At 39.6% G+C, this 72,089-nt stretch overlaps 1 protein-coding gene across 1 annotated transcript; it reads left to right on the top strand.

Annotated features, from left to right (window-relative positions):
- Nucleotides 1–23,213: 23,213 nt before the first annotated feature.
- On the top strand, nucleotides 23,214–60,800 carry ANXA5 (annexin A5). Its single transcript, XM_053574120.1, has 13 exons — nucleotides 23,214–23,354; nucleotides 23,555–23,598; nucleotides 35,825–35,909; nucleotides 37,107–37,201; nucleotides 45,466–45,579; nucleotides 47,384–47,474; nucleotides 50,804–50,883; nucleotides 51,331–51,387; nucleotides 56,191–56,284; nucleotides 57,171–57,266; nucleotides 58,750–58,808; nucleotides 59,032–59,154; nucleotides 60,259–60,800. Exons 2-13 carry the CDS (start codon nucleotides 23,590–23,592, stop codon nucleotides 60,319–60,321), a joined length of 966 nt encoding a protein of 321 aa, XP_053430095.1. The 5' UTR covers nucleotides 23,214–23,354; nucleotides 23,555–23,589; the 3' UTR covers nucleotides 60,322–60,800.
- Nucleotides 60,801–72,089: the final 11,289 nt, after the last annotated feature.

Raw genomic sequence — 72,089 nt, 5'->3', positions numbered from 1 at the left:
CTTATATGTATTCTCATTATCAATGAAAGTGATAAACTGTGAAGCAGATGCTCAACCTGTCCTGTAAAAATGATAAAAAGTGCCATTCTTTGACATTTGTCTTTTATGATAAGAACTTATTTTCAGTGCTGGACTTCAAGATGGTGATCTCAAGCTTTGTTCTGAGCAGGGAGAAATAAGAAAGAAATGTTTTAGATTAGGTTTTTCTTCCTGAAGCCACTTTGTTGAGTGCTTGTTTTCTGAGTTGTTAGGGAAAATGTGAAAGGGCAAGGCTCCTCCTCAGGCAGCTTGCCCACCAAGCATATGTCTGTGCACTTTTCATTTCCACTCATGGCCTGGAAGAGAGCTGTGGTCTCAGAGAAAAAGCTGTTGTTCCAGGAACACTGATCTGTAACACTTTGTGCCCTTCAACTAATTCATCCCTGACGGGATGGAAAATCAGTGTATCTACTCAGCGCCTGTGGCTTTCCAGCTGAGGGGAGAAATGAGCTCCCTTAGATTCCAGTGTTGCACTGTGGCAAAACACGCCTTCCTCCTTCCAAAAAGGTTGTGAGTTGAAGAGAGGCTTCTTTCTTTCTTTTTTTTTTGGCAGTTTTTGGCCAGGGCCGGGTTTGAACCCACCACCTCCAGTATATGGGGCCGGCACCCTACTCCTTTGAGCCACAGGTGCCACCCTGAAGAGAAACTTCTTACACAGATCTTTTAGGTACCCAGGTTAAAATACATAGGAGATTTAAGCATTTAAGAAGCCAATAAAAGTTTTTAAGCATTTAAGAAGCCGATAAAAGTCATTGTGCAAGCAATGTCTTGCGTTCCAAAAGATGTTATACAGGATGTGAAGATGAGACTGGAAAGAGGACGGTCTGCCAGGGGACATGAGGACACATGAGGACAGCAGGGGTGGGGTTGCACAGAGCTGACCCTGTCTGTTGTACTCACAGACTCTTAGCATTGCACAGGGACTTTAAATGACCTACATCAGCGCTACTCAACTTTTTTCCTCTGCACCAACAATCCGACAGACACAAAATAGTTGTACTAAAAACAATTGCAGGGCTGTGTGTCAGATACTCAGGGTGGGATGGGGGTTAGCAGGAAAGGGGATGAGGTGAAGAAGGGAGGAGAGGGAAGAACTTATGCATTTTAAAAACAGACAGACTAACCATCTATCAAGTCACCATGGGTCCTGTAAGCCACCCTCCTCTGGTCTTCGCTGATGACAACACCACCCCTCACAGGATGGGTTACACCAGTTCAGATGTAGGTCATTCCTAGGCATCTGTTTGTCCCGAGTTTGTTCTCTGGAATTTCCCAGAACATGTCTGTTATCTCTTCCCATAAGACTTTCCTTCAGATATCTGGAGTCAGGTCCTTTCTAAGACTTCTCTTTTCCAAATTAAACTTCAGTTGTCCTTTCCTTGCCCATCCTGCCTCTTTGCACCTCAGAACCCTACTCTGGACCAGGTGACACCAGCTAATCTGAAAAGCAGACCCATAACATTGTATCAGGCAGTGGTAATAAGTTACCGTCACGTCTGCAATCACAAAACTGGAAGAAGCCTTTGAGGTTAGCTCAAGCCAATTGTATATTTGTTCATAAAAAAAAATTAGAAGTTCAGTGTTACACAATCACTGGTGGATAAATTAGGACTTAGAAGGCAAGTCTCTGCATACAGTATATAGCATGGCATGTGCCAGCCATAAAGAAACCAGCCTGCTACTCTACATATCACTTCATTTTATAGAATAAGATCATTTCCAAACTAGTGGGGCTTCAAAGGATGTTTGTTTCTTATTATTAAGGTGATCATTTGTTACTGCTTTGTTGATGAAATGCTCACACACAAAAAGTGCACCACTATGTTCCTTAGTTTTGGTAGGTGATATTAAACCTTCAAAGACGTAATTAAATGTGACTTATTTACAAAATTGAAGGATCCTTGGAGAACCAAATAAACAGTGGGATTACATTTCATAGCAATTATAACGTTTAGTATGAATAAGAGGCAAGATATTAATATGAACATTTTACCTGAAGTATACAAAAAAATTCTGATATTTAAAAAACAAACTTTACATTTTAGAATAATTTTATATTTGCAAAGTCATTTCAGTGATAGTACAGAGAGTTCCATGAACCTCACGTTCTGTTTCCCTTAACATTTAACATCTTACCTTAGTATGGTAAGTGTGACATAGTTAATGAACTAATAATACATTCTTATTAACCAAAGTCCATTCTTTATTCCGATTTCCTTAGTTTTTATTTATGTTCTTCTGTTCAGTATTCAGTTATATTCAGGATGAAAACACTGTACTTAGTCATAATGTCTAATTTCAGTTCCCCTCGGCTATGACAGTTTCTCAGAGTGTCCTTGTTTTTGATGACTTCGACAATTTTGAGATATATTGGTCAAGTATTTTGTAGCATGTCTCGTATTTGGAACTTCTTGGATATTTTTCTCATAATTAGACTAAGTTTATGAATTTTATGGAGGAAGACCACAAAAAAAAAGCACAATTGTCATCTAATTATATCTGTAAGTATGTTATCGACTTATTGCTGTTGATGTTGATCTTGATGACCTTGCTGAGACAGTGTTTTTCAGGTTCCTCCCCATAAAGTTACTCTCCCCCCCCTTCTTTCTCCTTTCCATACTATATCTTTTGCAAGGAAGTCACTATGGGTAGCCCACACCTATGGAATGGGGAATGATATCCTACCTCAAATGATCCTTTTTGAATTAATTTTTGGAAATGTATATGGTCTACATCTAATTTTGTCTTGTGGCACCCTATGTTGCAAAGAATATCCTTTCTCCATTGAATTACCTTTGTACTTTTGTCAAAAATCAGTTGACTATATTTTGTCAAAAATCAGGGACACATAGAAATATATTTGAAGGTACTCTTTAAAATGATTCGAGAAAATGAGTTGACTTTCATTTTATTTCCATTAGTTTGTGTAATTTAATTTTATTAAAATATCTTTAAATATATAGCCACCAGCTTAGCCTTTGGAAGTGATTACCTCTCAATAAAAAGCAAAAAATCTTCAACTTCAACTTTCTCTTCCAGAGGTAAGATGAATAAAATAACAATATTGTTTATACCACGAGAAAAGCTGAAATGCAGGTGAATGACTTATTCAAGGTCAAATAACTAGTAAGTGACAGAGTCACTAACAAATAACCAGTGGCTCATCAAAGACTCCAGCCAGGCCACAGATACTTTGGCCTTTCCAGATTTCTGTCCAAGTCACACTAATACATACATACACATCCTTCTCAGGTAACAGTAAAAGTTGATATCATACACACGGGTAATCAGAAAACTAGCCCAGGGGAAATCATTCCCAGAAGCCAGGCTGGTTAAAGCACAGTGCTAATGAGGCCAACTCCCCAAGTTCTTGCATCCCAGGAAACAATTAGATTATTTTTGATCGGTAGCTAAACTCCAGCTATAAAACCTCTTCACAAGCTGGCAATGGTTTGCTTCTGGTTGCAAAAGAAACTCAGTGAGAAAATGCTAGCATATGTGTAATCTACTGTTATTATTGGAAAAGTAGTGCAATGGATATATCCTGCTGACACTGAGTCAAAAAGATAATTTTATTATCAGAAAAATAGCGCACCTGAGTGGTGGGTGTCACATTAGGTGATGACTGTCTCAGTTTGTTCCTGTTGCTCAAACAGAATACCTTAAACTGGGTACTTTCTAAACAATAAATTTATTTCTTACAGTTCTTTGGAGGCTGGAAAGACTAAGGTCAAAGTGCTGGCAGATTCGGTGTCTACTAAAGGCCTTTTCTTTGCTTCCATGGTGGTGTCTTGTCACTCCAGAGGGAGTAATGCTGTGTCTCACATGCTGGAAGGGTTGACGGGCAAAAAAAGCCTCAGCTGGTTTCTATAGACCCTTCATAAAGTTGCGAATCCCATTGATATGACTCTGGCCTCATGATTTAATCGTTTCCTGAGGGCCCCACATCATAATACTGTTGCATCAGGGATTTAGTTTCAACATGAATTTTGGAGAGGCCACAAACATTTAAGCCATTGCAATGATGTTACTTTGTTCACAAGTAAGTAGAGATATGAAGGGATTATGGCTCACTCGGCAGAGAGAGAATCTTAACTATCAATTTGACATTCTGAGTTCACAAAATTTCTTAAATAGATTAGATCTGTAAATTCATGAATCTTCACTCCTATATGCTAAATAATTCAGTCACAAGACTTTTTTTAAGTCTTTCAGATGTCACTCAAAGCAGCAAAAAATGATGTTAGATAAAGAAAACTAATTCTGGAAAATGAAGGATTATTTTATTTCTTTTATTAAACTTTATTCAGAACTACTACCACAATCGTCTTGCCAGTTCTTTTAAAATATATCTGATTCCTTGAAATTTTTCCATCACCGTCAAAGTCATTATAATTAATTATAAAGTTTATTATTTACTGAGCACCTATTGGGTGCCTAATACTGTCTTAACCATTTTTATGCTTCTTATTCTCACAATAATCCTAAGAAGTAATTTTTCTAAGAAGACTGGTAACTTCATTTTGCAGTGATTAAAAAAAAAAAAAAGAAAAACACACAACAGCACTGTAGTTAATATTCCAAAACTGTTGTGGCTGCCCTTATCACATCCCCAACTCTAGCTTCCTCATGTCCCTGACCACAGCCAGCTTCCCATGATATCAAGTCAATTCATTAATTCATAGTAAGGCCAGAATGATGGCAAATGTTTGTTTTATCTATATGGAATAGAATTGGAGAAATCAAATCAAACAGTAGATTTTTCTGGCAGTGAAAAGACATTGGAGAAGGGCGTGGGGACATGACAAGAAGGCAATTCCTGCCTTGGAGTCCACAGTCCTTTGAAATACATTTCTTCTTTTCTCTTTTGTTTTGAGACAGAGTCTCACTCTGTCACCCAGGCTACAGTGCAGTGGCATCATCATAGCTCACTGCAACCTCAAATTCCTGGGCTTGAGCCATCTTCCTGCCTCAGCCTCCCAAGTAGTTAAGACTACAGGGATGAGCTGTCATGGTCAGCCTCAAATATGTTTCTTTAAATGTTTACCCGGTAAAATGGCAAACCATGTATTTGTATCTGTCAACAAGAGCTGTGTATATCAGAGAGGAAAAACTGTTTATTCAGGGAGACACGCTGGGAGGAACAGAAACCATGTATGGTGGGATTCTCTGTCAAATGAATTAACTGTTTAGTTTTGCAGCTAAAAGCCCACTGTTGGCAATTATAATAATTAGAGTGCCTGGGGGAAAGTTTATAAAAGTAACTGAGGGGGTGGTTAATATTGAGCACTATTTCTAGTCAGATTTCACATATTTGCTTTTATTTTCTATTTTAAAATTCAATACATTTCTTCTCAGTCTTTTAGACACTCAGGCAAACATTATTGGGCAATATGAATTAAAAATATATATTTCTATGCAATTTAGGCCAAATTTGGACTCTTATATTCTTATGGTTTGTGTAAAGAAGAAAACAAAACATTTTAGTGACTAACATGATTTTAACTGTCAGACTTTCTACATCTGATTAATGGCTGTCTATGGCTGTTGGCACTGCACAGCACTGTGATTAAAAGTGAGGGCTCTGGGATTGGACCTTCTAAGTTCAAATCCATTTCTGTCATTTATTAGTCATTTGCCCATAAACATTTATTTAAGCATCTTGTAGCACAGTTTCCTCATGTGTAAAGTGGGAACAATAGTAGTATTTCACAGGATTGTCATAGGAAATCAGAATCACAATGCCTGGCACAAAATATGCTTTCAATAAAGGTGAAATACTGTCATTAAATTTTTTATATACAAGGGCAGACAATTAAGCTCACCAATTCATCCTTTTAAGTATGCCCCCTAGAAAGCTGTGCACCAATGCCAGTGCCTAGGCCACTCTTCAAAGCAATTTGGCGACTCTTCATCTGGAATGGCCATCAGAGCTGTCATTATACTAGGTCTGATAATTAAGTTTTCGGACTCATCCTAGAAAAAGTGCTACATACATCATTGCTGAATATCATTGTAGTCACCAGATGGCCAAAGGGAGTACTTTTGTTGTTGTTTTTGTTTTTTTGCAAATTTATCTTAAAGTTGAAAATATTTATTGGAGAAAACATAAATAAAAGTCCCAATGAAAAGAACATGACATTACTGCATTACTGAAGTGTCATTTTCCCTAATCAGTATAATTATTAAGTGATCAGTTGCTTCTTTAGACAAAGCAGAAGAGTCCTTGTCTCTGATCATGAGCACAAGGGGATTCCTGTAGCTATCACTCTGGGCTCACAGGTTATGCCCTTGTACAGGATGGTCTGGAGGACAGGCGATTCTTGGATTCCTCACAGGACACTCAGGGAGCCTTGAATAACATTCACCATATCTACTCTGCTGGGAACTCCCACAGTGAACCTTGCTTTGGTCGTCAGAAATGAGATGGTTGGGCTCGGCGCCCGTAGCACAGTGGTTACGGCACCAGCCACATGCACTGAGGCTGGCAGGTTCGAACTCAGCCTGGGCCTGCTAAACAACAATGTCAACTGCAACAAAAAATAGCCAAGCATTGTGGCGGGCACCTGCAGTCCCAACTACTTGGGAAGCTGAAGCAAGAGAATCACTTAAGCCCAAGAGTTGGAGGTTGCTGTGAGCTGTGACGCCATGGCACTCTACCAAGGGTGACATAGTGAGACTCTGTATCAAAAAAAAAAAAGAAAGAAAGAAAGAAAGAAAGAAAGAAAGAAAGAAAGAAAGAAAGAAAGAAAGAAAGAAAGAAAGAAAGAAAGAAAGAAAAGAAAAGAAAAGAAAAGAGATGGTTGTTGAGTTGTGTCCACATCCAAGGTCACCTCCACTTGGGACTTCATTCTGGGGTTAATCTGCATCTCTAACCATCTCTCAGCTGGTTTTGTAGGGCCTTGACCTTGGACTCCAGCTCCCCCAACTGGGCAGTGGGCCTGATGTTACTCTTCTATGACACCTCTGGGCAGAGAGGACACAGCCAACCCTCCCCATGGCACTCCTTCTGCAGTGAGTACATGAATTGGAGGAAGTAGAGGTATCCATAGTTCATGTGCTTGGGATTATCAACATAGTCCAGGCAGATAGAACATCTGCTTGCTTCTTTAAATTGTTCACCTGTCTTTCTTCCACTAGGCTCCCTGTGGTTTCCAGCTGTGTCCAAGGACAGCTCATCTTTAAAGTTGACCTTAGTGATATTCGGCAATGAGGTATGAACCACTTTTTTCTAGGATCAGTTCATGAACTTAATTGTCTGACCTCATATGTTGGGCCCCACAGTTCCTATCTATATTTTAATGTAACAACCTACATTCTTTTCATTTGTATTTCCTGAACATATTAATTATACTTATTTTAAATATTTTTTTGTAACTTAAATATCTGGATTAGTGTGTCTGCTTCTATGTTTATCCTCTTGGTTTCGGTAAATGTTTTTTATCTCTTGGAATACCTGGTGAATTTTGATCCAGTGCCAGACATTGTATTTTTAAAATTATAAAGGCTGTAGGGTAATGCCTTCTTCCAGAGATGTTTTATCCCTTCCTCTGATGGGGAGCTGATCACCTTAAATTAATCAGAGATAGAACCAACTCCAGGCTGCACTACAGGTTTTTTCTTTTTCTTTTTCTTTTCTTTCTTCTTCTTTTTTAAATAGACTTTATTTTTTTAGAGTAGTTCCAGGCTCACAGCAAAATTGGGCAGAAACTAGAGAGATCAAAAGTCCATAGTCTACATTAGGGTTCACTGTTGGTGTTGCACACTTTATGGGTTTGAACAAATGTATAGTGGCACGTATCTACCACCATAATATCAATCAGAGGAATTTCACCTGTTTCTTGCTCTCTGCCCCAACCCCCTGGTGACTACTGACATTTTTACTGTCTCCATAGCTTTCCTTTTCCAGAATGTCATCTAGTGCGTTACTGTTTTTGTGAGGCCCTTTCCCCTCTCTGCTTCATCCCTGTTCTTAGAGAGCAGCCCTCCTTGGGCTCTCCCTGAGTGCCAGGGGTGTTCACTGTGTCCTTTTCCTCCTAGTAAATCTTTTGAGACTGAAAAAACTCTGCTCTACATTTCACTGTCTTTCTGCTTAGTTTCCCAATATCTTGCTTCATGTAGCACCAGCATTTGGCAAACGTTTTGAAAGGAAAACAGGTCAAGTGTCAGACTCAGTTTTTCACCCATCCTTCTCACTGGGATTCCAGACTCACAAGATTCTGTTTTTTCAACTCCCCAAGTTACCCCAAATCCTGCTGTCTCCTCTGCCCCTTGGTGGCCCCCTGCCTATTTCCTGAATTCTTTTCCTCTTGCCCAGGACTCAGAACTAGCAACTGCCCCAAAGGAAAAATCAGTTGTCACATGTCAGCTCTTTTCAGGTTTCCCATTTCTCCAGAATCTTGCCACTTAAGATGTGAAACTCAAGTGTGAGTTTCCTCATTAGGTTTTCACTGTCTTCACACAGATGCTATTTTGCATATTTTATCCAGCTTTTTCAGGCCTCTCATTGAAGGCATTGGCTTTCATCTCAGCTGGAAGTGGGGGTCCTAACATACATTCCTAACAGGGGTTTCTGTATTTTCTTGATTATTTTGTTAAGATTGCAAATAATATAAACAGTTTAGGCAGGAAATCCACCTAATTTGCCCATGCTTTTTGGATGATTTGTCATTCACAAATACAAATCTCTACTTTAACTTAGCATATTGTTAAGTTGAGAGAGTGCACAAGCAGGGATGTCTCCAAGGGAAAAATGCATGCAGGCATGTGTGTGTGTGTGTATTACCTGGTGCATTTGAATGTATTAAAGAAATTCTTTTTTTAGGGGAGAGTTTAGAGGTAAATAGTATGCATACAGGAAATGGTCTAAGCACAGTGGCTTCACACTGTAATCCTAGCACTTTGAGAGGCTGAGGCAGGAGGATTGTTTGAGGCCAAGAATTCCAGACCTGTCTGAGCAAAATTGAGATCTTAACTCCACAAAAAATAGAAAACTTAGCCAGGCATGGTGTCACTGTCTTTATCTCATTTGGGTGGCTGTGGCAAAAGGATGGCTTGGGCTTATGAATTTGAGTTTGCAGTGAGCTATAATGGGGCCCCTTCACTATAGCCTGGGTGATAAAGTGAGACTCTGTTTCAAACCAACAACAACAAAAATGCCAATCCAAACCAAAACAAAATGGCATACAGGTAGTGAAACCAATGAAGGCAGTAGTGACAACAGAGTAAACAAAAATTTATAGATGAAAAAGAGTGAAAATAGAGGACACTAATGTGTCTCTTACATGGCTTTTATGTGAACTGCATTTATGAGGTATGACAGTTAAGTTCAAGAACTCGTCCTAGAAAAAATACTACATATGTCATTGCTGAATATCACTACATTCATCTTTGGAGTACTCCCCTTAGGAATCTATGTATCAACGCCAGTGCATAGTTCACCCTTCCAAGTAGTTTTGGAACTCTTTTCCTGGCATGACCATCAAAGCTGTTGTCTGACAGTTCTCAAACTTGTCATCATGCACCTACGTTGGCAGCACTGTACAAACAACTCAGTAAGGTTTCATAACCTTGGTATATCAGTGTCTCATAGCCGTGTTCATGTCAGCATGTGGTGGTGTCTTGCTGAGTGGTGTTCATTATTGTTGTGTTTTTTTATGCTGTACAAGGACAGCATTGAGGAGTTCTTTGAAGGCGGCTATAGTGACATTCAACAGTGAGGTAGGTAGCACTTTTTCTAGGATGAGTTTGCAAACTTAATTGTTGTACACAAACATGTAAGCCCTGAATATTGTTCCCGCCAGAAATTATGATTGTATAACTACTGAAATACTGGGGAGGAGGGCAGGTAGGAGGAAAAGGTAGAAAGAGAGAGAGAGGAAAGCTAAATTATTATTTTCAATGGTATGGAGTCAATAGGTACTATGCTAAAAAAAATCCCCAGCATGATCATGTTATTTAAAGACATGTAAGGCAAGAGATTTTTAAAAATCATGAACATAGTAAAAAAAAAAATTGAGTTTTAAAATTATGAACATGAATATCTTCAATAGTATAATTTTTTTAAGTAATCATATTCTGAAGCTGTATTTTAACTTCATCTAATATTTTGTTATTTAGAGTTTTTAATGCAATCAAATTGATTAGTTTTCCTTTTATGATTTGTTCTTTCTGGTCTTAATTTCTTCATTAATATGCCAAAACACAATGTAGAATGAAAAAATTGCTAGAGTATTTGTAATAAATCTCTAATTTATTAAATTTGAAAAATAATCAAGTAATAATATGTTTTTGATTAGATACAAATATATATGAGTAGCACAGTAGTCTATGTCTTTAATATTTCATTTCTCTATTTTATCATTTATTTATTTATTTTCGAGACAGAGTCTCATTCTGTTGCCCAGGTCAGAGAAACATGGCATCGGCCTACCTCACAGCAATGTCTAATACCTAGGTTTAAGTAATCCTCCTGCCTCAGCCTCCAATGTAGCTGGGTCTACAGGCACCTGCCTAGCTTATATTTCTGTTTTTAGTAGAGACAGGCTTCACTCAGGCTGACCTTAAACTTCTGCGCTCAAGCAATCCTCCCCCGTTGGCCTCCCAGCTTGCTCGGATTATGGGTGTGAGACATCATGCCTGGCTCATTTCTCTATTTTAAATTAACAAGGTGTTTAATTGCAAGAAGGTTTAATTTGTAACAAAGTGTACTTACTTTTCTATCATTTGAAATATCCCATAGTTACAGGGGTCCTCAAACTGCGGCCTGTGGGCCACATGAAGCTGTGTGATTGTATTTGTTCCCATTTTGTTTTTTTTACTTCAAAGTAAGATATGTGCAGTGTGCAAAGGAATTTGTTCATAGTTTTTTTTTTTTTAACTATAGTCCGGCCCTCCAATGGTCTGAGGGACAGTGAATTGGCCCCCTGTTTAAAAAGTCTGAGGACGCCTGGTTTAGAAGAAAATCAAAAGGCAAGCACAAAACACTGTGGCAAAGCTTACCATAGAGGAAGGAAGTAACCCATAGCAAGATACATAATCCAGACTAGAGGGGTTGTTCAGGTAAGGCTTCCAAGAAGATTGTCACCTTCAACCTACAACCCGAGGGAAACATACAGGGCCTGAGGGTGGTAGAGGTGTATTTCTCTGAGAAAGTAAGCGGCACTGGTGTGTCAAAGTTTTGTCAGAATCAAAATGGAGCCAATTGTGTCAAACTCTGACAAATAAAACCAGGAGGCTGAGAAGGGCAGGCCCTCACACACACACGCCTGTGATAAGAACTATCAACAAAGACTCTCTGATGAGCTCTTATGCACAGATGTAACAAGAACTTCTGCCAAGGACTCCTCAAACTGCAGCTTGCCACATGAGTCACAGGACAGCAAGCTGGATGCATGACACTTGTTGGACACACTGTCTCCACTAATAGGTTGGCTTCAACTCCTGCCATAAGCCTCTGCAGCCCTGTCTTTGTCTCAGAGTACATTCTGCATACTTCCCTTCTGCCTTTGTACGCTTCTCCTCCTTGATCTTGTTGGATATGCCTGTGGTCCCCTCAGCCCTCACATCCTGGATTGCAGATCCCCGGTACATTCCCAAATACGCTCAGTATCTTTGGAGACCCTCTTGGTTTGCAGTTTAGGTTGACAGATGATATGCGTGTTGGAATTAAGTAATAAAGGACCAAAAGCTATGTCTGTGATTGTAGGTCTCACCCTGAGGGAAGGGCCCCAAGGATCCCAGAGGCCAGGTAAGGAATCGAGCATCAGTATTTAAAATTTTTTACAAAATGATCCCCGCCCACGTCCCCTATCCTTGCCATGATGCCTTTCTGTCTCACTAAGCAATTTCACTTTTTCACCGTCCGCACCATTTATCCCCCTGTCTCCAAATGCTTTCCCCGCCCTGGCTTTTCTCCCTTCTCTCCCTTTCGGTTTCAGCGGCAGCTCACATCTGTCACTCAGGCAGTCCCAGACCAGGACGCCACGGGGAAGGCCTCCTCAGTGCTTCTCCCTCTAGCCCCTGTGCTGTGCCAAACCACCCTCCTCTGGGCTTGTGGGATTCCTGGAGGCTGAGTCACATGCAGAACCTCTGACTGTCACTGTCATTTACTCTCACTGGGGCTCTGCCCAGCCTGGCCTTTCCTTAGCGTGGAGAGTTCCATGTTCAAAGCAGAATCTCAGAAGAGAGGTGAGTGGGATGTTGATTTTGATACTCAAGTCCTGCTGGAGAGAGAAGACAGGGCTTGTGCTAAAAATCAGTGGGTATTTATCAGGATGCTAGCAGCTGAGGTTTACATTTCTCAATGGTACTTAGTGAAAACTATTTGGAAATACTGACTTGGTTTCGCTTGTGTGATGTGAAAGCTTTCTATCTGGTGTTCTGATTGCCCTGTTCATGCCTTCTAAAAGAGTGATTATCCTTCCAGAAGGGAAACAAGATCTGAATCTGGTATTGCACACTATTTTTTATGTCATCCTTTTAAGATTGAGGTAAAATTTACATAAGGTGAAATGAACATAAGTATATTAATTAGATGAGTTTTGAAAAAGACATTACACTCAAAAGTAAACATCACCCAAATCAAGACATAGAAGCTTTCTGTTACCTACAGAAAGTTCTCTCATTCCCCCTTTCAGTGAACCTCACCCTGAGAACCCCACCACCACCAAACTAAACGCCCTCACCACGCCTGCAACAGTTTTTCTGATTTCTGTCACCAAGTTTAGTTTTCCTGGTTCTGAACTTCATATAAATGAAATCGTATAACTTTTCACAGCTCTTTCTTCTGCCTTGCTTCTTTTGTTCAACGTGTTTTTGAGATTATTTCATGTTGCCCTGTTCTATTTTGATTGTTGATGGCCACTTTATTATATAAATAAAACACTATTTAGCTGGTCTCCTGTGATGGATATTTCAGTTGTTCCTACACACTAACTTTTAAAATGTTTAAACTGTGTAGGCAGGTTTAGAACTTTTCTTTATAGCAGAGGATTTTAGGAAATCAAAATTACATTCCTAGCATATTGTCTAAAAAATTAGAATTAGGTTCTCTGTTTAGACTCTTGATTCTAGGAAGGGCCATGAGTCTAACTCAAGACCCAGAGGAAGCTTGACTTAGAAAGACTGAGAACCCTGAACTTGAAACTTGGAACTAGAATTTCAGTCATTTTGACCTCTGTAAGTAAACTATTTGGGTTGGTCATCCATTGCTCTGATACCAATTACCCCTACATTGGTGGCTTAAAAAAAGAGAGAGAGAGAAAGTGAAAAAAGCGTCTGTAGTTTGTTTTGAAGGAGCAGTAGGAGTTCCTCAGGTGAACGAAGAGAATGAAGGGCAACGTGTTTGAGGAGCCTAGGGAGAAAACAAATACTAAACTAGGGACAGCAAGAAAGCAAAGATGAGGATAGTTGGAGGGAGGGACATTGACAAGTTCAGGAAAGTCACTCTACACCAAGCTAAAGAATTCTATTTTCCACAAGCATCTGCTAAAAAATCTATTAATTTTAAACATGGAATAATTTAGTAAGATTTGCATTTAGATCAAAAGCAAATCTTAAAAGCTATTTGGAAGGTAAATTAGAGAGAAAAATTAAGAGGCCGGCGGAAAACTGCAATATAAATGGTAGGAGGAAATTAACATAAGGAAGGTGTTATTAGAATCTTCCTTTTGAGATGTGGTGATGGGAGAGGGTGTTCGTGAGGGAAAGTGAAAAATCCATAAATACTGTCAGGATTCTGGTAGGAGCGACAGATCTACAGTGAGGTCTTTTCCCAGGACGGGGAATGTGGAAGAAGCAGCCGGTCTTAGAGGGAAGATGATGAGTTAGGTTTGAGCATGTTGGTTTTGCATGAGTTATGGGATATTCTGGTTGCGAAATGAGTGGCAGGCAGGTAGATGTGTTAGCTCAGTACTCCAGAGAGAAGTCTGGGCTGGATACGGGGATGCGGAAGTGCGGTTTGTTGTAGTCAGGATTGCTGCTGGCTGGGTGACATGGTAAGAAATAGACTGTGGAGCTGTGGCTCAGCAAAGAATCCCCTATATACATCAGAGGTTTCCAAATGCAGGTGATTTTGCTCAGTAGAGTACATTTGGCAACGTCAGGAGATACTTTTGTCATAAAAAGTGAGCTCTGAGCAGGTCATCCGTCATCCTTTCCATTTACTGGCATTTCCGTTGTTGGCCTTTTTTTTTTTTTTTTCTTATTTCTATAAACTTGATGTGGGATTCTCAACACCAGTGGTGCCAGTGGTGGCTTCTTCACTGGGGAGGCTGGAGGTGTGGTTGTGTGGTCTGCGTTGCCACCGAGCCAGATTTTCTTATTCTGCTGGACATTGCACAAGCTACCTCTAGTCCTTTAATATGTTTTTGCTGAAATTATCAAGAATGGGTTCTGCTGTTTACAGTTAAGGGCCCGGTCAGACATACTTTCAAAAAATAAAATTCCCTCTTTATACCTAAGTTAGCTTGAGTGGGGTTTCTGCTACTTGCTGCTCAGAGAGTGCTGGCTTAAATGGGTTTGTTGATTTGGGCTGGGAGGAAAAAGCTAAAGGAGGGAAAAGATTTAAATATAGATGCTAGGAAGATCACAATCCTGGAGGATAAACCTTCAACCTTAGGCAGGGAGAGGGGCCTCTCGCTGTCTGAATAGGAAAGAAAGGGGTAAGATTTAGTGTGGGCAAAGACGAATTTGTAGGTGTAGGATTAAGAGTCAGGGCAAATGAGCATGATAAGTCAGAGCTAAGGCCATCTGCTAGGAGAAAAGGTGGAGGCTAGGATCTTATAGAGAATAGTGGAGGGTTAAAATAAATGTCATGAAGGTTGGGGAAAGCACTGAGCAGGGACAGATTAGAGGCTTGAAAAGAAATGCTGATGATTGACAGATACCTCTCTTGGCCTAACTTTAGCCAGGCTTCTGAACCTTCTCCTAGGCTCACGTGTGCCTTTCTTTATAAAATTTGGTTTTAGAAAGTAACACTGCCAAGGCAGGTTAGCAAATATTCCCCACCCTTGACACCCCTCTGATCAAAGCTTCCCCCTTCTCAACCTTGGCATATGATCACTCTGGCCTGCCTTCAACAGGAATCTTGTTATGTTAGTTCAGACTGAAGTCCCCCAGCCTTCATGTTTTCCTCTTAGCAATTTTCCTTCCACCAATGTCCTGCTCCTTGGCTATAAATCCCCACTGTCCCTGGTGTGTTCAGAATGAGGCCCTGTTCTATCCTGGGGTCTCCTGTCCCGAATAAAATTTGTTTTCCACAATTCAACTTCTTTCCAGCTCTGTTTTTTTTTTTTTTGACAGGACCCCAAATTTGTCACAAGGTCCACCTGTGGTATGACATGGTTGTGACCAATTGCCCTCTGTACAAGACACTCAGAGGCAGTGATGGTGGGGTGGGGTCAGCTGGGGGTAGGAAGAGAGCAGACTGGAGAGAGAGGTGGGTCAGGACAAGGGCAAGAGGATGGATAAAAGGGGTCACCACAGAGGCCTAAGGTTGGATTAGAGAAGAAACTGGAAGCAGGAAAAGTGGTGGTAGGCTGGGTGAAAACAGAAGAGCTGGCAGATTGGATGAAATCAAAGAGTAATTATGACAGATGTGCTGGACAGTGAGAGAACATGGAGGACAGGAGGAATTAGAGAGCGGGAATTAGATGTGAACATTTCAGAGAAGGGATTGTCCAGAGAACAGCTGTGTCCGGAGTATGAGGGAATGACTATTACATAGTACCCTTCACCTTCCTTCAGAAGGTGGATTCTCTCCATCTCCTTTCTTAGGCAAAATGCTGCCTTTCCATTTCCCTCTTCCCAGTGTGCTTATTCTCATCTCACCCAAATAATAAGACTACATTTAGGGAAAGGGTTGGCCTTGGGGCCACACGTGGCCTTCTGGATCCTTGAGTGTGGCTTTTTTACTGAGTAAAATCCTGTCACAATCTTTGACATTTTAAAGTTGAAAGAATCTTGAGGTCATAGTTTAGGATCTTCAGTTTTTAATGAAGAAACAGATCAGGAAAGATTAAAGTATCATGAGCAATGTTACCATGCAAGTTTTTGGCAGTTCTGAGATGAGAATGCAGAAATCCTGACTCTGAGGACTAAGTTCTTTCCATCGCCTATATTGATGCTTTTTAGGTTGACTTCTGGGATGGACACTCACACCCGCTCACACACACATACCCTTCCTTGTATGCTTGGAAATCTGTGGTTTCTAACATCGGCATCAGTGTATTTGTGATATTGTCATACAAAATGTATATTTGGTCTAGTCCCTCGTTCCTGGCACAGACCTCCTAAATCTTCAGAATTTTCTGAGTGTTGGGGGTGAGAAGAGCATCTTTTGTTATTCGTAAGCCCCTTCCAACTAGACCTGAGTTTAGCTAATGACATAATTCTTGAAGGATGGGGATGCATGCCAGAGGAACCAATCATCTGATTAGAAGGTTGGACTTTCAGCGCACTCCCTGATGTAGGAGGAGGAGAAGGAGAGAGGAGCCAGAAAATGAGTTCAATTACCAACTGTCAATGATTTAATGTCATGCTGATGTCATGAAGCCTCTATAAAATCTCTGAACAGCAGGATTTGGTGAGCTTGTGGGTTGGTGAACATATGGAGGATGAAGAGGGCACACCCTGAGAGGGTCTATAAGCCTGCTGCTTCTCCCCCATACCTTGTCCTATGTACCTGTTCATCTAGCTGTTTATGTGGATCCTTTATAAGAAATAGGTAACTTAAATAAATGTTTTCCTGAGTCTCGTAAGCCATGATAGCAAATTATGGAACCTGAGGAGTATCTTGTGGGAAACCCTAATTCAAAACTATAGGTGACAATGTGGTACTTGTGATGAGCACCTGAAGTGGGAGGCAGTCTTATGAGGCTAAGCCCTTAACCTGTGGGGTCTGCATTAACTCGAGTAGTTAGCGACATCGTTAAACTGTAGGACACTAAGATGGTGTCTGGAGAGTTGGGAAAACCTCACACATTTGATGTCAGAAATGTTGCGTGAGTAGGCAAAAGTTCCACATCCCCATCACCCCATCAGAATACGAAAGTCAGGGTTGTCCAGGGTAACAGACCATGAAGATGTGTATGTATATATAAAACTTAGATTTATTTATATATATATATAAAAAACTTAGATTTATTAAAAGATACTGCTCATGAGATCATAGGGGCTAAGGAGTCCTACTGCCCACATCTGTGAGCTGGAGACTCAGGGAAGTTGGTGGTGTAGTTGCAAGGCCTGAGAGCTTGAGAGCCAGTAATGTGGAGCTTCCAGAGCAAGTCTGAAGGCCTGAGGATCTGGAGTGCTGAGGGTAGGAGAAGACTGTTGTCCCAGCTTAGCACAGAGTAAATTCAAACTTCCTCTGCCTTTGTTGTTCTATTCCGTCCCTCACTTGGTTGGAAGATGTCCACCCATGTTGGGGAGTACCATCTGCTTTACTCAGTTACCAATTCAAAGTCTATTCTCTTCTGGAAACACCTCCACAAACGTACCTGGAAATAACATTTACCCATATATCTGGGCATCCTGTAGGCTAGTTAACATATAGCATTAACCATTACAACCAGGAACCTCCTGAATACTTCCTATTCTATCTTATCTCTTACGTTAACAAAATTTTGCTGTATCATCTCAGTTACGCTGTTAGATTGAACACTGTAATTGAACAGTTTCTCTTTGTGTATACACATATATATAATATATATTTTAAGTCACTATATTTTCATGTCAATGTCAGGGCCTGGCACAATAAATTTGTTTAATATATGAATAAAAACTCAAAGACACCAATGTTGAGAGGACCATCAAACTGGCCCCAGCAGCTGCAGTGGGCTGGGGGATGTGTGTGGGTGCTGAGAAATTGGCTCCTGGTAGGTAGGGCCTACAATAGTACAGCAATAGATTTAGAGTGACTTAATTTTGGTTTTTGAGTGGGATGGGTGGAGACTGAATCATCAGCATGAAAAATGAGGGTGGGGTTTAGTGGTAAGAGTTTTTGGAAAAAGACAGATGAGAAATTGAAACCAATCTTCTTATTTTAGGCATTAAATAAGTCAGCCCATTTAATTCTAACCACTATCCCAAATAAGGAAAAATAAAATCATTGACCAAGGTTATATACTAGTAAGATTATAAAGCAAATTTGTACATAACCAGGGATAAGTCCTCTCTAGAATTCAGACGTCTGAGACTACATTTATTCCTTTGGCAAAGTTTTCTCTTATGAGATTTCCTTTTAATGTTTTTTCATATCTCCTAATCATTCTGAAAATCTGTAGTTTTCAGTTAACAGCAACATTTCTTTAAAAAATGAAACAAAACAAACAAAAGACCATTAGACCACAATGCATTCATTCACGTATCCACTCATTCATTCAAAACATTCAATGATGGGGCATAGTAGCTCATGCCTGTAATCCTAGCACTCTGGGAGGACGATGTGGGTGGATTACTTGAGCTCACTAGTTTAAGACCAGCCTGAGCAAGAGTGAGACCCTGTCTCTAAAAAATAGCCAGGTGTTGTGGTGTGTGCCTATAGACTCAGCTACTTGGGAGGCTGAGGCAAGAGGATCAGTTGAGCTCGTGAGTTTGAGGTTGTTGTGAGCTATGATGCCACAGCACCCTACCCAGGGCAACAGAGTGAGACTCTGTCTCAAAAAAAAAAAAAAAAAAAATTCAGTGAGCAGTGCTGGGCACTGTACTAGGTATTGGGAGTTCAGCAATAAATAAAAGAGACAGGATAGTTGTCCTTTTATGAGTACACTTGGTAGTTGCATTGCTTCTTTTACTAATAGCTTTAAGAATCTTAATCAGCCCTAAAACGTTCTGACAGATTCCTATGAGACATCCTAATAATTTACCCAAGACCTAAATTCCAGTCTCCTGCTAGAGAAGTCCATTTATACTTTACTGGAAAAATAGAAATATTTTGAATAAAAACAGTGGGAAGAAATCTAAAGCTAAAAATCTCCTAAGGAGTCTGCTTTTAATTTCTTCGTAAGCATGTGGATCTTGTTAAGGGGACAGTTAGCACTGTTGGCTCAGGATGAGGTTCTGAAAGTATATTTGGATGTGTTACTATGGTCTGACTGTGTCCCTCCCAAATTTATGTCAAAATCCTGTTCTCTGAGGTGGGTGGTAGGGCCTTTGGGGGGTGTTTAGGTCAGCAAGACTCTGCCTCATGGTTAAGATTAGTGCTTTCTGTGTTTTGAATGTGCCCCTCTCAAAGTTCATGTGTTGGAAACAATCTCCAATGCAACATTGGAGGGGGGGACCTTTAAGGTGTGATTAGGTCATGAATGGATGAATGCTGTTATTATGGAAGTAGGTTTCTGAGTGCTTGCTTGCCCTTCTGCCATAGGATGATGTAGCACAAAGGCCCCTGATACCAGTGCCATGGTACTGAACTTCTCACCCTCTGTGTGGGCTAAATAAATATCTATTCTTTATAAATTATCCAGTCCATTATCCATGAAGGCTACATAAATATTTATATGCATAAGAGGAAATGTAGAGGAAATGGACAAATTCCTGGAAACACACAAACTCCCCCCCCTCAACCAGGAAGAAATAGAATTCCTAAACAGACCTCTAACCAACAGGAAGATCAAATCAGTGATAAATCCCCTAACCACAACAAAAAAAGCCTGTGACCAGATGGATTCATGGACACATTCTATCAGCCATACAAAGAAGAGCTAGTACCCAGAATATAGAAATCATTATTCTGAAATTAGAGAAAAGTTATTTTTTACTTATTCAAAGACCATTAACTCATTTTTTAACCTATTTATGGATCAGTATAATCAAAAGATACAGCAGGGCAATAAAGATATGATCAAAACATTGGACTTGAGAGATGTAGAAACTGCAACATGAGGCAGCTTATTGACTTGTTTGGAGTAAATTAGCTGGCTCCTGAATGATACAAATAATTGAAGAAAAGACTAATATAGAGAAAATCCCAAGTTTATAAATAAATAAAGTTTCAAAAGTGTGTTTGTAAGTTAGTTGTCTGACATTTGTTATATTTTTTCCAATTAAAAAAACTGATGTGACCTGATTGTCTCATAGACAATTGCTGAAATCTATTATTTTTACCCAAGAACAATACACCAAACAAACCAAAATTATTATGTGATACTTATAATTAACACAACACAAAGACAGCACCCTAAGATGAACTTTCATTTTAAATACATAGGAAGAAAAAGTTTAGTTAGGAGAATGAAAGAGTTAACTAGACAAGCTAATGAGATTGTGAAGATGACATCTGGATACTGATTAGACATTTCTGAGGATGAATTACAGACACTGCATTTAAAAATGCAAAAGTTTTCAGAATTAAAATAGAGTTATTTGTGTTAAAAAATAAAACAAAACGTTGACAAGTGCCCCAGGAAGACCATGAAGGGTATGTTCTCATACACAAATGCCTGATATCAAGAACTACCATAAAAGACTCTTGCAGAAACCACAACTTTGGACAATGGCCATTGCCGCAACCTTACACAAAAAAGTACTTCTGGGAAGACAACTGCCAACCAACCTTGGACTGGTGCCACCCTCGTTATTGATCCTTATACCAAGGATAATTATCTCAAAGTAATGATGTAATTTTCCTCATTGTTCCTTTGAAAACCTTTATCTTCCTTTACCTGCCCCAATACACACATAGTTTACTATATGACATGCATATTCCCCTATAAATTCCCATGTAAATTCCCATTCCCATATAAATATCATTTTCTTTCATAGAGTCCCTCTCTCTGTTATGTAAGTTGACAAGAGTTAGTAAGGAGACTTTTGGAATGCCTGTTATGTATATAACTCAGTAGTTAAAAAGCATCAATTGCTCAAAATCCATCACTTACATACACCAGTCAAAGCAGAATTGTTATGTGGTAGCTTCCCTTTAAGTCCCTTCTGCTTCAGCCATTTTAGAAAGTTCAATTCACACAGACACAAAAAGGTGCTTTTCCTTTTTTCGTTTTGCAGTTCACTTAACCAGATCACCCTTTCTCCCCTTCACTGCCTGATAAAAGATCCTCTCTCAAAACCTAATTCAAATGCCACATCAATTTTCTTTCAGAGAGTCTATCAATCTTTTTTAATCCCTTGGAAAAATATCAACTATCTTTCCTCTGAAACTAATTGCATTTTGATGGCATTTTATGCATTTTCGCCATGATTTATAGCCTGTCTCTCATTCTAGTGTCTGTAAACATTCTTTATCTGTAATATTAAATGCAAACTCTTAGGTATGGTTCTTCCACAGGTGCTCAACAGTTGTCAGATACAATTAAATTATAACAATCCAGGTTTCTGTTAAAGTCTTCTTAGAAATGTCTCAGACCACCTTTTGCAGAATAGTGTTCCATTCATTCCCATTTCCTAGCACTGCTTTCTTTTCGTTACAGCACACACCACATAACAGAGGCATAATAAAAATCTGTTTATTGTCTGTTTCGTCCACCAGAATGCATGGCCTATGAGAGCAGTGTCTTTGTTTTGTTTACTGTGTTATCCCAAAAGCCTAGAGCTGTGCCAGGTACACAGTAGGACTCAAATAAATTGCTGTAAGTGAAAGAAATACTCGGAAATATCAAGACTCTGGGTCCAATAATTTAATTATGTCACTACTTAGCTGCAGGACATAGAGCAAGTCATTAACTCATTCTGAGCATCATTTTCTATAACATCAATGATTGTCATATGGGATCACTGAGGTTCTAATTCCATTAATGGAAGAGTAGAACATGAAAGAAACAAAACAGAATTCAAGTGGATGTGTAAAGGAAAGAGAATGCTCTAGGGGATATCAAAGGAGCTACTATTGGTGACAGGCAGAAAGTGAAAAAGCATTGAAGACAAGGCTGTTTGTGGACGCCTGGGCCCGAGAAAGATGCCCCAGGAGAAGTGCTGAGTGGGGACACTGAGGCCACGAAGAGACACTGGACTGGTGGAGGGGAGGCTCTCAGAGGAAAGGCAACCGGACACAAGCACCTGGGGGCAGGGTGTGAGGAGGGGGGCAAGCTCCACATGCTTTGCAATTTTGTCTCCCTTTCTAGAGAACAACCGCTCTGCTGTGACTTTGTCAGGGTCAGGTTAAGCATGTGGTTCACATGTGAAAGCAAATCAGAACTTTTATCCAAAGAACCACATTTGTTCTCGGTTTAATTTATTTTTCTCATTCTCAGAGAAGACTAGATCTTTATCTCTTCTCTTGACTCTCCACGGCACTTTGCATTTCTCATCCTAAAATATGTGTCCAGAACACCAAGTCTAGTGTAGAAAGCTTTTGTCTTCTCGCCTTATCTTGTCGCCCCCGTTTTGACGCCTCTCCTCTGCCACACCAGTAAGGCTGGGAAGGTCACTATCTTTCTTCTGTTTCTTTTCCCAGCACATTCCTGCTCCAAAACCCTGTAGACTCCTCCCTCTCTCGCTCTCATTTTACGTTGAACCTATACAGGACATGGTTTAAACTTAAGTCAAATATTAAATCTCAGCTACTGGGAGGCTGAGGCAGGAGGATCGCTTGAGCCTAGAAGTTTGACGTGATCTATGACTAACGTCAATACACTCCAGCTGGAGCGACAGAGAGAGACCCTGTCTCCAAACGAAACAAAACACAAAAAACTAAATTAGGGAAAGCCTTTGAAATACTACACCTACGCTGCTAGTCTATAAATTTAAGAGGGGGCCATCTAGGAAGCAATCATTGACTCTTAAAGAGAAACACGGAGATACAAAAACAATTTGGGAAGTGATCCCCAAAGCTTCTCGCTTTTTAAATACCACGCTCAAAGACGCTCTGTCCTTGGCCGAAACCACTTTCTTTTGCCTCCAAAAGACGCCCACGTACTGACACCGCAATGTCAGGGCCGGCCGAGCTTTCCGAGGCCACCGAGGGGCGGCAGGGCCCAATGCTGCCACACTAGAGTCCTGGACAGCTCCCCAGCCCTTCCCGCTGCGCGAGGACGGGGCGGCCCCCGGGTCCTCCGGGGAGAAGCGCCCCCTCCCGGTCCCGACGAGCTGCGGCCGCGCCCCGGCCAGGCCCGCTGCGCCCACGGGACACCGGCGCTGCCACCCGACGCCGCGGAGGAGCCGCGCCCCACGCAGGCGCGCTGAGGCCGGGGCAGGGGCGGGCCGGGCCGGGAGGAGCGGGGCCGGGGCGGGGCCGCTGGCGTTTCCGTTGCTTGGAGCAGTCGGGGTGCAGCTGCCTAGGTCCTTCTCCACCCGCATCTCTACCTTTCCCCGCGCTCCGCCGCTCTGCAGGAGATTCGGGGCTCTTAAGTCACACGGGCTGGGTGAGTGGCCTCCCAACCTGGGGAGGGGACTCCCTGCAGAGAGGGGAGTCGAGTCGCCGGGTCGCTGGGTCCGGTCGGCCCGGCTTCGTGGCCGGGGCTCTCGGGACTCTCTGAGCGCCCAGGCTTCTCCCCGGACTTGCACTATGGGCGGGGCCGGGACGGGAGTGTCCCGCTGACCAGCGGTGTCTCCTTTCTTGCAGTCCTGCATCGCCTTCCCCTGAGCTGACAAGTCGCCATGGAACAGGTAAGGCCGTGCGTCCCGCGGCGGCGCTCCGATTTACCCACAAGGTAAAGCAACGACTGGGGACATACAGAATTTACGTACAGAATTTGAAAGCCAAAAAGTTTAACTGTAAGCTGAATCTGCCTCCGCGAACTCTTGCACACCTTTCTACTCCTCCCTTTCCTGCGGTCCCTCTTCCTCTGGCCGAGGGTCCCCCGGAACCTGCTCGGCGCCGCCGAGCCCCGCGCGCAGCGGCTGGTGACGTGGCCGGTTTCTGCGCGCTCCCTTTTCATGAGTGAATGTGTAAAAGCGGGCCTTTCCCAAAATCCAGAATCGCTAAAATTAGATCAGAGCAGGAACAGCTCATCGTGGTCATGTGAGCCCAAAGCTTACTTTTTCCCCCCTTAGTTTCCTTTAATTTCTTTTTTTCCTGCGAAGTTTCCTGTATTTTAATATTGTGGTTGAGCTTGGCTTTTTCCAGTTGCTCAGCCCAGTTTTACTGAAAGGAACTCTTGGTCATAGGCACCGATTTTTTTCATGCAAAAGATTAAAACAGAAGAGCTGTTTTTCTTAAGCAATAAACTTGTGGAGTTCTGAATTGAATTTGCCTTGGGACTGTTTCAGGAGTCGGTTAACTAATATGAGCTTTTTTTTTTTGCTGTTATTATTTCTCAAAAATGTAGCAAAGAGAAAATTGTTGAATATATATAGCAGTCTTTAAAAACTGAAGGTATTACACAATCTTTTGTAAATTACACATAATTACCCCCAAACTAATTCCGCAGATCTTGCCGATCTAGTTGGCTTGTCAAAGTCCAAATAGTTTTTTTAAACAAGTGTTTTAACTGCTCAAACAATGGTGTCTCTTAGTTGTAGTTCACTTTTCATCAGAATGACTTATCAAACTTGATAGGGTTTCAGGGTCCTTTCCAAGTGAAAATGGGAGGATTAAGATGAGTTGGTAGCTTTATTAAATTTATACAGTGCTCCCATTCTTCCTCTTTTGCACTTACATGTAACGATAAACCAATTCTTATATTACGGCATGTGGAAAGTTTAGGTTTTTCTCTGGGGAAAGGATAGTTTTACGTGGAATTAACTTACTTTATCTGAGGAATTTTTTTCCTGTCTTGATATGCTGGTGTGGTGATGTACATAAGGATTTAGCAAGCATCAAAAAATAATTCCCTTTATCCTTGCTTATTTGGCTGTTTTTTGAATCTCTTTTGTAAGTTTCCCAGTGATGTCAGTCAATTCTTTTCATTATGTAGACTCTTTACCCAAGATAGTATAAATGAACACATTTTTCAATTGTAGACATTAATTTTGATAATTGCAAAGAATGCTAATAGTGTAGAGGCCATTATATATAAAACCTAGGAGACCAGTGGCTTGCATCATAAAATTACGTGTGTGATCTCTGTGATAGTATAACACTAAGATTGTTTGCTATCAAAACCACAGTTTTTATTCATGGTAAAGTTGTAAGTGCTGTTAGAAAAAGATACAGTGTTGAATTTTGCTGTAACTTTGTAGTTATCGTTGGAAACCATGGAAGTAAAACATTTTGTTAAAATATTTAGGATTAAAACCAGACATGGTGGCGTATACTTGTAGCCCCAGCTACTGGGAGGCTGAGATGGGAGGATCCCTTAAACCCCAGAGTTTGAAGTTGAGGCTCAACAGAGCAGCATAGCATAACTCTGTTTCTAAAGCCCCAGCTACTGGGAGGCTGAGATGGGAGGATCCCTTAAACCCCAGAGTTTGAAGTTGAGGCTCAACAGAGCAGCATAGCATAACTCTGTTTCTAAAAAACCTAAAAAACGAAAGTATATTGGCTTGTACTCTTTGGTTGAGAAATATCAAGAGTTGGCTGTATTTCATAGATGAATAATCCACTTAATACATTTTAATTCAATTTAAAGCTTTTATAGCTCTTATTTTTAAGATAACCAACCTTTGAAATTTAAATTTTGGACAATCTGAATTTAATTTTATTTATAATGTTGTTTATAAAGAGTTATTTGGGGCCAGGCACGGTGGCTCAGATGTTTAATCCTAGCACTCTGGGAGGCCGAGGCAGGTGGATTAACTGAGCTCACAGGTTTGAGACCAGCCTGAGCTAGAGTAAGACTTCCTCTCTAAAAATAGCTGGGCGTTGTGGAGGGCACCTTTAGTCCCACCTACTTGGGAGGCTGAGGCAAGAGAATCACTTGAGCCCTAGAGTTTGAGGTTTCTGTGAGCTATGATGCCACGGCATTCTACCGAGGGTGACAAAGTGAGACTCTTTTCTCAAAAAAAAAAAAAAAGTTAAAAAAAGAGTTATCTGGGGGCAGTAGGAATGTCCTGAAGGCAAAAATAAGCTACATAATCGATCTCTAGAAACTTCATGAACATTACAGCATCACAGTTAGTTCTATGATACATATTTAAAGATTCTTTTTTGTTTTTTTGAGACAGAGTCTCAAGCTGTAGACCGGGTAGATTGCCATGGCATCATAGCTCACAGCAACCTCCAACTTGGGCTCAAGTGATCCTCTTGCCTCAGTTTTTCTATTTTTTTTTTTTTGCTGGGGCTGGGTTTGAACCCACCACCTCTGGCATATGGGGCCAGTGTCCTACTCCTTTGAGCCACAGGTGCCACCCTAGTTTTTCTATTTTTAGTGGAGATGGGGTCTCACTCTTGCTCAGGATGGTCTCAAACTCATGAGCTCAGGCAATCCACCTGCCTCAGCCTCCCAGAGGGCTAGAATTAGAGGCGTGAGCCACTGTGCTAGGCCTCTATGATATATACTTAAACTGCACAAGATTTGATCGGAAACTTTTTGTGTTGATTTGAAATTATTGCACTGTAATAATTTACAAAGGCCCTGTAGAGCAAGCAAGATCATTGTAAAGAAGTAAATTTGAGATGAGGCTCATTGATTGCATCTTTTCATGCCATTCACTTTCAAAGTCATATCTCTGCAGCTAATGGTTCGCTCTTGGGATCTTAGATCAGAGTAACCAGTGTACACATGGCCTATGCTGCTCTAGGTTAGTCTTTTTCAGTTCCTGATCCCTTTGATTCTTCCCCCCCCTTTGATTCTTGTCTTGATTTTGGATACTGAAAAAGAACTAGTTCCAAAACTACTTGGCTGCTTTGTGAGCCAGTGAGCAATTCACTGGCATTCAGCAAACCCTAATTCCCTTATCTAGTATCCAGTGCTCCTTGGAAGACCTACATAGGTGATCAAGATAGAGGTGAGCAGTCTGTGGTTTTCCTTTTTTAATGACTTAGAAGTTCAAAATAGTAGAAACATAACAATATTTTTACATCAGGGATTCATTTCTGAAATAAAATGTATTCATCTAACCTTTATACTATTCTAAAATTTCACAAATATATCAGTTTTTAAAAAAATCTAGTGCTCCTAAGACCTTTTCTTTGGGTATATTTTTAGATCCAATCTTTGAATTTAGTAGTTTACAAAATATATAAACATATAAACAATTGATTAATAGGGATGTATATGCCTATTAACTTTATTTCTTTGGAAACTAGTTCTTAACTGTTCTGTTTATTTTCCTTTTGTTATGTGCATTCATGAATGTATGAAGATTTTGTATTCCTGTTATATGCCAGGTATTGTTAGACGTGAAATGTGCAATGGGAAATAGAAGTAAGATTTATAAATGTAATAGATGTATTGCCAAGTCTTTTTGTGCATTATTTAGCCCTTGTAATACAGTTTTGGAAATAAGTACTACTATTTCTCTTTCACAGAAGAGGAAATTGAGGTTACTTAGCTGGCATTGGTTGCATAGGATAAAGGAAGGAAGCCATTGTACACAGGGGCAGCAACAACAAGAAATGTAAATGCTTGGGGGTGCAAATGAGTTTGGCATGACCAGGAACTGCAGGAAGTATGATATTCCTAGAGTGCACCTGCCGTAAAGTGGGGAAATGGAGGCTTGCCTTTGAAAGGGATGCCAGATAGGTAGACAGGAACTAGAGCTAAAGCATATGAACCATTTTGTAGGTAATCACAAGCTATCAAACAGTTTCAGGTTGGGATGGGCCATGGTAAGGTTTATATTTAACAAAGATCTCCCTGGTACCAATGTGATGGTTGCACTTCTGAAGGTTGCAGAGGACAATGGAGTAGGAATTGGGGGCAGGGAGAGGGAAGTTGGATATTAGAAGACTACTTAGGAAAGTGTTGTAGTAATACCCATGGGTCTTTAAGGGCTTAATTTAGGTACTGGCTGAGACTTTTGATAGGCATGGCCTGTGAGAAAGAGTGGGCAAATATGATGCATGAGTGGGTTGGTGATGGCTGGCAAATGGTCAGGTGAAGGTCAGGATGGCTGATTTGCTTGACCATGGTTGATTGTGTTTTCCTTTGAGAAAAAAATGTAGGTTTGTGGTGGAAAAGAGAGAGTAGTGAATTTGTTGAATTTGAGTTCCTTATAAAATATTTAGGAGGCATTATCTAATGAGAGTAGGGTAGATATAATCTCTGAATGCTCTTACATCTCTGTAGGTTCATTTGTTTATGTATTATTTATCTCTTCCCACAACTAAAAAGAATTTGAAGCTAACTTATTTCCTACATTTGCCTATTACAGCCACATTCATGAGTGTTGTGCCCCTTGTTTAGACATAAAAGGAAAGACAAGGTCGTGAATCTGTGTAGACTCTTTAATATGAGAAACTTGGTTGATTCTGAAGTGCTGGTATGAATGAATTGGTTAGAGATACAGCTTTCAAGTGTTATTCATAGATGGCCAGTTGAACAATTAGATAAAATCGCATATTGTCCCCTGACCTCTGGCAGGAACTAATGCCACTTGGCCACTTTACCTTAGGGCATCCCTGCCAGTCATGGGCAATTTCTAAGAGCACACAATTTAACTTTCCACTTTATTGGTATTTGCCAAGGGAACACATTCTCATACTGGTTGGGAGATTTATTTATTTATTTATTTCATTAAATCATAGCTGTGTATAATTATGTGTACAATTATGGGGTACAATGTACTGGTTTTATATACAATTTGAAATACTTTCATGAAACTGGATAACATAGCCTTCACCACATTTTCTTATTGTGTTAAGACATTTATATTCTACACTTAGTAGATTTAACATGTACTCTTGTAAAATGCACCATAGGTGTGGTCCCACCAATTACCCTTCCTCTACCCATCCTCCCACTCCCCTCCTTCTCCTCTTTCACCTTCATCTTGGGCTTTAGTTGGGTTACAGCATTCATATGGAAGTGTGGGTGTTTATAAATTGGTTTCATAGTAGGGCTGAGTACATTGGATACTTTTTCTTCCATTCTTGAGATATTTTGCTAAGAAGAATATGTTCCAGCTCCATCCATGTATACATAAAAGAGGTAAAGTCTCCATCTTTTTTAAGGCTGCATAATATTCTATGGTATGCATAAACCACAATTTATTAATCCATTCATGGGTCGATGGCACTTGGGCTTCTTCCATGACTTAGCAATTATGAATTGGGCTGTAATAAACATTCTGGTGCAAATATGTTTGTTATAAAGTGATTTTGGGTCTTCTGGATATATACCCAAGGTTAGCCCACATCACAAAATCCCAAAACCATAGATGTTGGCATGGATGTGGAGAAAAGGGAACACTTCTGCACTGCTGGTGGGAATGCAAACTAATACATTCCTTTTGGAAAGATGTTTGGACTTCACCTAGGGATCTAAAAATAGACCCGGCTGGGAGATTTAAAGAAGCACATGACATTAAATATACAGTATTAAAAAAATACACAACAGTGGCAGGCATCTGTAGTCCCATCTACTTGGGAGGTGAGGCAAGAAGATCGCCTAAGTCCAGGAGTTGGAGGTTGCTGTGAGCTGTGTGACGCCATGGCACTCTACTGAGAGCAATAAAGTGAGACCCTGTCTCTACAAAAAAAAAAATACACAACAAAGATTTTAATCATATTTAAAATCTTTACTTTGTTATCAAAAACCATCACTGTAAAATAGTTTAAATTACTTAAGTTACTTAAACTATTTTACAGTGATGCTTGTTTTCCCTTAACACTTGATTTTAAGAAATAGATTACAGATAGTAAAATAGACAAAATAGGTTAAAAGCAAAAACACGTAAGAAAAAGGACAGAGGGAAAGGAATTTTTGTGAAAATAAGCAATAGGCCGATTTTGAGTTTAAAGCTTTGGACATAACATTTGTCTTTTCTGATGGGAATAGAGCAAGGTTGGGACTTGGAGCCTGAGAGGGCATCACTGACTCCTGATGTTTGTACCCTTCAGTCCTCTTGGAGTTTCTGTTTTTTTTTTTTCCTTGATATTTATTTTACTTTGCAACTCAAAGCATAATCACTTCACACTGACTTTTCACTCTTTTCTTGCTTATTTCATTTCTTTCTTAGAACAATGTTTGAAAAAGTTTTTTTTTCTCATTAGTGGGACCCATTTTCACAGGAAATATTAATGGGCCTCTAATAGGTACAGCAGGTTAAGCCTGAAGTGCTCCGACTGGAGTAGGGAGAGTTTTCCCGTCTTCCCACTTTTCTGGGTGGCTGCTGAGCCCTTTGGAAGCCTGATCTTCTGAAGAACCACACTCAATCAGGGAATAGTGGCTTGGCACTTGGCCAGCCCTAGTGGTTTACTTTGTGATTTCTGACCCTGAGTTAGATTATGTGGAATGGTGAGTGGGTGTTTGATGAAATATTGTTCATGTAGAACTGGAAGACAAACTTAAGAGATTTGGTGATTGCTAGGAAAGGGTCAGGTGAAGGTCAGGATGACTGACTTGCTTAAGAGAGTTTAGTGCTCTTGTGCCTTCGGGAAAGCTTTATTTAAAATGTTCCAGGCAGGTGAATATTTTCTCATCTTTAAACTTGAAATAGTTTTTATGTGTTATTCCTCTGTGTCTAAGTTTTATGTCTAGGAAAGCAACCCTTCACTTGATTTTTGGTTAATTTTATTTATTTTTTTTTGACATACCTAGTCTTTGGAGGTAAAGAACTTTTTCATTTAGAGGGAAGAAAAAAGCCAACACAATTATAGAGCTAAAGAATGGATATTTTTGACAGTGAGAGTTAAAAGAGTGAATTATATGTTTTCGTCAAGAACTGTCTAAGAATATATAGTGATTTTCTTGGTAAGGCATTGGTGGTGGGAGGTAAAGGAAAGTGAGGATAAACTGAGGATGGTGAAGGGAGGGACCTGTTTGGAGTGGGCATCGGCCTGTGTAGTGCCTGGGGACTCCAGGGAACAGGGGAAGCCCTCTCATGTGAGTCATGTAAAGCCACATTTGCAGACATTTTTGTGTGGGGTTTGGGCAGGATGTCCAAACAAGGGTTCTGCCCTTATGACTCACGTCCGTGATTCACATCTGGTTCCTTAATTCCACTACATGGCTTTGCTAGCTTTGACTGATGACGCTGATTATAAGGAATGTAGCAAAATTGTTTCACAAATTCTAGAAAGCTCTGAAAAATATGACTGGCAGTTACTTCTTCCTTCATTGCAAGTAGCTGAGATTTTTGAGGATACTTTTCTTCCTTTCATCTTGTACCTAATTTCCTTCAGTCTTTGGGGTCAGTTTTCTTTTCTTTTTTGAGGTGTATTCCTCCTGTCTCTTCTGTTTCTAATCTCTCCCCTATTTTAACCTCTCTCTCTGTTTCTTCATCTCCTACAAACTGGATCAAGTCTCTTCTTTTCAAGTGTTGTTTCTAGGCTGATGTTGTGGCACTCCAGCCTGGGGCAACAGAGTGAGACTGTCTCAAAAAAAAAAAAAGTGTGTTTTTACAAAGTGTTATTTGTAAACGGGGAGTCATCAAAATACTCTGCCTCTCAATTAACTCCTAGGTGTCCTATAGTCAGTCTTTTATCACCACCAAAGACTTTCCATTTACCCAGTCCGGGGGAACCTTTTGGTCTCCCTCGACTTCCCTGTGGCATTGGACAGCGCTGCTTCTCCGTTCCTCTAGGAACGTTTGTCTCCTTAGGCTTCCATGCCATCACCCTCTGTGGATTTTCTTCTTGCCTCGGGGCTTTCCACAGTGTACATGATGTGTATGAGCCCAGGGCTACAGTCCCACGGCTTTTGTTCAAGTTCCAGCTCTGCCACTTGCTTGTTCCTGGTCACTTGTTGGTTTGCCAACCTTTCTAAGTGGGGATGTTTCTTCATCTGTAAAATGACGTGTCTTATTTCATTTTCTGTTGCTTATAACAGAATACTTAAACTGAGTAATTTATAAAGTAAAGGAAGTTATTTTGTGGAGTTATAGGGACTGGAAGTCCAAGGCTGAGAGCTGCGTCTGCTGAGGGCCTTCTTGCTGGTGAGGACTCTTTGCAGAGTTCCGAGGCCACTCACTCAAGGTGGCATGTGGTGAGGGGAGGGTTGTTGAGTGTGGTAGTTCAAGTCTCTTTTTTGTCTTATAAAGCCACTAGTCCTATTCCCATCTTAGCCCATTGATCCAGTAATCTGTAATAGTTATCTATTCATGAGGGCTCCCTCATGACACAATCACCTCTTTCAGGACACTCCTTTCAAACTGCCACATAGGAGATTAAGTGTCAGTGTGAGGTTCAGAGGAGACAAATACTCAAACCATAGTATGGGGGTTTACTAGAAGATCCATGCGAAGCCCTGAGCACAGTGCCTGGCTCATTGCTGCACTCAGCAGGTAGCTGCCATTCTGACTGTTGAACACCTTCCCTTCCATCTTCTCGGGCTCTTCTTCCCACCACTGTGTCAGTAACTCACAATCCGACTTCTTTTCTGGTCTACCTACTACGGGGAAATGTAAAACCAGCCATCTTCTTCATCCAAAAATCAGCATCATCTTAAATAGCACCCTACTACCTGGCTCTTGTTTTGTCTGTCTTTCCTTTCCATTGCCATCGCCCCTGCCTTGATCAGATTTTCTTTACCTTCTTTTATGTTGGTTTTGGAACAGTCTCCTGTTTCCACTCCCCATCCATTCCGTCGTCTCCACTGCTGCCAGCGTCGTCGTCACTGCGCAGAGTTGACACTGTTCTTCCCTGTGCCAGTGTCGGCTCATGGCTCCTTGTTGCCCAGAGGATGAAGTCTGCTCTCTGAATCAGGCTTTTCTGCCCCTCCTCTCCCCTCAATGGGACCTTCTCCTGGGTTTGTTTTTCTATTCAACTTCACTGCTTGTTCCACTTTGTTGCAATGCTTAACCCTTTATCCTAAGTACCAGATTGTTTGGTTCCTCCATGCTGCAAAATACTCTTTGGAACTTCTCTGCTTTCCTGAACCAGCCTGGCATATTCACAGGCAACCTTCAAGACATCTTCAAGAATTTTCTCTCTATTTCTTCTCTTTTTACCCTTCCCAGCTCAGTTCCTCGTTATGCGCTCACATGGTACAACCTTGGCATACATAGTCTACTGAACTTGATTAGTTATATGCCTATTATTTTCTACTTGACTTTTATTAAACACTTTGTCCATGGAAGGCATTCAAAAATGGTTGTCAGGTGAATAAATAAATAGGTAAAATGCAAGGGCAGCCAGACCTAAGTTCTCACATTAAGAGAAATTGTGGTATTTATTCATTTATACATCGATGTTGATGGTGTCTTTGTAATTCTTTAAATAAAAACTTCAGTTTGGTTTCTCGCAGATCTTTCCTAAACCGTGCTAATTTTGAAGGATTATCTTTTCAAATCTGATCCATTTCTCTCCTAGCCTATAGCTTCTTTTAATTATGTTAAATCATATGAAATTGCCAATATTCAATCATTCAAGGACTGAAGCTCCAGAACTGATGGATGGGGATTTATTGGTCTTTATTCATCTGTGCTCCTTAGTGGGGTGGAAGTGGAGACAAGCCTGGCTGTGGGTAGATTTCCCACTTGGTGGAATGAACAGCCCTGGCTTAGTTTCATGACCTTTCCATGACACAAGTGGGAGGGAGGTCCTCCCTCACCCTTTTCCTAGTTGGCCCTGGCTTAGGGGCTGGGAAATGAAAACTGCTACTGGTAAACAATCTGGGGCTGAGATATAACCTGAAGAACACGTCTTCTTCTCTTAGTTTGTGTCCTTTTGGCCTTATGATCATGACACTTGATCTCAGGAGTTAAGGTCAAGGGGAACCTCGTGAGGTCAAATTTTCTAGTAGGTTCTCTCATCACCAACTTTGTTCATGGGAAAGAACAATGTGTCTTCCCTTCTTAATAAGAGAGGGACTTCTGTTTTTTTTAGAGACAGAGTTTCACTTTGTCACCCTTGGTAGATTGCCCTGGTGTCACAGCTCACAGCAACCTCTAGCTCTTGGACTTAGGTGATTTTCTTGCCTCAGCCTCCCGAGCAGCTGGGACTACAGGTACCTGCCACAGCACCCAGCTATTTTTTTGTTGCAGTTTGGCCAGGGCTGGGTTTGAACCCACCACCCTCGGAATATGGCCAGCACCCTACTCACTGAGCCACAGGTACCGCCCGAGAAGGGATTTCTGTTAAAGGAAAAAATCATTCTGACAGCAAGGAAAACTTTATTCAAGAATATTGCAATACAGGTCATGACTGTCACAGTAGGGGAGAGAGATCAGGTTCCATTCCGAATACAGTGAAGACAACTGGGGATTTATAGTGAACAAGTAGAGTGAGGAGGTTGTGGATGGAAAATTATTAAGAGGAGACATCAAGTTAGGGAATTTCTCACTAAGTTGACTTAACAAGAGTCTTGTTGAAGGCAGGCTAAGATGATCAGATGTCAAGGATTGGGGGGGTTGAGGAAATTGATCAGATATGGAGAGTACTTCAGTTCATTAGAACAGTTGTAACAGAATACTATAGACTGGGTGCCTTATAAACATCAGACATTTATTTCTCACATTCTGGAGGCTGCAAGCCCAAGGTCAAGGTTCTTGTCAGCTTCTCTTCTGGGTTGTAGACCATTGCCTTCCTGCATCCTCACAGACCAGAGAGCAGAGAGAAAGAGGCTCTCTTGGGACTTTTACAAGGAGTCTAAATTCATCATGAGGGCTCTGCTCTCATGACTACATCTAATCCTAATTATCTCCCAAAGGTCCTATCTCCTGATACATCATGTTGTGGTGTAGGGTTTCAACATAAAGATTTCGAGGGGCCCAAGGACAAGGCCTAATTGAGAAGAGAGCTCAGAGGAAGCCTGTTCAAAGTTTTGGCAAGAAGAGAGTCTTTGTTGCTGTCTCCTGCTTTTTTAGGAAGCATAATTTAGTTCTACTAAAAAGAGAAAGTCACTGATCTGACCTTTGACGCTGTGTCCTGTGGAAGTTCTTTCCCATGGCTGTCTCTCATATGTCGTCTTTTAAAATTTGATTAGTGTTATTATGTTTTTGACATATGTAGCAATTGGAGGCTGAAGTAGAAAAGAAAATTGTCCCCTTGAAGGTGACTGTTTCTGTGTGTTCATAATACAACACGTAAGATTGTGAACCAGACAAGCTGTTAGTTTCTAGTTTTAGATGGTACTTTAATAGGAATTTTAAGGGAATTCAGAAACATTTTCTGGTAAAAATAAGTGCTGGAAGCCTCTCTTAATCATAAGGTGAGAATTTATGGCTCAATGTTAGTAGAGCCTTCTGACTCGAAGGATCTAATGACCCTGAAAACTTCTTTTGAAAATATTAAAGTGTTTTGATTACTGAACACACTATGAGATAATGTGTAACAAGAAGCTTTGTAAAGAACGTCTTCCAATACACCTTTATAAACTTCAAAAGATTTATATTCTTCTGGCACATGTGCTACCAAATATCTTTTCAGGCTTCAACGGGTTCTCTTAAGATCTCTAAGTAAGTCCACAGAAAGAGCACTTAGGTGAAAAATCATGTAATGATAGCACCGCTTAGAATTGAGTGCTCAGGGTAGGCATTAAGGTTTAATGTGGGTTTAGCATGCTCCTATTAGAGATCAAAGTGGCGAGAGACTTAATGGGAAGGAGGCTGCAAGGAAGTGCCCTCTGTGAACCAAGAGGTGTTGGTGGGGCTTGGTCACAGGGAAGAGGGAGCCAGCCTTCCCACCCATGGTACTGACTGTGTCAGGGTAGCTCATGTGCTGAACGGGTCCTTCTGATCCACATTATAAATGGTCTACCTCCCATTTCAAAGGGGGTCACAAATCTTATCAAAGGGCAAATTTGTTTAATGACTAAACATGAGATACAGCAAGTGGCTTATTGTTTATGTTGTTTGCTTTGTCATATTTGTCATGATATGAGTAATGCCTCTGTGTTTCCTGTTCTAGGTTCCCAAAGGCACCGTGAGTGACTTCCCTGGATTTGATGAGCGGGCCGATGCAGAAACTCTTCGGAAGGCCATGAAAGGCCTGGGTAAATTTAGCTTCCTTTTTGTTCTAAAAAAAGTACCATTTTGATTTGTTTTTAAATGAAGTCATTGATTATAGTAAGATAAATTTTAGATTATTTTGTTCTGAAATTTATAGGACAAAGGACACATTAAGGCAACCAAATAATAGACTATTTATAAACTTTGGTCTCTAGAACATAACAGGCCATGCAATTCAGCCTCTGTGCTTTTGTACCTGTCACCTTTACCTGTGCTATAGTGGCCTGAGTAGAGGAGACGCAGCTGTCCCAGAGGGTGAGCAGCTTTGCGTCTCTGTTCCCTCTGCCCAGTCGCATATCCAGTTCTCATTTTGTGAGTCTTTTAAATAGGATTCTCTTCTATTTCTAGCCATTTAAAAACTTCTCATCTTGAGGATTCCGCATGTAACTGGTCTCCCTGTGCTCAAGCTCCTGCACTGTGCTCATGTGAATTTTGGCCTTGCAGGGCCTTCTGCGGTGGCCCAGCCCACCTGTTCAGAATCATCTCCCTTCATTGCTCAATGCCTTCTCTGACCCCACCATTCTGGGTTATCTGCTATTCACAAAAGCCTCGTATTTTCCCACTGCTGAGCTTTTCCCCTGTTCCAAAACCTGTCTTTGTTTACATCACTGCTTTTACATTCCTTCCATCCTTCAAGACTGGTTGGGTTGTCACCTTTTCTGTGAAGCTTTTCCTGAGACTGCCTTCTACCTACCTCTTTCATCAGCTAAAAGCCTCTCTTTTCAACTCTATGTAATACCTGGACCTCTCCTGAGGCACTTATCACATTCTGTCTTAGCTCACAGTTATTTATGTTTTCATAATTTTCACCCTAAGTTGTCTGTAATTTGAAGCCAGAGTTTTTTTTTTATCTTTCTCATCTCCCAGTCTTTTGTAACACACAGCACATTATGCCTCGTGAGTAGCAGTTATTTAAATACCTATTTGCCTGAAAAACTAGATGCACCCAGTTTTTCAAAGGTCAGGAGTACCGACTTTATGATATGTCAGGAATAGGGGGCAGTATATATTGGAAACCTAACATTTTATGTATTGTCAATTTTACATTTTTAAGAAATGAATAAAACATTTTTATATTCTTAGAGAGAGAGCAGGGAAATAAAGTGACCAGGGAGCTGGGTACAGGGGTTGCTGGGGAGCGGGCATGTGGGAGTCAGCTGTCTTGGTTCTGTAAATTGCAGGCACCGATGAGGAGAGCATCCTGACTCTGTTGACGGCCCGAAGCAATGCTCAGCGCCAGAACATCTCCGTGGCTTTTAAAACTCTGTTTGGCAGGGTAAGACTACACTTCATCCCAGCGTAGATGGGAAAACAGCTATGAGTTTTAAGACTACTTTGAAGTATGCTAGTATTTCTCTGTAAGCATCATTTATTTTGTGTTTCTGACTTCCCTACTTTTTTCTTTTCCACTTTCTCTAAATTATCAGATGTTGGTATACAGTACTCACCCAACTTATCCTCACATAATTATTTTCCTCTGCTTGATGTGGGAGAGGTGTCAAAAGATCCCTTCATGGTAACTTCCCTTCTTCTTTCCTTCTGGACTCAGAATTATTCATTTTCTAGATGTAAAGCTGTGTAACATTATGTTTTTTTATGGCATAAAGTCTTGGTTTATTTTGTGATGACTTTAATTGATGGATTTTTAATTTTAAAAGTTAACAAAATTAAATTCATTACTAAATGAATTAGTGCATGCATAAAAAACTTAAGTGTAGTCTTGTTTGTCTGAAAACTTGCATTGTCATTTCATTGAGAAACAAATGCAGAGCAAAAAAAAGATAGTATCCTAAATACTTTTTATGGTTTCCTAGTGTGCTGAAACTTATAGATTGGAAATCCCTGTATTCTTTCTTTTTATAATAATATATACAATATCTCCATATTAACAGATGTCTCTCAGTAGTCAGGAACATAAAAATAAGATTTGATTAGTCTTATAATATTGTTGTCATATGTAGCAATTGGAGGCTGAGGTAGAAAAGAAATTTTTCCCCTTGAATGTGACTATGTTTCTGTGTATTCATAATATAACACGTAAGATTGTGAACAGACTAGCTGTTAGTTTCCCAGTTTTAGATGGTACCTTAATAGGAGTTTGAAGGGAATTCAAAATCACTTTTTTTTTTTTTTTTATTGTTGGGGATTCATTGAGGGTACAATAAGCCAGGTTACACTGATTGCAATTGTTAGGTAAAGTCCCTCTTGCAATCATGTCTTGCCCCCATAAAGTGTGACACACACCAAGGCCCCACCCACCTCCCTCCTTCCCTCTTTGTTTCCCCCCCATAACCATAATTGTCATTAATTGTCCTCATATCAAAATTGAGTACATAGGATTCATGCTTCTCCATTCTTGTGATGCTTTACTAAGAATAATGTCTTCCACGTCCATCCAGGTTAATACGAAGGATATAAAGTCTCCATTTTTTTTAATGGCTGAATAGTATTCCATGGTATACATATACCACAGCTTGTTAATCCATTCCTGGGTTGGTGGGCATTTAGGCTGTTTCCACATTTTGGCGATTGTAAATTGAGCTGCAATAAACAGTCTAGTACAAGTGTCCTTATGATAAAAGGATTTCTTTCCTTCTGGGTAGATGCCCAGTAATGGGATTGCAGGATCAAATGGGAGGTCTAGGTTGAGTGCTTTGAGGTTTCTCCATACTTCCTTCCAGAAAGGTTGTCCTAGTTTGCAGTCCCACTAGCAGTGTAAAAGTGTTCCCTTCTCTCCACATCCACGCCAGCATCTGCAGTTTTGAGATTTTGTGATGTGGGCCATTCTCACGGGGTTAGATGATATCTCAGGGTTGTTTTGATTTGCATTTCTCTAATATATAGAGATGATGAACATTTTTTCATGTGTTTGTTAGCCATTCGTCTGTCGTCTTTAGAGAAAGTTCTATTCATGTCTCTTGCCCATTGATATAAGGGATTGTTGGCTTTTTTCATGTGGATTAATTTGAGTTCTCTATAGATCCTAGTTATCAAGCTTTTGTCTGATTGAAAATATGCAAATATCCTTTCCCATTGTGTAGGTTGTCTCTTTGCTTTGGTTATTGTCTCCTTAGCTGTACAGACGCTTTTCAGTTTAATGAAGTCCCATTTGTTTATTTTTGTTGTTGTTGCAATTGCCATGGCAGTCTTCTTCATGAAGTCTTTCCCCAGGCCAATATCTTCCAGTGTTTTTCCTATGCTTTCTTGGAGGATTTTTATTGTTTCATGCCTTAAGTTTAAGTCCTTTATCCATCTTGAATCAATTTTTGTGAGTGGGGAAAGGTGTGGGTCCAGTTTCAGTCTTTTACATGTAGACATCCAGTTCTCCCAACACCATTTATTGAATAGGGAGTCTTTCCCCCAAGGTATGTTCTTGTTTGGTTTATCAAAGATTAGGTGGTTATAAAATGTTAGTTTCATTTCTTGGTGTTCAATTTGATTCCAAGTGTCTATGTCTCTGTTTTTGTGCCAGTACCATGCTGTCTTGAGCACTATGGCTTTGTAGTACAGACTAAAATCTGGTATGCTGATGCTCCCAGCTTTATTTTTGTTACAGAGAACTGCCTTAGCTATACGGGTTTTTTTCCGGTTGCATACAAAACGCAGAATCATTTTTTCCAAATCTTGAAAGTACGATGTTGGTATTTTGATAGGAATGGCATTGAATAGGTAGATTGCTTTGGGAAGTATAGACATTTTAACAATGTTGATTCTTCCCATCCATGAGCATGGTATGTTCATATTTGTTAATATCCTCTGCTATTTCCTTTCTGAGGATTTCATAGTTTTCTTTATAGAGGTCCTTCACCTCCTTCGTTAGGTATATTCCTAGGTATTTCATTTTCTTTGAAACTATGGTGAAGGGAGTTGTGTCCTTAATTAGCTTCTCATCTTGACTGTTATTGGTGTACACAAAGGCTACTGACTTGTGGACATTGATTTTATATCCTGAAACATTACTGTCTTTTTTGATGACTTCTAGGAGTCTTGTGGTTGAGTCTTTGGGGTTCTCTAAGTATAAGATCATGTCGTCAGCAAAGAGAGAGCGTTTGACCTCCTCTGCTCCCATTTGGATTCCCTTTATTTCCTTGTCTTGCCTAATGTATTGGCTAGAACTTCCAGCACTACGTTGAATAGTAAAGGTGACAGAGGACAACCTTGTCTGGTTCCAGTTCTAAGAGGAAAAGCTTTGAGTTTTACTCCATTCAGTAAAATATTGGCTGTGGGTTTGTCATAGATAGCTTCAATCAGTTTTAGAAATGTGCCAGATATGCCTATACTCTTCAGTGTTCTAATTAGAAAAGGATGCTGGATTTTATCAAATGCTTTTTCTGCATCTATTGAGAGGATCATGTGATCTTTATTTTTGCCTCTGTTAATATGGTGGATAATGTTTATAGACTCGTGTATGTTAAACCAGCCTTGCATCCCTGGGATGAAGCCTACTTGATCATGATGAATGACTGTTTTGATGATAAGCTGTAATCTATTGGCTAGGATTTTGTTGAGAATTTTTGCGTCTATGTTCATGAGTGAGATTGGTCTGAAATTCTCCTTTTTGTTTGGGTCTTTTCCTGGTTTTGGTATCAGGGTGATGTTTGCTTCATAGAATGTGTTGGGGAAGATTCCGTCTTCCTCGATTTTTTGGAATAATTTCTGCAGTACAGGAATAAGCTCTTCCTTGAAGGTTTGATAGAATTCTGGAGTGAAGCCATCTGGACGAGGGCATTTTTTGGTTGGAAGCTTTTTTATTGTTTCTTTGATCTCAGTGCTTGAAATTGGTCTGTTCAGGAGCTCTATTTCTTCCTGGCTGAGTCTAAGGAGAGGGTGTGATTCCAAATATTGATCCATTTCTTTCACATTGTCAAATTTCTGGGCATAGAGTTTCTGGTAGTATTCAGAGATGATCTCTTGTATCTCTGTGGGATCAGTTGTTATTTCCCCTTTATCGTTTCTGATTGAGGTTACTAGAGATTTTACTTTTCTATTCCTCGTTAGTCTGGCCAATGGTTTATCTATTTTATTTATTTTTTCAAAAAACCAACTCCTTGTTTCATTAATTTTCTGAATGATTCTCTTGTTTTCAATTTCATTGATCTCTGATTTGATTTTGAATATTTCTTTTCTTCTACTGAGTTTAGGCTTAGATTGTTCTTCTTTTTCCAATTCCATAAGATCTCTTGTGAGATTGTTGATGTGCTCTCTTTCTGTTTTTCGAATGTAGGCATCTAAAGCGATGAATTTTCCTCTCAAAACTGCTTTTGCAGTATCCCATAGGTTTTGGTAGCTTGTGTCTTCATTGTTGTTATGCTCAAGGAAGTTAATGATTTCCTGTTTTATTTCTTCCTTCACCCATCTGTTATTCAACAGAAGATTGTTTAATTTCCATGCCTTTGGGTGGGGTTGAGCATTTTTGTTAGAATTGAGTTCCACCTTTAGTGCCTTATGGTCTGAGAAGATACAAGGTAAAATTTCAATTCTTTTGATTCTGTTGATATTTGTTTTGTGTCCCAGGATATGATCAATTTTGGAGAATGTTCCATGGGGTGATGAGAAGAATGTATATTCTTTATCTTTGGGATGGAGTGTTCTATATGCGTCTATCAAGCCCAGTTGTTCTAGGGTCTCATTTAAGTCTCTTATATCTTTGTTTAATTTCTGTTTAGAGGATCTGTCCAGCTCTGTAAGAGGAGTGTTAAGGTCCCCTGTTATGATGGTATTATCAGATATCATATTGCTCAGACTGAGTACGGTCTGTTTCAAGAATCTGGGAGCATTTAAATTGGGTGCATAGATATTTAGAATTGAAATGTCTTCTTATTGTATTTTTCCCTTGACCAATATAAAGTGACCATCTTTGTCTTTTTTGACTTTAGTTGCTTTAAATCCACATGTATCTGAAAATAAGATTGCAACTCCTCTTTTCTTCTGAATTCCATTTGCCTGAAAAATTGTCTTCCAACCCTTGACTCGGAGCTTTAATTTGTCTTTTGAAGCCAGGTGTGTTTCTTGCAGACAGCAAATGGATGGCTTGTGTTTTTTAATCCAGTCAACCAATCCATGTCTCTTCAGTGGGGAATTCAAGCCATTAACATTTATTGAGATAATTGATAAGTGTGGTAGTATTCTATTCGTCTTATTTGGTTAGAGTCCATTGCTTAGTTTTATCTTTTGCATTAGTGTGGAGGTTTGGTTCTGTCCTTTAATTTCTGAGTTCTTACTTTGCTGCTGATCCATTGTGGTGGTCAGTGTGCAGAACAGGTTGAAGTATTTCCTGTAGAGCTGTTCTTGTGGCGAATTTTCTCAATGTTTGTATATCCGTAAATGATTTGATTTCTCTGTCAATTTTGAAGCTTAGCTTAGCAGGGTACAGAATTCTGGGCTGGAAATTGTTCTGTTTAAGTAGATTAAAGGTAGATGACCATTGTCTTCTTGCTTGGAAAGTTTCATTAGAGAAGTCTGCGGTCAATCTGATGGATTTGCCCCTGTAGGGCAACTGGCGCTTACTCCTGGCAGCTTGCAGAATGTTTTCTTTTGTCTTGACTTTGGACAGGTTCATCACAATGTGTCTTGGAGAAGGTCGGTTAGAGTTGTGGCGACCTGGGGTCCGATAGCCCTCTGAAAGCAGTGTGTCAGAATCTTTGGTGATATTTGGGAAATTTTCTTTTATAATATTCTCTAGTATGGCTTCCATTCCTCTGGGGCATACTTCTTCCCCTTCTGGAATTCCTATAACTCGTATTTTGGAACGCTTCATAAAGTCCCATAATTCTGACAGTGAACGTTCTGCTTTCTCTCTCTTCTTTTCTGCCTCTTTTACTATCTGAGTTATCTCACAAACTTTGTCTTCTACCTCTGAAATTCTTTCTTCTGCATGGTCTAACCTGTTGCTGATACTTTCCATTGCATCTTTAAGTTCCCTGATTGACTGTTTCATTTCCTTCAGCTCTGCTATATCCTTTTTATATTCTTCATATCGTTCATCTCTTATCTGATTCTGTTTTTGGATTTCCTTTTGGTTATTTTCCACTTTATTAGCAGTTTCCTTCATTGTTTCCATCATTTCTTTCGTTGTTTTCAACATGTGTATTCTAAATTCCCTTTCTGTCATTCCTAACATTTCTATACTGGTGGAATCTTCTGCAGTAGGTACCTCATGGTCCCTTGGTGGGGTTGTTCTAGACTGGTTCTTCATGTTGCCTGGAGTTTTCTGCTGATTCTTCCTCATGGGTGATTTCTTTTATCTGTTTCCTTGCCCTAATTTTCCTTTCACTTCCTCTTGCTCTTTAAGTTCTCGTGCCTGTGGACTAAGGGTTACAGGACCAGAAGGGTGAGAAGTTTTAAGAGCAAAAAAGGGATGAAAGAAAGGAGGACCGAGTGATAAGAAAAAAAAAAAAGAAAAATAGAGAAAGGAGGGAGGGTGGGTAAAAGGAATATTGACAAAAAGAAGAGAGGCACAGAAAGAGGGAGACAGAGCAATATAGGTGTACAGTAGGGTACTTTGATACAACCTTAAAAAAAAAAAAAACACCTTCTGGGGGTGCCCAGTTGGGTGGATCCCTTGAGGTCAGCAGCTCTTTGCTAACCTGATCAGACACAGTACCCCACCTCCACCAAGTAGAGAGGAAAGACAAAAATGCTATAAATCAAACCAAAACAAGCAAAGAGAAAACTTTACGGGATAAAATTGGCTGGAAAAACCAAATAATAGCGGTAGAAACACTAACAAAAATGAAGTTCTAATTATTGAAATAGGCAGCAATGGGAAATTATAATTAAACTAGAAAAATTGAGAAAGAAAAAGGATCTGTATGGAAAAGGTTGAACTTAAGAAACAAAACAACAATCCACAACATCAAAATAAACAAAAAAAACAACCAAACCAAAAAAAAAACAGAACCAAAAACAAAGCAGTGTGTATATGTTATTGAATATTGTCTGGGCAACACGTGGTCTTCTGGGGTATGAGATGTTAATCACAGTTCTGATACGACTGGAGGCTGCTAGTTTCTCAGCAGGTAGACACCCTAAATCTCTCTTCAGCCCACTTAAAAGGCACTTTGAACTTGTTCACTTACTGAGCAGAAGCTTTCTCAGGGAAGTGCTTGTCGCTGGAATCACTGCTGAAGTGGCTATCCACTTACCCTGTGTGTCAAAACTGGTCTCCCTCTGCCCCCGAGGGTTAGGGCTGCAAGGCGGCTCAGACCCCGCCCTTAGGCTACTTGGTCGCTGGGTTACCAGCTCCCACCCAATTCCAGCTCTGCGACCCTGAGGGCGGAGCTTGCCGGGGCAGATCGCTCACATTGTCTGCCTGTGACCCAGAGCCAAACACTATTAGCTCCGTCTGGCTCAGCGGCTCAGACTGGGGCCCTAGACAAAGGCCAAAATTCTCCGCACTCCCGCTCAGGCCTTCCCCAAGGCAGTTCAACTCAGTGCCAAGTCCAAGGACATCAAAACAGTTCACAGGTAAGGCCTTTCTGGTTTGCAGTCTCGCTGGTACTGAACTTACAGTTGCGGGAGGGTTTAGACGGATTGAACACACGTGACCACCTGCCGTTTTCCACTGTTTTAGTCCTCCTCTTGGGGTCTAGAAGTCTCTCGCTGACTCCCTGTATCCTCTCAGGGGTGATGATAGGCAGATCCCACCAGCCAGAGATGCCTGGAGTCCTATATCCCCAGACTCACGGTGCCCAGATGCAAGGAAGCTCTTACTCGGCTGCCATCTTGCTCCGCCTCCCCTCAAAAACACTTTTTGGTAAAAGTAAGGGCTGGCAGCCTCTCTTAATCATAAGATGAGAATTTATGGCTCAGTGTTAGTAAAACCTTTTGACTCTAAGGATCTAATGATCCTTTAGACTTCTTTTGAAAATATTGAAATATTTTGATTATTGAACATAGCATGGTCAATAATAAGCATAATCTGATACATACATTATTAGACATTGAGAAAAAAGAAAAAAGTGTTGTGTTTGGGTATGGTAGGCTAAATTTTATCCTTTGTAAAAATGCTTTTATGATTTTTTTTTTAGAATTTAAAAAAATTCTGTGTTTTTAAATTTGTGTGTTTCTCAGAATAGTATTTTTAGCACATTAACTGCCATGTGAGTTATATTTAACTTATGCTAGTTTTGGGCCTGGGCCCCTGTGAAGCATATATAACTCATATGTCTCTTGACCTTTCTTGACTTAATAAAACACCATGGCACCAAGAGAAAAAAATTGTTTTGTAGTGTGGCAGTCAGTGTGTTAAAATATTTTTAGTCTACTTTTAAAGGTGTTCATTTTCTTTCCAGCTTCTCAAGTTAATAAAAACTTTTTGTGAAAACAAGTACCTTGATGGTTAAATGGCTTTGCCTTAGGCTGAGTTCATTTGTTAAGAGTGTATTATTCAAGGTTATGGGATTTGTTTAGCTCACGTGGCGTGTACTTGAAGCCAGATATATACAGAATTCATTAGTGAAAGGGGCTATCATTTAGATTTAAGCAGAATCTCCTTAAAATTTCTGTCTGGTTAACAAGTTTGTGTTTTCTCTGAGTTAGGATCTTTTGGATGACCTGAAGTCAGAATTAACTGGAAAATTTGAAAAATTAATTGTGGCTCTGATGAAACCCTCTCGGCTTTATGACGCCTATGAACTGAAGCATGCCCTCAAGGTAAGCAGGAGTGAAAGGAATGCTCCTGTCCTATGTAATACTATTTTGTTTTGGTAATTACTTCATCTTAATTGTTAGGTATTAAAATTTTTATTTGAATTATTTCAGTGAGAGTTGCTTGGAAGACAGAGCTGTAGGAGGCAAAAAGAAGTAAAGGAGGGAGAAAATTACAAGTGTGTCATTTAATCTTTTTCTATGCTTAAACTTGGTAATATTGGCTATTTAAATTTTAAATTTTTTATAGATTTTTATGTTTTCATGCCAGTCTCCTAAATTTTAGGTTAAAAAGTAAAGCTTCAAAGAGAATTTTCAAGATAAACATTTTGCAATATCCTTTCCTTTCCTAGATTTTTTATATTTCATTTTTCTTTTATTTTGTCACAAACCCTCATATCTAATTTAATATCTTTTTATCTTTATCGTTTTTTTTTTTGTTTGTTTGTTTTGGTCACAAAATCCTTCCTATATATCTAAACACTAAAGTAGTAGAGCTGGTAAACTTGGTACAATTTCAGTTGTAGCAAAACTAATATGTGTTCCCTTGACTGGTGTTTGAAATATTGTATTAATATGACTGTACTGAAACATTTGTTTAGACTTGCGAGACAGGAAGAAGTTCAGTCATCAGCAGTTAGATCTGAGCAAACAGATTTAACAACAGGAGAGGATGTAGCTCAGTGCTTCTCGCTTATGGAGTAGAGAGAGGAGAAGGTTCACCCAGAGAGGAGCTTCATTATGCTTAGTCTCTTCATTGTCCTACAGTGATTCCTTTAGAATAAATGAAACATTGGTCACTAAGAAAAGGGCTTTTTTTTTTCAGCGTCCTTCTGAAATGTCAGCAGTAGCTGAAATTCTGCTAGAGGATAAACCTTGGTTTTTCAGCGTTTTATTTATTTATTTTTTGAAGAAACAGAAATACAAAGTTATATATATTCTTTTTTAAAAATCAAGTCAGCTGTATTATTACTTCTTTTAATTTAGTGGTATAGATACGATTTTTATAAGCAGAAAAAGGAAAACCAACTAAAATTATTCTTCAGAAATCCCAAAAGCAAGTCCCAATTCCTTTATTCTGATCTAATGCCCAGTAGGTCCTCAAACTTTTTAAACAGGGGGCCAGTTCACTGTCCCTCAGACCGTTGGAGGGCTGGACTATAGTTTAAAAAAAAACTATGAACAAATTTCTATGCACACTGCACATATCTTATTTTGAAGTAAAAAAACAAAAACGAGAACAAATACAATCACACCGCCTCATGTGGCCTGAGGGCCATAGTTCGAGGACTCCTAAGCAGTGCTATGTTTATTGTTACCTTTGATGCACAATTTCCCTATGAATCCACAGAGAACTTAGCTTGGGGCGAGAGTTTATCAAGGGTTTATGTTTCGAGATGCAGATTATTTCAGTATCAGTGCTCCAGACAAATTTATGCAATTTTTTTATTTTTATTATTTCACCTTTTTAAAAATTATTTTATGTTTTATTAAAGTGTTTTATTTTTAAAATAGAATTAACTAATCAAATTATAAGTTACAAATTTATGTAACTGGTTTATGTACACATACATACACACACAGTCAATATCATTGTTTTTCATTAGACAGAAATGAATAAAATTGGAGAGAAAATTAATTTCAAATTGCTTATTTCTATAACTAATAGAACTCATATATAAACAAGCCAATGTTATGTTGGATAATATTTATATAATTATGTCATTTGGGTAACAGCTATACTAGGAAAATGACTTTCTTTTTTAATCTTATTGACATGTTTCTCTATTAAAAACAAATCTACATATAGGGAGCTGGGACAAATGAAAAGGTCCTGACAGAAATTATTGCTTCAAGGACACCTGAAGAGCTAAGAGCCATAAAAGAAGTTTATGAAGAAGGTAAATGTTTCAGGTTAATATTTTTCCTTCATCTCCACTGTCACGTCTTTCCATTCTCTGATACGAATGCAGTCCTGCAGGAGGCTGGCAATACATGGTCACTGAATGAATGAATGGGTGAGCTACAATGGAGGTCACTTTCCTCTTTTAGTAAGGACAAGATGGCCTTGTCCCCCATAACCGTTGTAGTAGTTTCTGAGAAGCTGCTGATGTAGACAGAGTTTACTTTTTGCCTAGGATTTGCAATGAATGGAGGAATATACAAGCTGTCTTTTTAACTGGCCTAAGCGGTTTTTCTTCCTTGAAAAAAATTCAGTTTTATGTTTGTAAAAATTCAGAGTTATCTACAAAGTACTTTTGGAACCTTAGAACCTAAATCTTTTTCCAATTCAGAGTCGATAAAAACATTTGAGTAAATGTGTGTGCTTTAGTTAATGGCAATGCTTGAATGAAATACGCAGCATTCTGATATTTTTTGTGTGCTACTTTTTTATGAAAAAAAAAATCTATATTTCAATCTGAAGTATATCCTATGAATAGAATCAAGAAAATGAAATAGAAAGCGAAGGAAGAGGTCTTTCCTCTTCAGATTTCCTGTTGTAGACTCCTTTCTTCTGCCTGATTGAGGACGGTTAGACCATCCAGTTTGTCAGTTCAGTCAGCTGACTCTAAGCCTAATATCTTGGAAATGGGAAATGGGTCTCTTTCTTGGCATTAGTTTGTTAATTTTAAATGGGAAATGGGTCTCTTGCTTGGCATTAGTTTGTTAATTTTAAATGGCTTTGTTAACCCTGCAGGTCAGAGCCATGTGCTAGTTCAAGCAACTATGTACTTGCCTTTCTGAATGTTGAGTCTAATAGCTGAAAAGACTAAGAGCTGTGCATGGTTTGCTCCCCCTCACCTGTGTTACTGAGCACTGGGTGTGTGTCTGGCAGTGCACTGCCTGCCATGAGTGATACAAAGGGTGTGCACAGCTCACCCTGTCCTCAAGTAGTTTGCGTGCAGTCTATTTGGGGATGATGTGCCTTAGAACAACTGCCATAGTTAAAGGATAGTAAGATTCAAACCAAGAGTAGGGTAGTGCCTCTTTTCCTTTAACGCCAAAAAATGTTTCATGCAAGAAGAATGCATTGAGAGGGCAAAGGTCTTCTTAGCTTTGTATGTTAGGGGAGATTTCATGGTACGAATCGCACATTCAGCAGAGTTGCAGGACTAGATGGGTTTCACCAAGAGTCTATTGACAGATGAATGTGTGAAGAATATGAGTTTAACTAAGTGCTTATTGACAGATGAGTGTATAAAGAAAATGGGATATACAGAGGGTCTAAAAAAATGTATACATAATTTAAGAAAGGAAAAAACTGTATTAAAATTGTAATGGTCTACTCACTTTTGACGTCAGCAGTTACAACTGATGCAAGATACACCATACAAGGTAACAAATGTTCCTGGTATATATTGAGTATTACAATTTTAATACAATTTTTTTCTCACTTAAAATATGTATACATTTTTTTGGCACCCTTTGCGTGGAATATTATTCAGTCTTAGTGAGGGTAATCCTGTCATAGATGAATGTGGAGGGCATTGTGCTACATGAAATAAGCCAGATGCAAACACTTCAGCTATCACTCATATGTGGCATCTACATAATAGAAGCAGAGAGTAAAATGGCGATTCCCAGAGGCTGGCGTGGGGTGGGGCAAAAGGGAGAAGGCAGTGGGGAGATGTCAGCCAAAGGGTACAAAGTTTCAGTGAGGCAGGATGAATAAGCTCAGGAGATCTGGTGGACCGCCTGGTGACTATATTGATAGTACTATGTGGTATACTTGAAATTTGCTAAGAGGGTATATCCTAAATGCTCATACCGTAAAACAAAAATTATGTGAAGGGATGGATATGCTAGCTAGCTTGAATGTGGTAATTACTTCATAATGTATATGAATATCAAAACATCATGTTGTATACTTTAAATATATACAGTTTTTCCCTCCCCATCACAACTTAATACAGCTGGAAAGAAAAAGACTAGACTAGGTGGGTCTGGGTAGGAAAAACATTTTTGGTTCAGTGCCGTGTCCTCAGTGACGTGGAGACTGGACTGCCGACATTGTGTTAAGGAGTGGAGAGCCTGCCTGTTGTGGAGGATATGTGCGTGTTCATTATGGAAGAGAAATTGAACAAGCAAGGTCAGGCAAGGCTATGTAACAGATGGCTTTACGTGACTGAATTAGGAATTTGGATTTGATTCAAGGGCACTGTAAATTCCTGAATGGACAATGGAATGTGGAAGGAACAAGGCGGGAGGAAGGAGAGTGTATCTAGAGGCTGATTAGGCATCTGTGTGGGGGGAGGTAAGCTAGGTATCTAGTAATTGTGGCCCAACCTAGGTTGGGGTGGGAGGTGTAAGGGGGATAAATCAGAGAGGAGAAACATTACATAGGATTCGATGGTTAAATACTGGTATATACAAACAGTGGTTCTCAACCTTCCTAATGCCGCCATGTATTTTCATTGTTACAAAGGGGTCGCCACCCACAGGTTGAGAACTGCTGGAATAGAAGAAGGAATCAAAGATTCCCTCAAGGTTTTGTATTAGTGAAAGTGGTTGAAATAAACATTTAACTGTCCTGGGCCTTTTAAAATAGAAGTTTTAGGCTTTTAAAGTTTACTTGTTTCAAATAGTGATTACATATTTAAATACCTTAAAGTACTGACTCCTTTCCTTTAATAGCAGGTGTCTGAGAATTTGTGAGAAGGACTTGTAGACTTAGGTAGATCTCAGTGCTCCCCCTTCCATGACCTTGTGTTGAACAGCTGGGCATAGATGTAGGAGGGGGCATGCTTTAAGGAATCATTGCTGTCTTTAAGAGTTAATTTTAAAAGGAAGAGGAAGGAGTGGCCTGCCCAAAGAAAGAATATTTAGAATATTAGAAAATGGAAGATGTTTGCATACTAATCTTGTAAAAGATCTGAAAGAAAGTAAAACAGAGTTTAAACTTATGATTGAATTGTGTTTAGGAGGCTTTCCAGTACTATTGTGTGTTTAAAGATTAATAATTACATTGTTCGAGAGAATTGCTAAATGGTTGAGTCACCATTTAAGTTTGTGTTGAGTACTTTTGGGAACCTTTAATTCATTTTTCTCTTTATCGCTCACATAGGACATTTCCCTTTGTTCTTTAGAGTACTCAGAGATGAAGTAGAGAGAACTTATGTTAACTCAGTATATTTCTTCTTTTATGTCTCTTTCATTTGATTTAAGGACAGAATTTTTTTTTTCCTAGTTGAAAGAAGATGCAAGTAAGTATGAAATTATTTTGTTACAGAATATGGCTCAAGCCTGGAAGATGACGTGGTGGGCGACACTTCAGGTTTCTACCAGAGGATGTTGGTGGTTCTCCTTCAGGTATTGGGTGGAGACTAATTATAGTCTGAGGTTGGACTGGCCTGAATCTACTTAAGTAAGGCCACTTGAAATTCTTTTAATAATTTCTGGTACTTGTTAATTCCTAGTTGGATGGTTGTGGCTGTATGTTGCCTATGTTTGTGTTTTGGAACATCTGACTTAACCTCTTAATACCTAACTCACGGATTTGTTTTAGATAGTGGTACCCTCTTTCTTTCATAGATTTTAAAATCAGGAGGGTCATATAGGTTTTTGGATATCGCTGTGTGGTATGTGAAATCTCATGGGATAATCTTAATAAAAGCATATTATTCCTAGAGAAAGAGCTTTATATGCTTAAGCTTTATAAAGAGCTTTATATGTATAAGCTTTATATGCAGCAGGTGAAACCCTGTTTCCTTTTGAGTGAAAATGCTGTATCATTCAGTAATGTGACATATCTTATAGGCTAATAGAGACCCTGATGCTGGAATTGATGAAGCTCAAGTTGAACAAGATGCTCAGGTGAGTGAGGTCTAATCTCTGATGACTTCTTTATTGTGCTATATATAAATGAAGAAAGAATCCGTGGTTAGATACTCAGAAGTGAGATTACTAAGAGAAAAAAAAGAAAAATAGTTCATGGTAGTGAAAAATCACAATGTCTGTTGTGCTGGTCTCTAGGAATAATCTTATTTATGTGATCTTTATAAATCATAAGACCCGCTTATGATTGCTCTCATTCTGATCTAGTCAACAAAATATTTATTTTATTCCAAAGCTAAAATGAAGTAAAATAAATTATTTAGTAGCTTATACCTGGACATACTGTTTTGGTGATTATAGAACATTTTCAAAATAGAGAATTTTGCCAAAAATTAGGTTTATTCATTCTACTGCCAATTATGCAGTGGTCTCTTAGCTGGAAAGGATAAAGAATAAAGTATTTGCTAGTAAGCGGTTTTTTATTACATAAAAGATGACAAGTTATTTTAGTATCCGGAAGTTTCTCTATATTTCCTTTGACAAAATTCTAAATAGGACTGGTCTTTTGTCAGATGCTTTTTAGTGACAATGAAAATTTGCACTTAAGTGACATTTAAATCCCAGGGTAGTCTCAGAATGGTTTATAAAGCAGTCAAATGTAGGAAATAAGTGTTAGGAAATTTTCAACATGAGCATTGAAAACTGGAATTGGTAATAAAGGAATTACTTGGGTTCTTAGAATCACCTAGCCCTTTCTCTCTGGTTGTTTGTTTAAGAGAATATATGATTCTTGGTTGTTAGTCACACACCACTGTCAAACAGAAAGCCATATTCACACCTCCAGTTGACCGTTATCTCTGAAACAACAAACGGATGTGTGATATGACTTTGCTAATAGGAAAGAGGAGAGTATCTTATTCTTTTGGTTTAATCAATTTCATAATAGCTTCAGAATGCTGTTATTTCTGCCTAGCTAGAGAGACAAAATACAAGAAACTGAATGTTTACTAAAGGCTCTCTGTGCAGTAGCTGACTCTCTGCCTCGCTATCCCTTATAAAATGCAAGCCTATTGTGTCACGCCCTGATCAAGAACCTTAACACCCTCAAGTGGTTCAAATGCAAGCCTACTGTGTCATGCCTGGATCAGAATGTTAACACCCTCCAGGGATTTGACTGTCCTCGGGATAAAGTCCTGGCCCCTGAAGGTGGCTTCTGAACCTAGTTTTCTGGACCTTGTCCACTTGTGCTCTGGCCTCCCTCTCACTTGTTCTCTTGTCCCTCCCTCCCCCCTTTTAGCGGTCAGTTCCCAGCTTAGATACTTTTCATGCAGCCCTGTCTGAAGCCCCCGGTTGTGAGTCAGGTGCCCCTCATGGGGAAAACCCAGGCAGCCCAGACCTCCTTGTCTTGGTCCTGGCTGCCTTGGATTGAAGCTGCCTGTTAACTTGATTGCCTTCCCTGGGCACTCTGGGCTGCCAGTCGTAGTCTCAGCTCCTCGCATAGAGTAGGCACTCAGTAAACAGCTGATGGATGACTTAGAGCATGACTCTACAGCCGAAGGGGCAGTTTCCCATTTACAGATAAGGAAAGAAGAGTGGTGGAGCCGGGCTTCCCAGCCAGGCCCATCTGACTCCAAAGTTCGCTGAATGGTCATCTCAGTGTTCTCAAATATGTTCCTCCTCCTCGTTTCCTCTGCCGCTATACAGGCTTTATTAAGCATAAATTCGAAACACAGAACTAGCTTAACTCCATCTTCTTGCAGGAAAGGGCTAGAGTAGCCCTACAAGGTTGTACTCTCCACAGGAAGGAGCTCATTCAGGAGCGAGATGACCTGGTAGCTTTTATCAGTGGCTTTGGTAGGAGCCAGTGCTAATTCTCATAATCTTACTCCCAAGAGTAGGAGTTCTGGAAGTTTTTCAACAGGCACGGTGTAAGCAGCCAACTCTGATAGTCTCCGATGACCCTGGTGAAGCTGCATTAGTGAGCAGTGGGCAGATTTCCTGGCACAGCTGGTGATGTAATGAGAGCGTTGCTGCAGCCTCAGCTCCCTGAGGGGAAAGCAGCACATTTTCACCTCACTTCTGTTGATTTCTTCGCTCAGAGCTCTCCCTGGATAGCACTGCTTCTTAGACTTCTGTGGGTCTGTGCACCACCTGGGGATCTTGTCAAACCATATTATTGATTCTGATTCTAATACAATACTGTATTATACAGATTCTGATTCTGTAGGTCTCGTGAGCCTGGGAGTCTGTCTGCATATCTCACGTGTTCTCAGGGGTGCTGAGGCTGAGTCCATGGTACTTTCGAGTATTGAAGCAATGTGTGGTCACTTACCTGTCATGCAGCAGATGTGGCCATTCAGAGCCCTGAAAGTGAAACTTGGAATATGTGGAAAATTACCTTATGGAGTTACTGAAAAATACCCCTTGAGTCAAATCTGTGATTTCTTTACCCTGCCAGTGACCAGGAGCAAGATAAAACATGTAACTCTGGCTGCTAGTTTTTGAAACGTATTATTATTAATTAATTCAACTTGTTGAAAACAGTTCTTCTTTTAACATTATAAAAAGGAACACACCCATTTATACATTGTAGCAAGTGTAGCGGAACTCTTATCACTAATGAGAATTTAAGATTTCTTTTGAGAGTAAGCTAAGCCCAACAAACTCAAAGCGCCCTTTTGTAAGCTTATCTAGCACTAAGAGGATTTTTAGTATTTGAGAGGTTTGATAATAATGAATTACTCACTTAGGAATTGAATATTTTGTAGATAATTCTTTTTACATTTTTAATATGTTAAACTAACCAATTTTATTGTTCTTAATGTGTTAAACTGATTTAATATTTGTAATACACTAAAACTGATTTTATCTTCTTTCTCACCTAATCTTTGGCTTATGCTTTCTCTGGAGAGAAGCACAAAGAGAAGGGAATCAGTGTGTACTGAGTCCTGCGGCTGCCAATGTAGTTTGATGCATTATGTAAATTATGTAATCTCTAAAAACTTCATTCCTGTTGTATATGAGGACCCTGAGGCTTGAGAGGAGATTAAGTAGTTAATATGAGATCTTACAGATCAGGACAAAGACCAGGTCTTTTTTTTACTCCAAAGCCTCTATCTTTTGCCCTGAACCAGGCTGCAGGCTCAGGCTATGCGTTAAAGCTGAGGGAAGAGGCAGGGTGAGGGGTGTGAGGATGCCTTGTTCTGAGCAGCTCCTTTGCTATTTATTAGGCATCTGCATGTAGAAGAAAGGATGCTTAGATCAAAACAAGATAAAAACACTACATACCATTGTTTTATATGACGTTGCCATGATTATTATTGCATATGATCTACTTAATATTAGTTTTAGAATAGATACCGATCCTAAAGGCACTTAAGAGATTACAGTGAAAAAATAGCTGCCATTTTACCAGTTATCTACTATCACAGGCCTAACTGTTATACCCATTTATATCTACTAGAGAAAATTCCTAGAAATATTGAAGAGTTGTAAAATGCATGCGTCAGCACTGCCTATGATATTCTATAGGATGAGCCTCTAGTTGTTAATGTGTATGTGTATCTGACCTACACGTTGAAAACATGCTAGGAGTAGTAACCAACACCCCAGGATGTTAACTAGCATCTTCAGGATGTTGGTATTAATACTAATTTTTATTTTCTTCCTTGTGTTTTTTTTTTCTTCTGTTTCACAGAAAGTCTCAGCATGTGTTGTTTTTGTAATTAGATTAAAATTTTTTTTCTTTTTTAGAAGAAATCTCTGTATCACTAGGATATGATCAGAATTATTTTGTGTATTTATATCATTAAAATAATTTTGAAATTGAGAGTAAAGATGTGTGAGTCACATCTTGTTTTATTCCCTGGAAATATAGTAAAAAATAATTTGATACCACCATAATCTATACTCTTAAACATACTGTGATTAAAACTTCTAAATGCAAACACATGTTATTATCACCTCCTATCCTCAATTTGGATTCCCACTTATGGGCATAGGCCAATTCCAGGTGGCTTCAGAAGATTGTATTTACCTTGGTGTAATTAGGTATACTCAACTTGAAATGAATGACTAAGAGGGAGTATAGGCATTATAATGATTGATTCCTTGGGTTTTAATAAATTACTCACATCACAATAAGTGGATTTAGATTTAATGATGATCTTCGTGTATATGTTTATTTTTTCAAGCATTGATGTTATTATTAATGCGTATGAACACTGGAAAGCATATCTTCTTTTCCATGTGAGAAAGGAACTGTGGGCATTCAAACCATTCAGCAAGTATTTATTAAGTACCTGATGTATGCCAGGCACTGTGCAACACTCACAACCTTTTAAACATTTATTATGATCTTTGGAAATGTGAAAATGTTTTGTAGCTAGCCTGGGTTAAATCTCAATTATAAAGAAAAATATGAAGTTTACTTTTAATCACGTGCTATTGAACTGCTATAGAACAAGCAAAACCGAAAGTAACTCCTAAATTCTTTGCCAGTCTTTAAATGGATATGTCAACAGTGAGATAATCAGAACTTTTCCTTGACCCATAGCATTGCTCCTAAACATCAAAAGTTATGGTAGACTTTTGGGGAGCGTTTAATCTGCTCTGCTGTTACGCTTTATCGCTTTGACCATTAATCCGTGGCACAGTTCTGTGGCAAGCTCCAAAATAGCTCCAAACCTAGTGAGCTGAGTTTCAGAGTAGGAAACGTTAGCAATGAAAACTATAAGATGATAAATCAAGAGCATTAATATTCAGAGAGTAAAAAAGGTATGATTAAGAACTTAAAAATGAGATGGAAGAACAATTTATTAATTGACCTTGAAATTTTTATAGGTTCTGTTTCGGGCTGGAGAACTTAAATGGGGGACAGATGAAGAAAAGTTTATCACCATCTTGGGAACACGAAGTGTGTCTCATCTGAGAAGGGGTGAGTGAAAAAAGTGTACGGGGCAGGAATTTTGGCAGATTTTGAAAGTTCATGGCACAGTATGCCGGAATAACTGTTACCTAGTAGGCACCTACCAAGTGAATTGGTTTTCTTATTTCTTCCTTCTAGTGACCTGGAGAAAATCTCCTAATTCTCTTTGCTGCTATTGTACTAGAGATCTTTCTTGTGACTCTCTGAGGGTGGCAAGGGAGGGCAGACCTCTAAACTGTTACTCTCATAGTCACAAATTCCTGAGTAGTGGCTCACGACAAGTATTTCCTCCTAGATGTTGGTACCCGAGGCCTCAGGTCTGGGTATTCATCCATAGTTGTGGTATCAGTTGGGAGTGAGTGAGTTTAGTGGCAAGTGACAGATAACCCTAATAGCAGCTTTAAAAATTGGGCTTTATTTCTGTATGTAGAATTCCCTGGTTGATTGGAGCGGACCTGAGATCTGTCCATTCTTTTGCTCTACTGTCCTTAGTGTTTTGATTTTCTTCCTCATGCTTATTCCCTCGTTATCATCAGTTGACTGTGGCAGCCCCAAATATAACCATTTTCACAGCAAAGAAAAGGGTAAACTAGTAGTGTCTCTCTGTCATTTTCTATAAGGAGAAAGAAAGATTTCTCACAATCTACTCCAGTAGGTTTACCTTTAAGTTTCATCGATAATAACTAGTAAGGGAAGCTGAAGGCTCAGTGAACAAAGAACACTTGTAATCCATTGCTTAGGGCTTGGCACATCGAAGCTCTGAATGCAAGGTTCTGTCAGCAAGGAGGAAGGGGAGACTTGTGTTTCGTAGGACAATACTTGGTCAAAAGTAAGTATCTTCTTTCTGGAGAGAGTCATCCCTATGTAATTGAGAAATTGTTTTTATTTTTTGTAGTGTTTGACAAATACATGACTATATCAGGATTTCAAATTGAGGAAACTATTGACCGGGAGACTTCTGGCAATTTGGAGCAACTACTTCTTGCTGTTGGTAGGTAATTTTATGTATGTGTAATATTTATGGCAATAAAAGATAAGTTATTTTATTCAATTGAGACCATATCTGAAAGTAAGCACCTAGTTATGAAAAAAGAGTTTGACGTGATATTTGGGAGAAGCAAACTCCTAAATTTCCAATGTAAAAGTTGGTTTTCATGTTGGAAATGCATAATTCTCTGGTTAGTTAATCCAATCCTATGGAAACGCTAGAAGACTTGTTTGAAAATTGTTTGAAGCTGCATTAAATGTGTTACTATTTCATTATGAACCTGAAATGTTGTAGACATTTCTCAGAGGGTTGTAAATATTATTTCTGATATCTTTGAAATTTTAGAATTTTTTTGAATGTTGTCCTCACAGTTTTGGGGCAGATTAAGACATTGTCATTTGGTTTAAAAAAAAGAATATTTTTGATTTAATAGAATATGTAATGATGGTTATTTTCAGACTACATAATTGAGAGTTTTAACTAAATATTTAGAATCTGAAAAAATTGAGGAACTGAGTTTGTGCAGCTAATTATAGTATTTCACACTCTGCAAATTCAGGGGCAGTCTAGTCTGTCAGTTCCCAGGTAGTCTGTCTGTTCTCCAAGTACTGGGTAGTGAGCTCAGGTTTTTGTGTTTGTTGTCTTCTGGAAAATAGGCTGAAGATAACATGAACCATTTCTAAAAGTAGCCTTTCATTTGAGTATGTAATTAATGGACTTTCACTAGAAAACTTAGCTCCTTCATAATTAGAATACATGTAAAATTTGTGACATTTTTAGTTGCTGGTGGCTGTTTTTTTTAAGCGTGGGAAAAGGAAGAATTAAGAAAACTCCAGATGCAAAGATTATTTTTGTGTATTAAGGCGTTTTCATATGATAGTTTTTCTAAAGCTAAGCAGACTGAGATCTGAGCAGTCTCAGACATACACATGTTCATGTACACGTTCAGGAGGGACATGCCTTTCTGATGTCAGCGTACCTGTAATGGACCGTCATATGCTGCTCTGTGTGAACCACAGATATTAAAGAATATGGAGCACGCACAGGAATACAGGAAGATAGTCCAGGTGTAATAATCTTATATTATTTGCTTGAATGTCTGGGAATGAAACTTCTAAGGTGTTTGTATAATTTATTGCTTTATCACCAATAAGAAGGTTGTGTGATAACAGCCCAAGCTGCAAAAGCTGCAGTATCCAGAAAATGCTCATAGAACAAAGGGGCATAGAAAAAAAGTATGCCCCTTGCTCTATGTGCCTTTTTGTATAGACCTAGAACTCCAAGGGATACCCAATCCAGTGTCTAATAAAATACTTGGTGAATGAAGAAATGAGTTTATCTTGCAAATAAGCAACTCTTTAGCCTTTGTCACTTTTATGCTTTTAGAGAAGTAGGGCTATAAGCAAGAGGCAACATTTGATTTTTAATTACTGACTCCTTTTTATATCAGAATAGTATCTGACCATGGGATTGTTTGTTTTCTCAGTGAAATCTATTCGAAGTATACCTGCCTACCTTGCTGAGACCCTCTACTATGCTATGAAGGTAAATGGATATCTCAAATCCTCCATCTGATAAATTTCTCATTCTAATTATTATCTTTCTCTATTTCTGATTGTGTTTTAGATGATAGACCTTGGGAATTTTTCTCTTCTTAAAACACGCAGTACCGTTCTACTAAATTGTTTTACTTTATTGATTCACCCAACTCAGGCGCATTTAAAGCTATATTTGAAGTAAACAAGGCACCTCTTTCTCTTTTTTCAAGGGAGCTGGGACAGATGATCACACACTCATCAGAGTCGTGGTGTCCAGGAGCGAGATTGATCTGTTTAACATTAGAAAGGAGTTTCGGAAGAATTTTGCCACCTCTCTTTATTCCATGATTAAGGTAATAAAATATTTCTTTAAATTATGTTTAGAAATCCAAAGTAGACCAATACATAGAGCATACAAGACATGAATGGAAGAATCCAATACTGTGTTAGGTTTAAAATTGTAGTGGTCTGATTAGAGAGTTGTGGGTTACACAGCTCAGGGGAATGTTTCCTGAAGTGGCGATGATGGCTTCTAAGGGAAAGGTTTGGCTGAGGCTCTTGGTGAGCCCAACAAACCCAGCCCCTTGCCCATGATAATAATGTGTTCTTTTATTAGTTCCAGCTGTCTTTATTAGTTCTTCCTTTATTTCATATCAGTTTTCTCTTTCTTTATTGTCTGTTATCACTTTGTCTCTGGTGTTGGTTCATAGTTCAGGAGAGAGCCAGACAGGTCTAGAGTAAGCAAGGAGTCTAGGGATTATTATCCTTTTTATTCTTTTAAAAGCAGTGCACTCTGTGGCCTGTAATTAAATTTGGCTTGCAGTCTTTTGATGTTTTCTTCTTTTTTTTTTTTTTGATAGAGGTTAATGTGGGCTATATGCAAAGCAGGATTTCAGTTGAGCAAAAGCTTTTAATTTAGTATGTGTGTGCTGTGGCTGGAAAGTTTATCCATGCACTCGTCGCTTAAAACTTTAATTTGTCTGCACATCTGTGTGTGAGACAAGCAGGGCAAAGCATGTATGTCCTGCCCTTCTGTTTCTGAGCCAAAGCCAGAGCAGCCTGGAATTCTCAGCATTGTCCCCTGTAGCCACGTACGTTCTGTGTGATAAACACTAGGGTCTATTTAGAAAGCTGAATTTTAACATAGTTGTTAAAATCTCCCTGTTCTTTGTGTTATAGGAAGGAAGAACATACTCCACTGTGTGAGAGACTTTTGAATTGAAGGGGTAAAATTAGAAAGTTAAACATAAGTCCCAGTGGTAGGAAACTCCCTGTATAACATTCCTGATGAGAAAGTTATACCCACACATTACAGAGATTATCCACTTGGGAGAAACGTTGTATGAATAAAATTTGTTGTCAGGGATCTATTAGTTTTTATTTTTTTATTTATTAGTTTTAAAATATTCTGAGGCTTCTGTGAGTCATGGAGGTTAACAGAACACATTTGGTTCCAGAGTGATACATCTGGGGACTATAAGAAAGCCCTCCTGCTGCTCTGTGGTGGAGAAGATGACTGAGGTGCCACCAGGACAGTGCTCCCTGCTCCCTGCTCAGCACCTGCACAGCCCCACTGCCTCCCTCAGCACGTCCAGCTGCACTTCTTATATGCCAGGGCTTAGCACATCGCCTTAATCACACTATACGCCGATGACCACATACCTGTCGTAAGATAAAATAGCGGTGCTTCCTTCTGATCTTTGGTTAAGTTCTTACTATCTCTTTGGCTGCTGTAGTACCAAAGTGTACTTACATTACCAAGTCCAATGTATGGGTCATTTGTGTTTTCTTTTAAGATGTCAGTTTGCTTTTAGCCTTTTAAAAACCTTCCTTTATATTAAATGGATAACCGTTTTACCTTAATCAGAACCTTAGCTTTGAAATTGTGAATTCCTGAAAGTGTTACTAGTCAAGTTTGTTACTATACTAAACCTGAAAAATTATGGTGGTTGTATTCAAAAAAATTGATGAGAAATAAAAATGACCAACATACCTGTCATAGGAGAAAATAGCAGTGCTTCCTTCTGATCTTTGGTTAAGATTTTATTATCTCTTTTTCTAAACTATGGTCTAGTTTATTAATATTTAGTTATTACACATATGGAAAAAATTTCAGTGGTCTGCATGGAATATAAAACCAGCCACAACATTTCCTTAAGCCAAAGTCTAATAAAGAGCAAAAACCTTAACTCATTAATTCTGTGAAGCTTGAGAGAGGTGAGGAAGCTGCAGAAGAAAGGTTGGAAGCTACAAGCGGTTGGTTATGAAGTTTAAAGAAAGAAACTATCTCCATAACATGAAGTCAAGGTGAAGCAGCAAGTGCTGGTAGCATCTGTAGTAAGTTCTCCAGAAACCTGATTAAGATAATCCATGAAGGTGGCTGCACTAAACCACAGATTGTCAGTATAGATGAAATAACCTTTAATTGGCAGAAGATGCCATCTAGGACCTTCCCAGCTACAGAGGAAGAGTCAGTGTCTGGCTTCAAAGCTTTAAATGACAGGCTGACTCTTCCTAGGGGCTAATATAGCTGGTGACTTTAAGTTGAAGCCAATGTTCATTTATCATTCCACAAATCCTAGAGTCCTCAAGAATTATGCTAAATTTGCTCTGCTTATGCTAAGTGGAACACCACAGTTGGGATGACAGTACATTTGTTTATAACCTGGTTTACTGAGTATTTTAAGCCCATTGTTGAGACCTACTTCTCTGAAAAAAAGATTCCTTTCAAAATGTGCTCATTGATGATGTGTTTGGTTACCTGAGTGTTTTGCTGGAGATGTACAAGAAGATTAATGTTTTCATGCCTGCTAATGCAATTTTTGTTGTGCAGCCCATGCCTAAAGGAGTAATTTCAACCTTCAAGTCCTGTTGTTTAAGAAATACATTCAACATTACCAGGAGTTTGGAAGAAGCTAATTCCAGCCCTCAGGGATGAGTTGAGGTATTCAAGACTTCAGTGGAGGAAGCAAGTACAGATGTGATAGAAATAGCAAGAGAATTAGAATTAGAAGGGAAGCCTGAAGATGGAACTGAATAGCTGCCATCTCATGAGAAAGCTTGAATGGGTAAGGAGCTCAAGAAGGAGCAAAGAAACAGGTTTCTTGAGACGGAATCTACTCTTGGTGAAGTTGCTGCGAACATGTTGAAATGACAACAAAGGATTCAGAATATTATATAAACTTAATTGAGAAAGCAGCAGCAGGGTCTGACAGGAGTGACTCCCAATTTTGAAAGTTCTACTTTGTGGAGTAAAATGCTAACAAACAGCTTTTGCACGTGAGAGAGAAATCTTTCCTGAAAGGAAGAGTCACTGTAGCAAACCTTTGTCTTATTTTAAGAAATTGCCCTGGCCACCCCAGCCTCCAGCAACCACCACCCTGAATCAATAGATGGTCACTAACATTGAGGCAGGACACTCCACCAGCAAAAATATAAAACCTCAGATGTTTGCATTTAAAAGCAATAAAATATTTTTAAATTATGTACATTGCTTTTCATAGACACAATGCTATTGCACAGTTAATAGACTACATTTTAGTGTAAACATAACTTTTATATTATATGCTCTGGGAAACCAAAAAATGTATATGATTTGCTCTACTATAATATTTGCTTTATAGCAGTGGTCTGGGATCAAACCCACAATATCTGCTTGTAATTAATTCCTAGAAAGTGAAAAAGAAAACCAGTTCCACAGTAAAAAAAGAAAAAAAGGCAAAAGAGATAAATAGTTCACAGAGCAAGAAATATGAATGGCCCTGAAACATGAAAAGATGCTTGATCACATAATAAGGGACATGAAAATTCAAATCACTCTGAGATTCCTTTCTTCCTTCATCATATTATCAAAAAATCCAAAAATGTTATTGGCAAGCTCTGGTGAATGAGGACCTCTTATCTATATGTCTAGTGGTACAACCCTTCTGGATGGTGGTTTGGCAATATTTATCAAAACTGTAATGCGTTTACCTTCTGACCTATAGCAAGCTGAGAATTTATTTTACTCATTACCTACATTTATGAAATGATGTATGCAAAAGGTTATGATAATGACATTGTGTCAGTAAAAGGTTGGAAATAATCCAAGTGTTCATCAGTAGAGGACTGTTTAAATAAACTATAGTACATGCAAATAATGGAATACACGTACTACCAACACTAAAACAGATGAGAAAACTCTTTATGTATCTTACAGAAAAGTCACCAGGATAGGTCTCCCTTCAGGGAAAAAAGCAAGGTCTAGAACAGTGTCTTTGGTTTCCTAACTTTGTATGAACAGTTGGGGTGCGGGGACGGGAATTAAATACATTCATATTACCTTGTTTCTACATGAAAACATGCTAGAAAGATACTTAGGGCATTAAGAAAAGTAGTTTGTTATAGATAAGGAGACCATACAACCCAGTTTGCCCAAGACAGATTGTTTATTCCTGTTGTCCTAAGTAATTATAAATAGTACCAATTTTTGTTCAAAAGTGCTCTATTTTAGCGATAGATTACACAGTCACCTACTTATAGGGGGGTGGAACTAGAGAAAATGGAATCAACATGTGTAGCCATGGCACAAATTTTAATGTACACTTCACTGAATTTTTGGGATGTCTGAATGGATTGCCTATTAAAAATAAAACAATTTATCCAATGGAAAAAATTAGGACGAGGGCATTTGTGTCAACTGCTGCCCTCCTTTGTGAAAAGAAAACAAAACCTACACATTATCAAATATATATTTTTCATTAAGACACTTTAGGCAAGGTAAGATAGTTTTCCATTTCGAAAGGGCCTGAAATTTAATCTTCCACCAAAGCTCTTTACATGCAAGATCCAGGAATGGCAGCATTGTTCACACAAGTGGGCTTATGGGAAAACTCTTATTTTTGGAGTGTGCTTGAAGTCCTTTCTGTTGTTGTGAATGGCCTAAGGAGCAAAAGGACATGTGAACAGAGGGAAGGCATGCTGTATTACAGAATAAGATGTCTTGGTATGGTAAAGATGCCATTTCTCCCTAAATTCATTTATACATTTAATGTGATCTCAAAAAAAGAACATTTTTGGAAGTTTATAAGAAAAAATAGAGAAGAATGCCAGGGAAATTCTTTTAAATAATCGAAGACCTAGGGGCTAGACTTACTAGATTCTAAAGCAAATTTTAAAACTATAGTAATTAAACCATAGTACTGGCACAGAGGGCAGACATATAGATTACATAGAAACAAAATGATAGAAATAGTCCCAAATACACAAAGTAAGTTAGTATCAGTTAAAACATCATTTCAAGTCCTGGGAGAAAATATAAATCATTGAGTAATGGCACAGGGATCCTCTTCTGGCTAGCCATCTTAAAAAATTATAGCTGGATTCACAACTCTCTTCCCATCAATGATTTACATATATAAAAAGAATTTTTTGCAAATTTTGAAAGAAACTCTAATATCTGACTGTGGAAAGACTATTAATATGTTATAAAATCTAGAAGCCATAAACAAGAAAGACTAACTGTATTCAACTAAGTAAATCTAAAATTCAAGAACTGAAAAAAAAACCAAGAATTGAAAGTTAAATATTTATGAATGGCCAAAGCCACAATAGGCAAATTAAAAGGAAAACAATCACCTGTAGAAAAACATTAGCAACTCATGTGCATAATTTTCCTGATAGGTATTATATAATGAGGTTCTTCATATTGAAGGAAAAAGACTCATGAGAAATGAAGGCCAAGGACATGCAAAGATGATTTACAGAGTAAGCAGTATGAGTTATTCTAAAACATTTGGAAAGATGTTTAACCTCATTCATAATAATAATGCAAAATAATGCTGTGGTGAGGTATAAATTTTTACTTAGTGTAGCGAAGATCAAAAAGTTGTCAATGATGGTCCTGTGAAACATTCCATTATATCCTGGAGGTACCATTATGAATTGTTCTAGCCTCTTTGGAGGGCATTTAGCATTATAGATCATCTTTATAAGTACATAATGCTCTTTGATTCAATAGATGTATTCCATAATCAGAGGTGAAAAATACACAACTTGTTTCTGAACTAACACCACAGTTCCTGCAGTTTAAAATATTTCACTGCTAATATGGTACTGGTAGAAATTACGCAGTTTTTAAAAAATTAAAATTAAAAAAATTTTCTTAAGACACTAAATCATTAATCTTGAGTGTAGATTCGGAGCACAAAGCCGCTCAGTTCACCTAAAAAATAAAGAAAAAAATTCCATCACCTGTCTCAACAGGGGCTGAAAGGAGAGAGGGAACCCCTGCTTTGTTAAGGAGAGTCCGGCCCCTTGACCCAGCCTGAGACTGCGGGTAGACATAGCTGGTGCTTCTCTCAGGATAAACTCCCACGTTGGAAGTTTCAGCCTCCTGAGAGCAGAACCGGCAGTCCTTCAGGGCATATTCCACGTCTTCTTTTTTGAGATACTCAACCATCCCCATTCCATCCCTCTGCACATCTGGATAATAGACATCCCCAGCCTCTGGCAGGTGGCTCTTCAGGTCTTGCCAGCGGCCTGATGGAAGAAGTCCTGAAACAAGAACTCCGAAATCAGATCCTCTCATAAGAAGAAGGTGGCCACCCACGGGGCCACCCGCCCTGACTCCGTAAGTCGTGGGGACTCCACACGAAGCCACACAGGCCATAATCAGAACCATTCCTTCCATAAATTACACCCTCAGCCTCTCGGGGTTCCTCGAAGGGCACGAGGCTGTGCGGGTTCTTGAGCTCGATCTCGCGGCGCGGCGGTCCTCCTGGAACAGGCCTTCCGAGTCTTTCTCGCGCTCACAGACGCGCCCGCCGCAGCCCACTTCGCCGCAGCCCCCTCTGCGCGCGTCCCCGCCGCGCGTCCCCGCCGCGCGATCCCGCCCCGCGTCCCGGCCCCGCGATCCCGCCCCGCGTCCCGGCCCCGCGTCCCCGCCCCGCGATCCCGCCCCGCGATCCCGCCCCGCGGCCCCGAGGCGCTCAGCCGCGCTGCACTGTGAGCCTGCGGAGCGGAAGCCCTTTGTCCGTCTTTTAAATACATCTTTTAAATACGTACATACATAAGCCTAAATTCAATAAATAAAACCTTAGGTAGGGCGGCGCCTGGGGCTCAAAGGAGTAGGGCGCCGGCCCCATATGCCGGAGGTGGCGGGTTCAAACCCAGCCCCGGCCAAAAACTGCAAAAAAAAAAAAAAAAAAAAAAAACTTAGGTAGTTTACAATAGAAAAGTATGAAGAGGAACATAATGAATGTTTCCAAAATACTTTCAATGTAAGTTACATCAATGTGTGAGAGCATGATCGTAACTGTTCAGCCCAAGCTTTGCTTAATTTCAGACCACTCAATTCTGTGAAGTTCAGCTATGGACTTTCAGGGAAATCCTGAAGGTAACAAACAGCCAGCCCAGTTTCAACTTAATTCAAGATTCAGGTTATTTGCTTTTTATTTATTTATGTGTAGAGGTAGATATATTGAGTTTGCCTATAGTAAAATTTATCCATTTTATGTGTACAGTGCCTTGACCTTTGACAAGTGCATACAACTATGCAACCATCACTACAGTTAAGATAGAGGGTATTTTCATTATCCTCCCCTCAAAACGTCTTCTCAAACCCTTTTGTAGTCAATCTTTCCTGCCCATTCCCAAACCTAGACAACTACTAATTTAATTTTCATTATTATTGCTTTTCTTTTTCTAGAATATCATATAAACGGAATTATAGCCTTTTGAGACTGGATTCTTTGATATAACATAATGCATTTGAAAGCCAACCATTTTGTAGCATGTATCAGTAATTTTTTCTGAGTATTATTCTATTGTATGAACATAACACAGTATGTTCATGCATTCAGCAGTTGAAAGACTAGTTTACAATTTTGGGTGAATACGAATAAAGTCACTGTAAAAATACACGTACAATTTTTATGTGGACATATGTTATTAGTATTTCTCTTTGGTAAATAAGAATGAGATTGCTGGGTTATATGGTAAGGCTGCCTGTGACTTGATAAGAAACCACCAAATTGTTTCCCCAGATAATGGAACTATTTTGCTTCCTACAGCAACGTGTGTGTGTGTGACATTTATACATACATATAACTTTTTAAACATATAAGTGCATATAGATATATATGTATTATATATATATATATACACACACACACACATAATATATATCTACCACAAGCTCAGTGGCTTAAAATCACGTAAATGATTATCTTACGGTTCTGGAAGTCAAAAGTCCAAAATTAGTCTCACTGGGCTAAAATAAAGGTGTTTGCATGGCTGTGTTCCTTTCTGTAGGCTCTAGAGGAGAATCCATGTTCTTGCCTGTTCCAGGTTCTAGAGGCTGCCCATATTCCTTAGCTCATGGCCCCGACCTCCACCTTCCAAGCCAGCAATTGTATCACTCTGAGCTCTGCTTTCTGTCATCACGTCTTCTCTGACTGACTCACCTGTCTTCCTCTTTCTTTCTCAAGGACTCTTGTGATTACTTCTGGTCCTCCTAGGTCACTCAGGATAACCTCCCTAACTCAAGATCACACCTGAAAAATCCTTTTTGCCATGTGACGTCCCATATCCACAGGTTTGGGAGTTAGGGTGTGGACATCTTTTAGGGTAGGGAGGGCTTTTTCTGCCTACCATGAATGGTTTAAAAAAACATGATTTTGTAGCATACATACCATTCTCATTTTGTTAGGGTAGCTATGATGATGCTCTTCTAAGCTTTCTATATCCTAGATGGAAGTGGAACTTCCTAATAATATCTCTTCAGTTAATTAGTTTAGTTGACATGAATGAGAATAAAACATTTAATTACTTGATTTTGAACTCATACCCAATTTTAATGATCGAAAACCTCTGGGAATAAGTTTTTCCTTTTTTCTGTGTGTGTGTGGGTGCACTGCTGCCCGTGTGGCCTATGCTCTGAAGAAACTCCTAGCAAGTCTGGGCAGTCTATTTTGTGCCCAGTGGGTGGTGCTGTTGGCATAAGTAATTTCTATCATTTTTAGACTACACTTCTACTTACACTAAACTTATTTTTTAGCATCACAGGATATTCCAATAAAATCTTTCTTACCCCTACACTATGAATTTTATTTTGTTTTATTTTTTTGAGACAGCGTGTCACTTTGTCACCCACAGAGTGCTGTGGCGTTACAACTCACAGCAACCCCAAACTCTTGGGCTTAAGCAATTCTCTTGTCTCAGCCTCCCAAGTAGCTGAGACTAAAGACACCTGTCACAATGCCGGGCTAATTTTTTGTTGTACTTGTCATTGTTGTTTAGCAGGCCCAGGCCACGTTTGAACCCGCCAGCCCCAGTGTATGTGGCCCGAGCCCTAACCACTGAACTATGGGCACCGAGCCTACACTATGAAGTTTAATCCTCGACTTAATTACTCTTGTATCATCCTATTTTCCCATTTTCAGTTTTGTTTTCAAAAGCATTGTTTTGTCCTTCCCCCTAGGGTATTCTGCAGTCTGATGCCCGCCCTCTCCTGCTCCCATACCTTCAATGGAGCACAAAGCACATTTCTCTCTTTTGTAAAGTCTTTGTATATTATCTACAGATGATGTTTTTTGTTACCTGACAAATTAGATAGACGTCATAGGCACACCCAGGGAAATCTGCAGAATCCATTTGCTGGCTGTTTTTGGTATTTGAAATGAAGAAATGTTTAAAAAAATTATATTCCCTTATTTCTACTTTATCATCTCATACACAAACGACTCAAACTTACACTCATCATATTTCCCACAGGTAACTATACCCTCCCAAATTACCTATTTTTGCTAGTGGCTCTAAAATCTTGCTCATCCAGATTCAAATATTTGGGAATATTTTTATATCTGCTCTTTCTTTGTCCTTTTTTGTTAAATGAATGATCCAGTCCAGACAGTTCTCTCTTGGTTATGTCTATAATATCTGCCCACCTCTTCCATTATTGCTGCTTATTTCTGGAAACAATAACTGCATTTGGATTACAGAAATGACTTCTCATTAAAAAAAAAGTTTTCTTATTTTCATGGAAGCAATAAATACAAACGTTTAAAGTCTTATCAGGAAAAGGAAAACTGTTACCATCTCACTTTCCCACTCCCATTCCATTTCCCACTGGCAGGGTGTGTGTGAAAAACTTTTAACAGTCTTAACAGTTTCCATTTTTTTTCCCAGGTGTTCTATCCATATTTATGGCTAATATGCATAAATGGCTATTTCCTCATTCACTCACCTTTCCCTGTCGGATCCTGCTATGCTAGTTGGTAACTAAGCTTATTTGCTCCGTTCACCTTTCATCTCCTCTTCTGCCTCCTCCAGCAGACTTGTGTGACTCCTTAATTCCTCTGGGAGTTACATAGGTGGCTTTCAGTCATATACTTTCATCTTATTTCTTGTTCCAACAACTCTAGAAAGCATCTCCGGATGCCTCACTTTGAAAGGTTAGGGTACTAGAGACTCCGGCCACCCTTTGTCTCCTTTTCATCTCCCAGCACCTGTCACCTGTAATTTTGTTTTTAGATTGTTAGGGTTGATTCCATTTACATTCTCTGATCCCAATTAAATCTCATGTGCCTTGTCAGTATATTGACTCTACAAGTGGGAAGTCATAAAGTTTAGATTATTGGCTAATGTCTAACCCAGCTGAGTTCAATGATTTTAATTCTTTTCCACCCTCATGATATCTGCCTTTATTGTTTCTTAAGTGTTTGTAATATCCAAGCCTTGTTTGAAGTCTGCGGCATCTTTTCCATATTTTTATTCCAGGGATTCCCCCCACCCGGAACCTCCATCCTTTGATTGGGATGATTTTTTCTAGGCCTGTTGCACAATTATACTAGTGGGGGGAAGGGCTCTGCGTGTCAGTATGTGAGGGTACTTTAGCTCAGGGGTGGCCTCACCCATGATAACAGACCTAGGTCTCTTTAGCTCATTCAATCTTTTTTAAAAAGTGCTTTCTTCTTCTCTCTCTTCTTCCCTCCCTCTTTCCCTTCCTCCCTCCCTTCCTTGCAGCTGGGCTTGGGGTAGGGAACTGAGGGGAGGGAAGTTCTGAGCTCCAGGGTATTGAGTGTATATGTGTATTGTTTTATCTCCAGGTTTTCAATTAATTTGGCTTTAGGACCTACATGTCTTTCTTACCTCCATGCTGCTTAACATCCGTGAGCCATGCACGAGCTTTTCTAGGGCGCTGAGGACAGACTGTCTCTTCATCTGCGGCCTCTTTCCTGTGTATTTCTGGTTGGGGCTTCATTAGTCACCACTTCTCCTGCATCTTTCCATTTTCCCCAAATTTGATGACATTTCTCTTGTGCTGATGGCTTCCCTCCCACTCTTTTCTGATGTGAGGGTTTTTTTTTTTTTTTAAATGGCTTTTTTCTCCTTTTAATGGAGTCCAGAGTTCACAATTGCTCTGACTTTCGTCTTGAAGTGGATGTTTTCGAATGACTTCTTGCACCCATGCCGTTTACAGCCTCTTCCATCCGGCTGGCACCGCCTCATTTCCCATGCTGCTGTCAATCCCAGCTGGGTCCCTTTGCATAACCAGTCTCCTTTCCTGAAGCCTTAGCCCTATGGCTATTACCATCCCAACTCAGCTTGTCGGTAGGAAGGTAGTATTTGATCACGTTACTAGGGGTGGTCCATAGTTATATCCTCCTGGGCTGTGGGCCAGGTCTGAGTCTTCATAACTGGGGCTCAGATTAGTCCTTAAATTAGAACCTGCTCCCTGTGCACGGGACTCTCGCTACCTAACTTCTGCTTTGCTCCTGTTTCTAGTGAGTTTGTCTGTTTCACAATATTCTCTTGCCTGTTGGTCATCTTGTGGGTCTGCCACAGTGTAAGGTGTTTGCAAGATGATCACAGCTGGCGTGCCCAGTCACCAGTGCAGATGCCCTGTTGCTATGTGCTCTCTGCTTCCTTGGGACCTCACAGTCTTCTGGAAATCAGGTGTGGACTGCCCACATCTCCCCTGAGGTGGCTTCCTCTTTAGAACACTCCTTTGTCCTTCTGGTTGACCTTCTTGGGGTTAGACTGTCTACGTCTTAACTGTGCATCGACCTAACCTAACACATTTCTTTTCATGAAGCCCCATCTCTTCACCCTTCTTTCTGGTTTGGGCTTCTACAGGAATACAGAAATAGTTTTTTTTTTTTTGAAACACAGTCTCTCTATGTTGCCCTGGGTAGAGTGCCATGGCATCACAGCTCACAGCAACCTCAAACTGTTGGGCTGAAGCAATTCTCTTGCCTCAGCCTTCCAAGTAGCTGGGACTACAGGCACCAGCCACAAAAAAAATGACAACTATTTTTTTGTTGTAGTTGTCATTGTGGTTTAGCTGGTCCAGGTCGGGTTTGAACCCCCCAGCCTCTGTGCATGTGGCTGGTGCCATAACCACTGTGCTATGGGCGCCGAGCTGGAATACAGAAATAGTTTTTACTCCTGTCTCTTGATAGATCTGAACTCCAAAAGTGATGGCATTAGGGACCTCGTGGGAGGTAGTACCCTTATTAGTGTATTCTTATAAATAGCCCCCAGGGAATTCCTCTGTTTCTTCTACCATCAGAGGACATGGCTAGAAGTAACCACTATGAACCAGGAAGAGGGCTCTCACTAGAAACCAAATCTGCTACTGTCTTGATCTTGGACATCCCAGCCTCCAGCACTGTGAAAATTAATTTCTGTTGTTTGTAAGCTACTTAGTTTGGTATTTTGTTACAGCTGCCCAAATGGATGAAGGTACCATCTAATTCTACATATCCTATAGTCTATATGTTCTCAATGAGGCAGTGTCACCAGAAAGGTGAAAATTGGGCCTTGGGGGCTGAAAAACATCTGCCCTTTTTAACTTATAAAGCACAGATCTATAAACACAGTCTGTAAACATATGTACAGTTTATCTGTGGTATTAAAATTTCACAGGTAGGGGGCAATTAGGGAATAAAATGCCTATGAAAGTTCCAGGATAGTGGTGGGAGCAATAATGAAAAAGAAAAGCCCGACAAATCCTGCTAGAATCTTTGCCAATTTTCTTTCCAGGTACCATTTTCATCCTGTCTCTACTTGCCCAGAAACCTTTGGTAGCTTCCAGGGCCAGTTGTTTAAAGTCCCAATTCTTTGTTCTGCAGTTTAAAGCTCTTCATATTTTGCTCCTTATCTTTTTTCCAGTCCCAGCTCCACTCGTCCCCCTGCCCAGATCATCCACTTGAGTTCAGTTGCTGTCCATACTCCCAGCCACAGCCTCCGCTTTCCTGCTTTGCTCTCCCCGGTTTGATACCCTGCAGTTGATGGAAATTTATTA

The sequence above is a fragment of the Nycticebus coucang genome, chromosome 1 (assembly GCF_027406575.1).
Source record: "Nycticebus coucang isolate mNycCou1 chromosome 1, mNycCou1.pri, whole genome shotgun sequence".
In the NCBI taxonomy this organism is placed as follows: Eukaryota; Metazoa; Chordata; class Mammalia; order Primates; family Lorisidae; genus Nycticebus; species Nycticebus coucang.
Note: the sequence above shows the minus strand (reverse complement) of the source record. Positions and strands in the feature narration are given on the sequence as shown.

What these genes read in the sequence shown, in the direction of transcription:
- ANXA5 (XM_053574120.1), top strand. An exon ending in TGTGTCTCATCTGAGAAGGG is followed by an intron (nt 56,285 to 57,170) that starts GTGAGTGAAAAA and finishes TATTTTTTGTAG; the next exon opens with TGTTTGACAAATACATGACT. An exon ending in CTCTTTATTCCATGATTAAG is followed by an intron (nt 59,155 to 60,258) that starts GTAATAAAATAT and finishes ATTTGGTTCCAG; the next exon opens with AGTGATACATCTGGGGACTA.